The sequence below is a fragment of the Meriones unguiculatus genome, assembly GCF_030254825.1.
Source record: "Meriones unguiculatus strain TT.TT164.6M chromosome Y unlocalized genomic scaffold, Bangor_MerUng_6.1 ChrY_unordered_Scaffold_23, whole genome shotgun sequence".
NCBI classification, from domain to species: domain Eukaryota; kingdom Metazoa; phylum Chordata; class Mammalia; order Rodentia; family Muridae; genus Meriones; species Meriones unguiculatus.
This window is the reverse complement of record NW_026843709.1, coordinates 19,395,842-19,467,930: the sequence shown is the minus strand read 5'-3', so window position 1 is coordinate 19,467,930 and position 72,089 is coordinate 19,395,842.

Below are 72,089 nucleotides of genomic sequence, written 5' to 3'. Positions count from 1 at the left end.
ATTAAGCAAGCAATAACATTTGTGATCCAGTGTTTGAATGTTAAGAAATTTCAGGCTTAAAAAAAGTCCTCTTTGGAACAGTCTAAAGTGCTGGACCAATTAAGATTAGTAGATTTCTCCAATTTCTTTTGGGAGCAGACTTTGCTGAGAAACAGCAATTGAAGCAGTTGAGGAACAAGCAGAATACTGCAAAATACAAGAAGCTGGAACAGATGTACCAATTTCTCAGCATGTTGAAGTATGATTCTGTTAGGGTTAATCCAACATCTCTGGTGTCCAGTTTTTTTATTCTGCAAACATTTAACTTCTCACAAGCATTATAGTGTTCTAAAATTATGAATGTATGAGATGTGCAGGATAAAACTAAACTGTAAACCAATTTCATATATCAAATTAAAAGATTAACATAATACATTTTGAGAATATTAAAGCCAAGGATTTATTGGTCAAGTACTGTTGGAGTTCTGGAGACATATTTTATGTTTTAGTTTTAGAGTTATTACCATATAAAGGGATCAGAGCAATATAAATTACCATTTTATTGAAAATAAAACCATTATCATGTTGAAATCAAAACAAGGTTGGATAGATTAAAATATCTTTTTGGGCTCTTGCAAGCCTGTGGTATTAGGCCAAGCTGCTACCTATTTTCCTAGAGAAGCCTTCCACTAGAAAGAGAAGCTGGTTGTATTGAGCAATAGAAAATGAAGGTTTTAAGTAAACTATATATAAACTCCTTTTTAATTTAGAATATAAACACACCATAGGTATCTTGTACCTATTTTGAGGTTTAGCCCTCTATTTTTATATATGTTGTAGCTATGTATCCTATCCCCCATTTTTTATATAGAATGAGCACTTATACCTTTAAGGCCAAACGTTATTTATACTCCCTCTTACCTTTAGCATTTAAGCATATCCTAGGCCTTTTGTACCTGGGCTTTATATTAATAGAAGCTATTTTTTGGCTTGCCCCTTTTTTAGACAGGATGGGCAGTTATGCCTTTATAGCTGAACTTTATGTAAACTCTGTTAGCATTAGCATTTAAGTATATCCCTAGGCATCTTGTATGTCAGTTTTTACTTTGGTTTCGGCTATCTTTGGCTTGACCCCTTTTTGATATGGAATGGACAGTTTTGTTTTTAAACATATGAATATAATTTTTGAGTTTTTAGGACTACATCAGGTTGGCATTTACTTTGCAATTTTTAAGTCTCTTATGTCTTTTTTAAATAGGCATGACCAACATTTTCCCCCATAAAAAGATCTCAGGTTTAAAAGGATAAGGCAGTTTCCAGAGCAGTGCGACATTATCTCTCTGTACATAAACCTAAAAGTGATGTGAATTCAGCCTTTAGACCAGTAAGGACATAACATCTATTATTAAGAAAAAATAATTTATATGGTTACTTTAAGGTTGCCATTTGAATCTTAGACTATCTGTGTAAACGAATAAACAGCAGCAGTTAACATTCTGACTTTTATTGTACAAATTAGCTTCATCCTGAACTCAGAGATATGCCTGTTTATTTATTTATTTTTTACTTTGTGCCTTAACCAACTTGTTCATATATGTATTCATGTCAGTATCATTGTAACTCAAATCCTTTAAATGAAAATAAAGCAAAAAGACAAGAAAATTTTAAGTTTGGGGTCAGTTGTGCCAATTTACTCTGTAACAAACAAAGCCCAGTTGGATATTTTAGTTGATGTTTCAGTAAATTGGCAGACCCTTGCCAGGCAGAGCTGACAAATATTTTGCAGCCAGAGAGCTTTGAATTTTAGCTTTTATTAATCTAATTCCTAGAAAGAGTGCCCTTTCTCTTGTTTGTAACCCAGTATTCCAATCCTTGTTTTTTTTCTCCATCAACTTTCTTGGAGAAGGCATGGAGAAGAACCAACATCATTAAACATATTGAAACTAGACCCATGAATATGACAGCGAAAATGAAGCCAACTGGGACTAAAACACCCCTTGCCATGGCTTTTTTTTTTAAATTTTAGATGCAGTTTAGGCCAAACTCTGACTAGAGTTTTGTATGTCTCCAGTTCCTTTCTTTCCTGCCATGCCGTGGAGCCAAGCCAGTTGAACCAGCCACAGTGTAAAGGAGACATGCTTGTTTACCCCTTAGTTAAACTGCAGGAGCAGCCAGTTTTGTGAAGTCTCAGGTCTGCCCACAGGAGGCCTGTATTTTGCTCCTGGGCTTATTTAAGAGTCTCTCTTGAAGAGACAGTAATTGACCTGAGAGCTTTTAGGTTTTATAACTGGAAGCTTATTCCTCCCAACAAATTATGATTACATATGATTGAAGGAGTGTGGATACTTAGATTAGTTGGTTGCCATTTGTTGTAGATGATGATTAATATTTACTAATAATTATCGTTTACTAATGCTGCTGTTAATTCTACAGAGATGTATACCCAAATCACCACACAGATATGGGGTTTATTTATAAACCAAGAACACAGTGCTGGGTAATAGTTACTCAATCCTAAACCTCCAAGCCCTCATACTTTCTTATCATTTAGATTTCACCACATTATACTTGCTTTTAGTGATATATTAGGTCCAGCCCATCTCTCCATGTTGTTGATCCAAGATCTGTCCTCCAGCTCTCTCTCCTAGCTCTCCTCTTGTCCCTTCTCCTCCAACTCATTTCCTGCCCTCTGGCTCCTGCCGTTTTCCTGTCCTCTGGCTCATCCCTTTGCACAACATTATGGCTAGTTGTTTTATTTTGTCCTGTTTACACACAGTTGAGACATGATGCTTAGAATAAGTATCACAATGCAATATCTAAATTGAAACCAGAGAGTGGGGGTGGAGAAATCAGCATTTGAATAAACAAGGGTAAGGTGTATACATTTCAAAAGAACATTATTCCAACAAGACCCACAGTCTGATATTTTGCAGAGAGAGACCTTAAGATACCCAGTTCTATATGGGATTTTCCTATGAAATTCTCCTTCCCCTCACTGCTCTGTGAAGCATGCAGGAGAAGAGACAGGAGGAGTGTCATAAGTAGAGGAAATTGAGGGAACAAGGGAACAATGCCTTGAGAATCAGGCTGCAAAGAAAAATGTTGTAGCTAGCCTTGATGAGACCGGATAAACTAGGGTCAGTTAGAAGGGGGGGGAGTACCTCATATACAGGTGTATTTTAGAAATTGCTTAGGGGTAGAAGAAGGAGGGTGGGAGGAGAAGAGGAAGGGGGCAGCAGAGGGTATACAAACTGAACACTTCATAATAAATAAATACATAACAAAAACTGTGATCAAGGTGATGATGTATAGAGCTCTTCAGGACTGATGGCTTCTTGGGGGTAGTGGCAAGGAATGGCAAAGATGAACTCAGTTTTTCTTTAAAGGACTTGTCACTGAGACTCTAATCATGTTCAGTGTGTATATAAACAACACATACTTCAACTGAGGCATTTTAAAGAAAAAATGTAATGTGACACATGGGTAGCAATTTGAACCTGGGAGCAATGGAAAAGAAGTGTAATTTACATTATATGAAATTCTCACAAAATCAGTAAGAATAGTATGGTGACAACTTTTACAATGACTTTTAATTTGGAGGAAAGATTCCTTGAAAGGAGGGCAGAGTTTGACTCTATATGGCCTGATTCCAGGAACTCATTATGTAGCAGAGAATTCTACCAATGTCCTAGTGGTTGCACAACTACCTCAGACTCCATGCTCTCAACAAGCAGTCCTGACACTAACACCATGTTTAGAGGGTTTGTTTAAGGACCATAGCAGGAAACACTGTTGCTCTTGTGTCCTAGGCATATCACACAGTCACATTTCTCTTTGCTGAAGTCTCAGTTTGACCTGGAAACCTCAGGACCAGCAGGGTACCTCACTGACACAAGAGTAGGACACAACTGCTAATCCAGCCAGGTCAGCCTAGATAACCCTGCTCATAGAGGGTTGACAACACTAGTGTGGAACAGCACTAGCTTTTAAATACTTTATTGCCCATAAGTTCTCTTTTTACACTCAGTGATTTTCTCTGTTTCAGGCAAACCAGTCCCAGGAATTGTCTGGTTTCCTACCATTTTCCCTATTCTTAAAGACCCTGCCAGCCTATTATATCAATAAGAATGTGAAGGTACATTTAGTGAATATGACAGTAACCACTCAGTTCAAACTCAGAGCCTAGGAAATTTCAGATCCAAGCCCACAATAGGGGACCCCTTTGTCTTTCAATACATTCCCCTTAATCCCACATCACTTTGAAGCTTCCCTACTTAGGAAGCTGTCCAATTAAATAAACATTAAAGTTTCATTTCTTACCTGACATTGTCACAGAGGTAAACAGGAGTTAATGTGTGGGATCTGCATAAAGGTATAAGATAAATTCTTGTTGGATTTCACAAGAAAATGTCATGAGTGCATAGGATCAGAGATACTGGACACTGTGGAAAGTTTATTTAGTGTTAGTCATCTCCATGGAAACCTCTAGATTCTCTCAGGTGCTGAATGGCTGAGAGGCACATGATATCATGAAACATGTGAAAGCCAGTAAGAGTTTCAGGAGGCAGTATTAGGGCCAAGACGAAAGCCTGCCTTAGAGAAAGGTTGAGCAGTACTACATGCTTCAGACTGGGTAGTTTAAAAAACATCTCAGAAATAACAGTTCCTGTGTCCAAGACTCTTAGTTCAGGAAAGGTGTCACATATTTCTTTCAAGTGGTAATTAATAAAGTCACTTGTCCTGGACATTTGACTTTCATATCATTACAGATTCAATTATTATTGTTAAATGCACAGTTATGTCCTCACTCAGTTAATAACTTACTGGAAAAATGTTTCTGACCAAGGCAAATCTTTGAACAAAAAGAGTTTAATTGGATCTTGCTTATATTTTTACAGAGCCCATCCAAGAATTCATGACAGCAAGCAGTCATCCTGTTGTAGTCCTCCAGCAGAACTGACAGCTTTTCCTACTGAACCACAAGTGGCAGACAGAAAGGGAAAGAACGAGAGAGACAGACAGATAAAGAGGGAGAGCAAGATCAACAAAAACAAAGACATAAAGTGTCAGAGACCTAGAGACAGAGGCTCCTTTCTGTCTGTTCACTTTCATTGGCCTATCAACTTCAAAGAACACCCTCCTATAATAAAACACCAAATGGAATTATATTATCTAACAAAGCCATACCTCGTAACCCCACCCAGACATTTCCTCACTGGGATTCAACATGTAAATAGATGAGCTTTACGGAGACATTGCTATTCAAATTACCAGGAAGTGAAAGAAGATAGAGGCCTTTCTAGGCAAAAAGACCATAGTTATCCTGAAAGTTTCTCATTCAGTACAATGATTAAAATCCCAGCACCTTCCAAGGACTAAAAAACAGGACTGACAATCTTCTTAGTGGAAAATGTGGAATATTTCTATAAAGGAGTATCATTCAGCTAAGAAAATGACATCATGATATTTTCAGGCAAATGAATGGAACTGGGAAAAAAAATCATCCTGGTTGAAGTAAATAATATTCAGACTGAAAAATATGATATGTATTCACTTATTAGGAGGTCTCCTAATAGTGGGTGATAAAGTTAAAATAGGCCATGTATTGTGACCAAACCAGTCTTCCACTAGGGGGATTAGGTGGCAGTTGATTGGGTTGTTGGGCCAGGGCAACCTATGGAAATTTTCAAGCAACCCAGGTGGTTGTTATTAAAATATGTTGGTCTCTGCTCACACCTGATAGATCAGTGACATGTTCTTGGATCCACAAAGATGTTTCCTTCTGCATCAAGTGGGAATGTATACAGAGACCCACAGTGTGATATTATACAGAGAGAGAGAGAGACCTTAAAACACCCAGCTCGAAATGGTATTTTCCTATGAAATTCTCCCTCCACTCAGAGCTCTGGGAAGCATGCAGGAGAGGAGGTAGGAAGAGTGTCATAAGTAGAGGGAATTGAGGACACAAGGAGAACAATGACCTTGGAATCCGGTAGCAAAGGAAGATAATGCAACCAGCCTTGTTGAGACCTGAGAAACTCGGTTCAGATAGAAGGAGAAGGATAACGTCCCCTATCAGGAAACTACAGAAACAGCATAGGTGTAGAATCAGGGATTGGTTGGGTCTAGAAGGAGAAGAGGGAGTGAGCAACAGAGTGATACAAAGTGAACAAATCTTAATGAGTAAATACATAAGAAAATCTGTGAACAAGGTGATGAACTATAGAGTTCTTAAGGACTGATGGCTACTTGTGGGTTGTGCCAGCATGCAGTAAAGATGAACTCCATTTTTTAAGGAACTTGGCACTGAGACTATGATCATATTCCAATAAGTAAATGAACAACTGATAATTCAATTGATGTATTGTAAAGAAAAAAATAGTGTGACACATGGGTAGTAATTTGAACCTGTGAGCAATGGAAAATGTGTGTAATGTATATAGTATATGAAATTCCCACATAATCAGTAAAAATTATATTTAGACCAATTTTACAGTAATTTTTATCATGGAGAAAATATTCTAGTAAAGGAAGGCAGAGAATGACTCTGTTAGGTAGCTTTCCTGAAACTCATTATGTAGCACAGAAGCTCAGCCATGAACCAGTGTTTACCTAGCTATCTCATTCCCCATGAGCTCATGTGTCACCACTGAACTAGCAGTCCTGGCAATAACAATATGTTTAGATGGCTTGTATGAAGGACCACGGCAGAAAATACAGCTGCTCTTGTATCCTAGACATTTACCGTTTACCATTTATCTGCCCTGAAGGAACCTTTTGAAATGAAAACCCTAGAACCAGGAGAGTTCCTCACTGACCCAGAGTAGGACACAGCTGCCAATCCAGCCATGTCAGACAAGGCAACCCTACTCATAGAGGGTTGCCAACACTATTGTGGAACAGCAGCAGCTGTTAAATAGTGTATTGCCCCTCAGTTCTCTTTTACAAATGTGATCTTTCTCTTTTTCAGGTAAACGAATCCCAAGAATTTTCTGGTTTCATTCTCTTTTCCCTGCTCTTAAAGACTCAATACCCATGGAATGCTAGACTTGGCCAGCCTATAATATCAATAAGAATGTGAAGCTACATTTAGTGAATATGCAAATAACTGCTCAGTTCAATGTCACAACCTAGGAAATTTCAGAACCAAGACAACAGTAGGAGACTACCTTGTCTTTTGGTACATTCCCCTTAATCCTACATCACTTTGAACCTTTCCTACTAACGAAAGTGTCCAATTTAATAAACATTAATGTTTCATTTCCTACCAGACATTGTCACAGAGGTAAACAGGAGTTAATGTTTGGAATCTGTATAAAGGTATGAGCTAAAGGCTTGTTGGGTTTCACAAGAAAATGTCATGAGTGCACAGGATCAGAGATATTGGACACTAAGGAAAGTTTGTTTACTCATCTCCACGGTGAAAGACAGCGAGCGTTTCAGGAGCCAGTTTTTAAAAGTTCCAAGTAGACAACAAGCTTGAGAGAAAGGGTGAGCAGCCCTGCATTCCTCAGTCTGGGGATCTGATAGCACACAACCCAGTGATAACAGTTCCTGTCCAAGACTCCTAGTTCAGGAATAATGTCACATATTTCTATCAAGAGGTCATTAATAAATTCACCTGGTATGACAGCAAAAATCACAATGGTATTATGATGTCACCATGCTATCCTGACATCACAATGTTATTATGACCTCACAATGGGGTTATGACCTCACTATGCTATTATGATATCATATTGATATTATGACATCACAATGGAATCATAACATCACTATAAAAATATAACATAAAATGTAATTATGACATCACAATGCTATCATGACATAACATTATTATCATAGCACAATCATATAATGACATCACAATGCTATTACAACATCATTGTGGTATGACATCACAATGGAATTTTTACTTTACAATGTCATTATGACCTCAAAATACTATTATATTTTTACAATGTTTTTATGACATCACAATGATATCATGATATATGATATCACAATTGTATGACAACAGAATGCTATGATGACATCCAATGGTATTATCACATCACCATAGTATGATGACATAACAATGTTGTCATGATACCCCAATGGTATATGACATCCCAATGTATTATAAAATTAAAATGCTATTATGACATCACAATGCTATTATGTCTTCACAATGATTTGACATCACAATGGTGTTATGACATCACATTAGTATAATGGCTTCATAATGGTATGTTGTATGTGATGATTCTTATTTATCATTGGTTTTCATTTTAATAATGCTTGCTATATAAACAGCTGGATAACCAATTCACCACAAAGAGACTGGGTTCATTTAGTTAACACAGAATAAAATGCTGGTCAATAGTTACTGCCATCCAGAATCTTCAAGCCCTGTTAGTTTCCTAACATTTAGATTTTACCTATTTTATTTGCATTTGTTAAGTCTTAGGTCTGGTCCATTCTCTCCACGCTGTTCCAAGATCTGTCCTCCCTCTCTCCTCTCCAAGCTCTGCTCCATCGCCTTCTTTCCTCCCACTCATTTTCTGCCCCCTGGCTCTTCCTATTGATCAACGTTGTGGCAAGTTGCTTCATTCAGGCCTGTTTACACAAAGTGGAGACAGGTTGCATAGAATAAGTATCACAATGAACTATCCAGATTGAAATCAGAGAGTGGGGGATAGTAATCAGCATTTAAATAAACAAGGGTAAATTGTATACATTTCAAAGAACAACGTTATGACAAATCACAATACTATGATATCACAACACTATTATGACATCACAATGGGGTTATGACCTCAATATGCCATTAAGACATCACATGGATATTAAACATCAAAATGCTATTGTGACATCACAATGGTATTATTAATTCTCATTGCTATTATGACTTCACAATAGTGCTTTGAGATCTCAATTCTATTGGATATCACATTGATATTATGACATCACAATGATATTTAGACATCACAATGGTATTGTGTCAGCACAATGGTATTATGACATAACAATGGTGTCATGATATCACAATGGTAATATGACATCACCATTCTATTCTGATTTCACATTGTCATTATGACCTCATAGTGGAATTTGAAATCACAATTTCATTATGACCTAAAAATGCTATTATGATATCACAATGGCATTTTGACATCACAAGGAAAGTATGATATCTCAATTGTATTATTACATCACAAAGATATTCTGATATGATTGTGGAGTGACATCATAATGGATTTTGACATCACAAAGGCATTATGACCTGAAAAATAATATTATGTCATCACATTGCCCATAGGACATCCAAATGTCATTTTGCTATTATGACATAACAATGCTATTATGACATCATAATGATATAATGACATGACAATGGTATGGCATCACAAAGGTATTTTTTCACAATGTTATTATGATATCACATTGCTCATATGACATATCAATGCTATTAAGACATCACAATATTTTGACTTCAAAATGTTATTATGATATCACAATGTTATTATGAAATCACAGTTCTATTATGATATCACAATAGTATGACAATGAAATGCTATTTCCACATGATTGAGGTATGACATCACAATGGAATTTGGACATTAAAATAGCATTATGACATCAAAATGCTATTATGACATCACAAAGTTATTATGACATAACAATGCTATAACAACATGATTGTTTCATGACATCATAATACTATTATGACTTCACAATTGTGTGACATCACAGTGCTATTATGATATCATAATGCTAATATGACATCTCAATGGTATTAAAACATCACAATGGTTTTATATCATCATAAAGGTATGGCATCACAATGCTAATATGACATCACAATGCTAACATGATATATCAATTGTATTATGACATCACAATGGTATGACATATCAAAGGTATCATGATAACCCAATAATATGACATCACAATAATTTTATGACATCTCATTTATTTTATGCTATCACAACTGTATTAAAATATCACAAATTTATTTTATTATTATTAATTATACTTTATTCATTTTGTATCCTCCCATAAGCCCCTCCCTCTTCCCCTCACAATCCCACCCTCCCTTCCCTCTCTGCATGCATGCCACTCCCCAAGTCCACTGATAGGGGAGGTTCTCCTTTCCTTTCTGATCTTAGTCTATCAGTTCTCATCAAAAGTGGCTGAATTGTTCTCTACTGTGGCCTGGTAAGGCTGCTCCCCCTTCAGGGCGAGGTGGTCAAAGAGCAGGCCAATCAGATTATGTCAGAGGCAGTTCCTCTTCCCATTACTATATAAACCACTTGGACTGTATTAAAACATCACAATTTTTCATGACGTCATAAAGGTGTTATGTCATCTCAACTGTGTCATGACATCTCAGTGCTATTATGACTTTACAATGCTATTAGGATATCACACTGCTATTATGACATCATATGGTATGATATCACAATGGAATTATAACATCACAAAAATATAATACAATATGACAATGCAATTTTGACATCTCAATGTTATCCTGACATCAAATGAGTCTTATGACAATGGAATTATGATATCGCAATGCTGTTTTGACAACATCATAATGGTATTATAATACCATTATTAGATATAATACCATTACATAGTGGTATTATATCAAAATGCTATAACAAAATCATGATGGTATGTCACCTAAATGGTATTATTTCATCACAGTGTTATGACATCACAATGGTTTTATACTTCACAATGTTATGACATCACAATGGTACTATGATACCACGATGCTATAATCCCATCACAAAGATTTGACATCACAATACTATTATGACATCAGAATGTTATGACACTACAATGCTATTTTTATATCACAGTGGTATTATATCATTACAATGGTAATATGACATCAAATTGTATAATTACATCACAAACATATGATATCACAATGCTATTATGACATCACAAAGATATGATATCACTAAGCTCTTATAACATCACAATGTTAAGACATCCCAATGGTATGAACTCACAATGGTATTATGACATCACAATGCTATTATGGCATCAGAGTGGTATTATGTCATCACAATGCTATGATGACTTTACAAAGGTATTAGGACATTACTATGGTATTTTGACATCACACTGATACAAAGATGTCACAATACTATTATGTCTTCATAAAGGTATGACTTCACAATAGTATTAGGATATTATTTCTTCACAATCCTATTATGATTTGAGAATGTTATTATGACATCACAATGGTAATATAGATTCACTATGATATTATGACATCACAAAGCTATAATGACATCAAAATAGTATGACATTTCAATGCTATTTTGAAAATGCAATGCTATGATATCAAAATTAATTATGACATCACAATTTTATTATGGTGTCACAAAGGTATGGCTTCACAATATTATTAGGACATCATAGTGATATGGTGAAATTAAAATGTTTTTATGACATCACAATTTTATATGACATCACAAAATTATTAAGACCTCACAATGCTATCATGACATTACAATTCTATGATGACATCATAATGTTAGGACATCACAATTCTATTATGACATCTAAATTCTCTTATGCCTTAACAATGATATGACATCACACTGTTATTATGAACTCACAGTGCTATGATCACATAGCAGTGGTATCAAGTACCAATGGTATGATTTTATAATGGTGTCATGACGTCTCAGTGTTATTATGATTTCACAATGCTGTTATGACATCATTATACTTTCATGCCTTCACAATTCTATTATGACATAACAATCAAATATGCACAGGATCAGAGATACTGGACACAGAGGAAACATTGTTTACTCATTTCCATGGAAACCTCCAGAATCTCTCAAGTGCTGATTGGCCAAGAGAGAGAATGATGTTATGCAAAAGTTGAAAGCCAGTAAGAGTTTCAGGAGCCAGTTATTAAAAGTGCCAAGTGGACACCCTGCCTGAGGAAAAGGCTGAGCAGCCCTACAAGCCTCAATCTGGGCAGCTGAAAGCAACCCAACTCAGAGATGACAGTTCCTGTGTGCAAGATCTTTTAGTTCAGGAAAAGTGTCACATACTTCTTTCAAGTTGACATTAATAAAGTCACTTTTCCTTCATATGTGACTTGCACATTATGACAGATTTCCATTATTATTTGTTAAATTCAAAGATATGTTCTTAGTCTGTGAACTACTTACTGTGAAAATGCTCCCTGACCAAGGCAAATCGTTGAACAGAAAGAGTTTAATTGGGTCCTTGCTTATATTTTTACAGAGACCATCGTGGATGTCACATCAGTCAGCAGTCGTCTTTTTGTAGTCCTTAAGCAGTACTGAGAACTTTTCATACTAAACCACAAGTACAAGGCAGAGAGGGAGACTGAGAGAGACAGAAAGAGAGAAAGAGCTAGAGAGAGAGATTCAGAAATGGAGAGATAAAATAACAGAAGCAAAGATAAAAATTGACTGAGACTAAGAGACAGAGACTCCATTCTCTCTGGTCACTTTCATTGGCATATCAACCTCAAGGCACACCCTCCTATATTATAACTCCAATAGGAATAATATTATCTTACAAGACCATACTTACTAACCCCTCCTAGACATTTACTCACTGTGGAGTAAATATATAAATAGATGAGCTTCAAAGGGATATTGCAATTCATATCAACATAAAGTGGAAGAAGATGGAGAGTCTTCTAGCCTAAAAGAAGATAGCTACCCTGAGAGTTTCTCATTGAATACAATAATTAAAGTCCTAGCAAATTTCAAGGGCTAAACAACAGGACTGACAATTTTCTTTGGGGAAATGTAGATTATTTCTATAATGGAGTATTATTCAGCTAAGAAAATGACATTATGATATTCAGGCAAATGGATGAAAGCAGGAAAATAATCCTGGGTGATGTCACTAAAATATAGAAATAGAAATACAGTATGTATCTACTTATTAGGAGGTCCTCTAATACTGGGGAATAAAGTTCAAATAGGCCCTTTGGAATAGTATACCCAGAGTTCCACTAGGAGGAATGGGTGACACTGAAAAGAGCTGTTGGGTCAGGGCATGCTACAGAAATGTTCTAGCAACCCAGGCTGTTGTTATTAAAACATGTTGCTCTTGGCCCTCAACTGATAGATTGGTGCCATGTTTTTGTTTTTGTTTTTGTTTATCCAGAGATACTTCTTTCTCCATCAAATGGGATTGCATACAGAGAACCACAGTCTGATATTATGCAAAGAGAGACCTTAAAACACCCAGCTCTAAATGGGGTTTCCCTATGAAATTCTCTCTCCCCTCAGAGCTTTGGGAAGCCTACAGGATAGGAGGGAGGAAGAGTGTTATAAGTAGAGGGAATTGAGGACATAATGAGAATATTGCCCTGAGAATGAGGCCTCAAAGGAAGATGATGCAGCCAGGCTTGATGAGACCTGGTAAATTAGAGTCAGAGAGAAGGTGGAGGAGAATTGCCCCCTTCAGGGAAATAGAGAAATGGTATATAGGTAGAAGAAGGAGGCTTGGTAGAACTGGAAGGGGTAGAGGGCAGGGCCAGCAGAATGCATATAAAGTGACCAAATCATAATAAATAAATACATAAGAAAACTATGTTCATGATGATAAAGTATAGGTTTCTTTGTTACTGATGGCTTCTTCTTGGGTGGTTTTGCCATGTTGAGGCAAGGATGAACTCAGTTTTCTTTAAAGTACTTGGTACTGAGACTCTGATCATGTTCCAATGAGTATATCCAAAACAAATACTTCATTTGATGTAAATAAAGAAAAGGAAAAAAATAGTGTGACACATGGGTAGGATTTGAACCTGGGAACAATGGAAAAAGAGTGTAATGTATGTTACATGAAATTCCCACATAATCAATAAAAATAATATCTTGAAAACTTTTACACTGACTTTAACATGGAGATAGATTCCACTAACAGAGGGTAGAGTTTGACTTTGCAAGGCATGTTTTCCAGGAAGTCATTATGTAGCAGAGTATCCTAGCCATGAACTAGTGGTTAACCAGCTACATCACACACAATGAGCTCAGGTGGTACCTCTGAACAAGCAATCCTGGCACTAATACTACATTTTGAGGGTTTGTCTGGAGGACACAGCTTCTCCTGTGTCCTAGGCCTATAACACGGACCCATTTCTCTTTCCTGAAGGCCCAGTTTCAACTGTAAACACCAGTACCAAGGGGGTTCCTCACTGACCACTGCTAGGACACAGCCAGGTCAGCCAAGGCAACCCTGATAATAGAGAGTTGACAACACTAGTGTTTAACAGCCCCACTATCAAAAAATATCTTGTCCTCAATTCTCCTTTTATGCTCACCAATCTATCTCTGTTTCAGCCAGTCCCAGGAATTGTCTGGTTTCCTTCTCTTTTCCCTATTCTTAAAGACTCTTTGTCAAACTCAGGTATCTATAAGTGTGTGGTTTTATGTCTTGGTCTGCTATTCAGGTCCATTGATCCACCATTCTGTTTCTATGCCAGTACCATGCAGTTTTCATTACTGTTGTTCTATAGCACAGCTTGAGATCTGGGATGGAGATATTTCCATAAGATCTTTTATTGTAGGAGATTGTTTTAGCAATTTTGGGTTTCTTGTTTTTTCATATGAAGTTGAGAATTTTTCTTTCAAGTTCTATAAAGAATTGTGTTGGTAATTTGATGGGAATTGAATTGTTCTGTAGATTACTTATGGTAAGATGGCCATTTTTACTATGTTAATCCTGCCAAGCCATGAGCATGGGAGATCTTTCCATCTTCTGATATCTTCTAATTCTTTATTCAGAGAGTTGAAATTTTTATGATACAAGTCTTTGACTTTCTTGGTTAGGGTCATACCAAAGTACTTTTTCTTTGAACGAATACAAGAACACATCGAAAATATCAGCCACTATAGGCTTCATCCCAGGTATGCAGGTCTGGTTCAATATATGTGTATCCATCAATGTGTTCCAACATATTAAAAAAATGAATGAAAAAATTATACACAATAATATCCTTAGATGCTGAAAAAGCATTTGTCAAAATCCAAACTCCATTCATCTTTAAAGTATTGGAGAGATCAAGGATACAAGGCACATATCTAAATATAGTAAAGGCAATAGAGTAAGCCTATAACCAACATCAAACTAAATGGAGAGAAATATAAAGCAATCCCACTGAAATCAGGGAGAAGGCAAGGCTGTCCTTTCTCTCATAACTCTTCAACATAAATCTGGAAGTCCTTCCTAGAGCAATAAGACAATTTAAGGAGATCAAACAGATACAGATTGGAAAGGAAGAAGACAAAGTATCACTATTTGCATATCATATGATAGTATACCTGAGTGACCCCAAAAATTTGACCAGGGAACCCCTACAGCTGATAAACACCTTCAAAACTGTGGCTGGATACAAAGTTAACTCTAAAAAATCAGTAGCCTTCCTGTATACAAAAGAAAAAAAAAAGCACTGAGAAAGAAATTAGGTGAAACAAAAGGAATTATATTATCTAACAAGGCCATACCTCCTAACACTTCCTGGATATTTCTTCACAGAGGAGTCCACATGTAAATATACAGGCTTCAAGAGAACAGTGCAATTAAAATCTCCAGGAAGTATAAGAAGAATGAGGGAATTCTAGGCTAAAAATAAATCGTTATCCTTAAAGTTTTTCATTCAATACAATCATTAAAGTCTCAGCAAATCCAAAGGCTAAAGAACAGGACTGACAATCTCCTTCAGGAAAAACACAGAATATTTCCATAACGGAGTATTATTCTGCTAAGAAAATGACATCATGAGACTTTCAAGCAAATGGATAGAATCGGGAAAAATTATCCTAGGAGAAGTAACTAAAATGCAAAGTCATTTATTAGGAGATCTCCTAATAGTGGGGGATAAAATTCCATTTGGCCATCTATTGTGACCAACCCAGTCTACCACTAGGGGGATTGGGTGTCAGTTTATTGAGTTGAGAGCCCAGGGCATCCTTAGGAAAACTTCAAGCAACCAAGGCTGTTGTTATTAAAATATCCTGCTCTCTACCCTTAAATGATAGATCAGTGCCATGTTTTTTTTTATCCACAGCACAGAGATGTTTTCTTCTGCATCAAATGGGATTGCTTATTGAGATCCACAGTCCGATATTATGCAGTGAGAGACCTTAAAACAACTAGCTATAAATGGATTTCCCTATGAAATGCTTCTCCCCTCAAAGTTCTGGGGAGCCTTCATAAGGGGAGGCAAGAAGAGTGTCATAAATAGAGGGAATTGAGGAAACAATAATAACCAACAATAACCACAGAATCATAATGCAGAGGTAGATGATGCAGCCCTCCTTGATGACACCTGATAAATTAGGATCAGTTAGAATGGTGAGGAGGACCTCCCCTATAAACAGAATTTTAGAAAGGGCATAAAGGTAGAGGAAGGAGGGTGGGTGGGAATGGAGGAGAAGAGGGAGGGGCAGCAGAGGGAATACAATGTTCACATTGTATTTATTTCTTTATTATAAAATAATATTTATATTATTACTAAAAATAATAAATAAATATAATAAAAAACTGTGATCAAGGAGATGAAGTATAGAGTTTTTAAGGACCCGTGGCTTCCATTTGGCAGTAGTCCCATATTGTGTCAAAGATGAGCTCAGTTTTCTTTAAGGGACTTGGCACTGAGACCAATCATTTTCCAATATGATTTTGAAAAACATATATTTGAATTGATGTATTTTAAACAAATAAAAAACATTTTTAGAGTTACACATAGGTATGAATTTGAATCTGGGAGCAATGGAAAAGTAGTGTAATGTATATTATATCAAATTCTAACATAAGTAGAACAATAATATAAAGATAGGTAATCTTCAAAAATCTCAGAGACCTACAGAATATGACATTTAAAAATATTTTTTTTTATTATTTTGAAGATCCAAGACCACAGTAGGAGACCACCTTGTCATTCAGTACATTCCCTTTAATCTTACATCACTTTGAAGCATCCCTACTTAGGAAGTTGTCCAATTAAATAAACATTAAAGTTTCATTTCCTACCTGACTTTGTCATAGAGGTAAACAGGAGTAAAGGAGTGGCATCTAGATACAGGAATGAGATAAAGTCTTGTTTCATAAGGAAAAGGCAAGTGTGCACAGGATCAGAGATACAAGACACTGAGAGATGTTTACTCATCTCCATGAAAACCTCAAGATTCTCTCAGGTGCTGATTGGCTGAGAAGCAGAATGATGTCACTAAACAGAAGAAAACCAGTAAGAGTTTCAGAAGCCAGTTTTTAAAAGGCACAAGTGGACAGCTTGCTTGAGAAAAAGTTGCAGCAGCCTTACATTCCTCAATCTGGATAGCTGAGAGCCCACAACCCAGAGATGAAAGATCCCGTATCCAAGTCTCTTAGTTCAGGATCAGTGTCACATATTTCTTTCAAGTATTCATTAAAAAGTCACATGTACTTGACCTGTGAGTTTCACCTTATCACAGATTCCATTAATATTTGATAATGCAGCCATATGTCCTCAGTCAGTGAATTGATTACTAGAAAAATCTTCCCTTATCAAGGAAACTCTCTGAACAAATATGTATAATTGGCACCATGCTTACATTTTTACAGCTACCATCCAGGACTTTAAATCAGGAAGCAGTCTTCTTGTTTTAGTCCTTCAGCAGAACTGATAGCTTTTCTTACTGAACCACAAGCAGTAGACAAGAGAGGGACACAGAGAGAGACAGAAAAAAAGGTCAAGACACAGATTCAAAAATAGGGAGACCAAGACCAACTAAAGAAAGATATACAGTGTCGGAGACTGAGAGATAGAGACTCCATTCTGTCTGCTCACTTTCATTGGCATATCAACCTCAAAGCACAGCTTCTTATAATATAACTCCAGTAGTTATTGTATTGTTGAACAAGGACAAACCTGCTAAAATTTCCAAGACATTTCCTCACTGGGGAGTAAACAAGAAAATAGATGAGATTCAAGAGGACATTTCAATTCAAATCACCAGGAAGTGGAATAGATGGAGGGAGTTCTAGGCTAAAAGAACATAGTTATACTGATAATTTGTTATTCAATACAATGATTAAAGTCCCAGCAACGTCCAAGGTCTAAACAGGACTGATAATTTCCTTTGAGGAATACATGGAATATTTCCATAATAGAGTATTATTAAGACAAGAAAATGAAATGATATTTTTAGGCAAATGGATGGAACTAGGACAGATCATCCTAGTAACTAAAATGCAGAAAGTGAAGTAACTAAAATGCAGAAAGACAAATATGGTATGTATTCACTTATTAGGAGGTCTCCTAATAGTGGGGGACAAAATTCCATTAGGCCTTCTTTTGAGAACAAAGCAGTCTTCCACTAGGGGGATTGGGTGGCAGTGAATTGAGTTGTTGAGCCATAGGATCCTTTGGAAATTTTTAAGCAACACATGCTGTTGTTATCAAATACTCAGATCTCTGTCCTCAACTTATAATTCTGTGCCATTCATTTATCCACTGAGAAGTTTCCTTCTGCATCAAATGGGATTGCATACAGAAACCCATAGTCTGATATTATGCACAGAGAGACTTTAAAGCATCCAGATCTAAATGAGATTTCCCTATTAAATTCTCCCATCCTTCAGAGCTCTGGGAAGCCTGCAGGAAAGGAGGCAGGAAGAGCGTCATAAGTAGCGGGAACTGAGCACACAAGGAGAATAATGCCTTGAGAATCAGGCCAGAGAGGATCATGATGCAGCCGGCCTTGTTTGATACCTAATAAGTTAGGGTCATATAGAAGGGGGAGGAGGACCTCCCCTATCAAGGAACTAGAGAAAGGGCCAATGGGTAGGAGAAGGAGGGTTGGTGGGACTGAGTGGAGAAGAGGGAGGAGGCAGCAGAGGTGAAACAAAGTGAACAAATGATAATAAGTAAATACATAAGAAAAACTGTGATCAAGGTGATGAAGTATATAGCTCTTCAGGATTGATGGCTTCCTCTTGGCCCTTGTGCCTGGGGTGACAAGGATGAACTCAGTGTTCTTTCAGGGAATTGACACTGAGACTGATCATGTTCTAATCAGTATATCAAAGACAAATACTTCAACTGATGTATTTTAGAAAAACAATTTCAGTTTGTCACATGGGTCGGTATTGAATGTCGGAGCAACAGAAAATGAGTGTAATGTATATTATATGAAATTACCAAATAATCAATAAAAAATGATATGTTGTCAACTTTTACAATGACCTTTAACATGGAGAAAAGTTTCTGCTAAAGGAGGGAAGAGTTTGATTCTATAAGGCATGCTTTCCTGCAGCTCATTATTTAGCAGACAATCCTAGCCATGAACCAGTGTTACCCAGCTTCCTCAGACTGCATGATCTCAGGTGGCTCCTTAGAACAAGCAGTCCTGCAACTAACACTATGTTTAGAGGGTTTGTATGGAGGACACATATAGGAAACACAGCTACTCTTGTGTTTTATTCATATGGCACGGACTGATTTCACTGTCCTGAAGGACTAGTTTTAACTGTAAACCCTAGGACCAGGAGGGTTCCTCACTGACCACTGAGTAGGACACTGTTGCCGATCCACTCAGATGAGCGAAGGCAACCCTGCTCATAAAGGTTTAGCAATCTTAGTGTGGAAGAGAACCAGCTGACAAAATGTTAATTGCCCCTAAGTTCTCCTTTTACATACAATGATCTTTTACTGTTTTTGCCAAACAATCTCAGGAATTGTCTGGTTTCATTGTCTTTCACCTTTTCTTACAGAATCAATTCCCCAGGGATCCCTAGACCCTGCCAGCCAATTATATCAGAAAGAATGTGAAGGTACATTTAGTGAGCACACCAGAAACTGGTCAGTTCAAAGTCAAAAACCTGAAAAATTTCAGGTCCAAGACCACAATAGGAGACCACCTTGTCATTCTGTATATAACCTTTAATCCCACATAACTGTGAAGCTTCCCTATTTAGGAAGCTGTCCAATTAAATAAGTAATAAATTTCATTTCCTACCTGATATAGTCACAGACGTAAACAGGAGTAAAGGTGAGGGATCTGGATAAAGGGATGAGAAAAAGGCTTGTTGTGTTTCACAAGAAAAAAATGCACTTGTGCACAGGATCAAAGATACAGGACACAGAGGAAAGTTTGTTTACTCATCTACAAGGAAACCTCAAGCTTCTCTCAGGTACTGATTGGCTGAGAGGCAGAATGATGTCATGAAACAGATGAAAGCCAGTTATTAAAAGGGCCAAATGGGCAACCTGCCTGAGAGAAAGTTTGAGCAGCCCTACATGCCTCTTTCAGGGCAGCTGAAAGCACACAACCCAGAGATTTCAGTTTCTGTGTCCAAGTTTCTTAGTTCAGGAAAAGCATCACATATTTCTTTCAAGTACTCATTAATAAAATCACATGCCCTTGCCCTGTGAGTTCTATATTATCACTGATTTCATTATAATTTGTTAAAAGCACAGATATGTCCTCAGTCAGTAAATTACTTACTGTGAAAATGCTGCCTTACAAAGTCAGATCTTTGAACAAAGAGCATTTAATTGGGTCCTTCCTTATATTTTTACAAAGACTATCCCTGATGTCATGTCAGTAATCTTTCATCTTGTTGTAGTCTTTCAGCAGAACTGAGAGATTTTCTTACTGAAACACAAGCGGCAGGCAGAGGAAGAGAGACCAAGAGAGACAGAGAGAAATAGCTAGAGCAAAATATTCAGAAATAGTGAGACCAAGACCAACAGAAACAAAGATACAAAGTGACAGAGACCAAGAGACACAGACTCCATTTTGTCTGGTCACTTTCATTGGCATATCAATCTCAAAGTACACTCTCCTACAATATAACTCCAATAGGAATTACATTATCTGACGAGGCCATATCTCCTAACACTTCCCAGATTTTCCTCAGTGGGGATTCCACATGTAACTAGATGAGCGTCAAAGGGACATTGCAATTCAAATCACCAGGAAGTGGAAGAAGATGGAGAGACTTCTAGGCTAAAAGAACATTTGTTTGTCATTCAATATAATAATTAAAGTTCCAGCAACTACCAAATTCTAAAGAGCCGGACTGAAAATCTCCTTTGGGATAAAATGGGGAATGTTTCCATAATGGAGTATTATTCAGCTAAGAAAATGACATCATATTAATTTTAAGGCAGATGGATGGAAACAGGAAATATCATCCTAGGTGAAGTAACTAAAATGCGGAAAGACAAATATGGTATGTATTCACTTTATAGAAGGTCTCCTAATAGTGGGGATAAAGTCCCAATAAGCCATCTATTGTGAACAAAGCAGTCTAGGGGATTAAACTAGGGGATTGGGGTGGCAGTTAATTGAGTTGTGGGGTCAGGGCATCCTATGGAAATTTTCAATCAAACACACCTGCTGTTAGTAAGATATGTTGCTCTCTCCCCTCAACTGATAGATCAGAGCCATGTTCTTTTGTCCACAGAGATGTTTCATTCTGTATATATTGCGATTGCATTCAAAGATCCACAGTCAAATATTATGCACAGAGAGACCTTAAAACACCCAGCTCTAAATGGGATTTCCCTATGAAATTCTCCCTTCTTTCATGGCTCTGAGAAGCCTGTAGGAGAGGAGGCATAAAGAGTGTCATAAGTAGAGGTAATTAAGGACACAAGGAAAACAATGTCCTGAGAATCAGGCTGCAGAAGATGATGATGAAGCCAGCATTGATGAGCCCTGATAAGCTAGGTTCAGATATAAGGGGGAGTAGGACAACCCCCTATCTTGGTAATTAGAGAAAGGCCTAGATGTTGAAAAAGGATGGTTATTGGGACTGCAAGGGGAAGACTGAGGGTGTAGCAGAGGGAATACAAGTGAACAAATTATAATAAATAAATACCTAGGAAAAACTGTGATCAAAGGGATGAAGTGCAAAGCTCTTAGATTCATGGCATCTTTGTGGGGGTGGTGTCAGGGTGTGACAATGATGAATTCAGTTTTTTTAAGGGACTTGGCACTGAGAATCTGATTATGTTCCTCACACCACTGAGTATGACATAGCTTGCCTGAAAGAAAGGCTGAGCAGCCCTACATTCCTCAATCAGGGCAGCTGGTAGCATACAAGACAGAGATGACAGTTCCTGTGTTCAAGACTCTTTCAGTACTATTGTCATATATTTCTTTCAAGAGGTCATTAATAAAGTCATCTGCTATGACAGATAAATTGAACTTTGACATCAAAATGGTATAATGACATCACAATGCTATCATGAATCACATTATTGTTATCATATGGCATTCATATTACGACATCATAATTCTATTATGGCATTATTGTGAAGTGATATCACAATGGAATATTGACTTCATAGTAGCATTAAGACCTCAAAATACTATTATATTATCACAATGCTTTTATGACATCCCAATGATATCATGATACCACAATGTTATTAGGACATCTCAATAGTGTGACATCACAATGCTATGATGACATCACAATGATATTATAACATCACCATGGTATGATGACATAACCATGTTATCATTATATCCCAATGGTATTATGACATCCCAAAGCTATTATGGCATCACAATTCTATTCTACCTTCACAAGTATATGACATCACAATGGTGTTTTGCCATCACAATGCTATAATGGCTTCACAATGATATGTTGTAGGTGATGACTAATATTTATTATTGATTTATCTTCTTTTAATGTTTGCTGTTAATAATAAACAGCTGTATAACAAATCCACCACACAGAAACTGGGTTTGTTTAGTTAACTTAGAACACAAGTCTGGTCAATAGTTACTCCCTCCTAAAACTTCAAGCTCTTACAGTTTCCTAACATTTGGATTTTACCCATTATACTTACTTTTTGTGAAATCTTAGATCTGGATCATTCTCTCCATGATGTTCCAAGATCTCTCCTCCTGCTCTACTCTCCAATCTCTGCTCCCTAACCCTCTCTCCTCCCACTCATTCCCTGCCCTCTGACTCCTCCAATTGATCAACATTGTGGCTAGTTGCTTTATTCCGGCCTGTTTACAAAAATTTGAGACAAAATACTTAGAATAAGTATCACAGTGCAATATCGGGATTGAGAAGAGAAAGTGGGGTGTAAAAATTAGCATTTGAATGATAAGTTGTATCAAGGATAAGGTGTATACGTTTCAAAATAACATTATAACAACAATGGTATGACAATATCACAATGCTATTATAACATAACAATGGAGTTATGACCTCAATATGCTATTAAGATATTACATTGATATTATGACATAAAAATTCTATTATGATGTCACAATGATATTATTAATTCACAATGCTATTGTGACTTAACAATGATATTATGAAATCTCAATGCTATTCTGACATCCCATTGATATTATGACATCACAATGCTATTATGACATCTCAATATTATGACATCACAAGTACATTATGATGTCACAACTTCATCATGACATCCCAACTGTATCATGTCATCACAGTTGTGTCATGAAATTTCAGTGCTTAACTAAAAGATATTTCAATAGTAAATTTTAATAACTATCAACAAATGGCACCCAGCTAATATAACTGTACAATACATGACCACGAACTAATCTAAGTATCCATACCCTTTAAATCAGATTTTAACATAATTTGGAGAGGTGAATAAGCTCTAATACAGTAATACAACCAGCAGTAATACAACCCCTATAACCCAAACTTAAAACCTAAAAACTCCCAGATCAATTACTGTTTCTTTAAGAGAGACTCTTAAACAGCCTATTGTGGACAGACCTGAGACTTAACAAAACAAAACTGGCTACTAAGACAGTTCTAACAGGAGGACACACAAGCATTGCTACCTTAAACTGTGGCTGGCTAAGCTCAGCTAAACTCAGCAGCCATGTCTGGAAAGAAAGAAATGGAGGCACACAGACCTCTAGACAGAGCTTGGCCTAAAACTGCATCCAATAAATAAATAAATAAATAAAAGCAATGGCAGAGGGTGTTTTAATCCACTTTGACTTTGTTTTGGTTATCATAGTCATGGATTTGGTTGAAATATATTTAATGGTGTTGGCTTTTCTAGAGGACTTCTCCAAGTAAGGTGCAAGGAGGAAATGGGAAAAACAATCAAGGGCTGGAATACTAAGTTACAGACAATAGAAAGGGCACTCTGCCTAATAAAAATTAGATTAATAATGGCTAAAATTCAAAGCTGTCTGGCTGCAAGATACTTGTCAGCTCTTTCTGGTAAGGGTCCACCAATTCACTAAAACATCAACTAAATTCCAAAAAACAACCAAGTGGACATTGCTTGTTACAGCATAACAACTGACCCAGAACTTAAAATTTTCTTGTATCTTTGCTTAATTTTCATTTAAAAGCTTTGAGTTACAATTATATTGATTTGAAAAAAAAATTTTTGAACAAGTTGATGAAGGCATATGCCTTTAATCCTAACACAAAGTAAAAAGAAACAAGCAGATCTGTGACTCCCTGATCAGCCTAATTTACATAATAAAAACCAGGATGGAAACTCCTGCTGTTTAACCACTTGCAGAGATAGTCTAAGATTCAAAATGACAAAATTTTCCTTAAGGTTACCATATAAGTTCTTTTTTCTTTATGATAGATGTTATGTCCTTACTGTTTTAAAAATTGAATTCACATCAGTTTTAGGTTTATATGAGGAGATATCATGTCACAATGCTTTAAGAAGGCCAGCTAATCTCAGAAAGTGGGACTTCCACAGAAGAACTGGTGCCAAAGGTCATTTTGGTTTAAGAGATATGCTCTGTTGGTCAATGTCAGAACGTAAAATTAGGCTGGGAGACAAACATGCAAACTGCCTGACTTATCAAAAAAAATTAAATGCTGAATAAATTAACATGTCACACTGCTCTGGAAGCTGACATATCTTTTCAATACGAGATATTTTTCATAGGAGATAAATATTGGTCATGCCTAATGCAAAACAGACACAGGAGGTTTACAGCTGGCAAAGTTCACACCAGCCTAGTTAAGTTCTAAAACCTCAAAAAATATACTTCATATGTTTAAAAAGCAAGTCTGTCCATCCAATATTGAAATGGGAAAAAACAAAAGAAAGCCAAAACAAATGTCAAAACCCAGTTACAGGATGTCTAACCTTAAGGCTAAACCTAAACCCTACCCCTAACACTATGCTATGCTGACATCACAATGGTATAATGTTTTCAAAATGGTATTATGACATCACAATGGAATTTTGACATCACAGTGCTTTGATGATATCACGATAGTTTTATGATATCCCAATGCTATTATGACATCACATTGATATTATGACACCAAAATGCTATTACAACATGATTGTCGTATGATATCACATTGGAATTTTGACATAACTAACTAGTATGACAGCACAGTGCTATTATGACATTGCAATTCTATTATGACAATGATAGTTGTATGCCATAATAATGGAATTTTGACATCACAATTTCATTATGACCTCAAAATGCTATTATGATATTACAAAGGTATTTTGATATCATAATGATAGTATGACATCACAATGGAACTATGACATCTCAATGCTATTATGATGTCATATGGTATTAGAACATAAACAATATAATGTAACAATGCAATTATGACATTACAATGCTATTATGACAGCACAATGGTATGACATCCAATGGTTTTATGATTTCACAATGGTTTTATGACATCACAATGTTATCATGACATCACAAATATAATATGACATCACAACTTTATTATAACACCTCAATGGTTTTATGTCATCACAATGGTGTCATGACCTCTCAGTGCTATTATGACATCACAATGATATTAAGACATCACAATGGTGTCATGATATTCCAGTGGTATTATGACACACCAATGGTATTACAACATCAAAAGGCTATTATGACAATACAATGGTATTTCAACATGATAATTGTATATATTAACAATAGAATTTTGATGTCATAATGGCATTATGACCTCAAAAATGTTATTATGACGTCACAAAGGTCTGAAAGCTCAATACTATTTTGATATAACAATGATAGGTCATCACAATAGTGTTATGGCATCACAATGGTATTATGAAACTAAAATGTTATTTGGAAATCTAAATAGTATGACATTCCAATATGATTATGATGTAACAGTGGTATTTTGACATCACACTGACATTATGAGATCATAATGGCTTCAAAATTGCATGACATCTCAATGATACTATGACATTAGAATGATAGGACATCATAATGTTATGATATCACAATAGTATTATAATATCACAATGGCTTTATGCCATTAAAATGCTATTATTACATCAAATTGCTATTATGACATTACAATGGTATTATGATACCTTATTGATACAATCACATCAAAATGGAATTATGATGTCACAACTTTATTTTGACATCTCAATTGTATTATGTCATTACAGTAGTGTCAAGACATAAGTGATTTTATGATATCACAATGGTATTATGAAATATAAAAAATGTCATGAAATCCCAATGGGATTATGATATCACACTGCTATTATGATATCACAATAGTATGACATTGAAATGCTATTATAAGATCAAATGACATTATTCCGTGACAGTGCCATTATGACATCTAATAAAATTATTACATGACAATGGTTAGACACCCCAATACTATAATATCCTCCCAAAGATATGATATCACAATGGTATTGCAACATCACAATGGTGTTATGACTTCACAATGGTATTATGACCTCACAATTCTATTATGAAAGCACAATGCTATTATGACATCTCAATGCTATTATCTCAATGACCTCAAAATGCTGTTATGATATTACAAAGGTATTATAACTTCACAATGGTCTTATGACATATCAATGCAATCATGATAGCACCATGATATAACAACTAAATGTTATTAAGATGTCACAATGTTATGATGACATCACAACGGTATTATGACATCACAATTTTAGTGTGACTTCACAGAGGTATTATTATGACATCACAATGGTGTTATGAGTTCACAATGCTCTGATACAATAACAATGATACTATAAATTCACAATGCTAGTATGATATCTCAGTGCTGTTTGGACATCACAATGTTATAAAATCACAGTGCTATTACAAAATCACAAAAAGTATTATGACATCACAATGTTATGAAATCCCAATGATATTATGATTTCACAATGTTATTAAGACATCATAATGCTACTAAGACATCACAAGGCTTTTATGCTATCATAATGGTGTTATGACATCACAATTCTATTATGACATTACAATGACCTCATAATGGATTTTGACATCAAAATTCATTATGACATAACCTCACTTTCTTGACATTACAATGCTATTATGACATAACAATCCTATTATGAATTAAAAATGGATGACTTCACAATAGTATTAGGACTTCACAATGCTATGATGACATTGCAATGTTATGATGACATCATATTGGGTTTATGTACTCAACATGCTATGATTATATCAAAATGCTATGTTAACATCAAATTCCTATTATGATATCACTATGCTATTATGACATCACACTGCTATTGAGAAATGGGACCATCCCAAATTAGAAAGAAAAACAACTGGACCTTGAATAAGGGCCAGCTAAGAAAGAAGAACAAGTCAGGCGATTTAGGCCCGCTATGGGAAAAGAGGGGAGGACTGTCCTTGGAGCTGTGAGCTCCCCGCTACAGCTGCCAGCCGCATAACTGCTATCTTTTCTGCTGACTAATCAATGTAAAGGCCTGATTTTTAGGAATAAAAATTCTGTGCTTTGTATGCTCAGGGTCGTCTCCTGCTTTGAAGGGACGACCCTCATCACGATCAGAATAAATTGCCTCTTGCTTTTGCATTGAACCAAGGTCTGTGAGTCTCTTTGGGGGAGGGAGCAGTACAGACCCTGCACCTGGAGTGCAGGTTTTGCATGTGGTGCGTTGTCCTGGAAACCGATGCGGCCCTTCCCCGACCCTCACCAGACTGGGTTCAGAGGTCAGGTTGAAACAGGTCAGTCATTTTGTTTGTTTGATATTCAGGTTTCTGCAGATTCTGTTTTCTTCTGGTTTTGTTCTGGTTAGGCGCCTGTCTGAACCATTTTGGTTGTTTCATTAGGCTATTTCGATTGATGGACACGTCAGATACTCGAAAAGCCAGGAAGCTGAGGGACACCTCAGGTACCATTTGTTGGGAGGTTGGATCAGAGACGGTCCTCCTCCCGTCTGAATCTGATTTTCGTAGAGACCGGCCTGGGAGCCGTTCTGTTCCATTAGGGCACTGTGGTATCACCCGCAAGGACATCCTTGTCTGATTGCTTGTTTGGTTCTTTTTGTCTCTGTTCTTGTTGCCTCTCTGACTTTTCTGAGGGAAGATTTCATTATGGGACAGACTGTGACTACACCCTTATCCCTCATCCTTGACCACTTCTCAGAAGTGAAATATAGGGCACATAACCTCTCAGTGGAAGTTAGAAAAGCAAAGTGGCAAGCCTTTTGCTCCTTGGAATGGCCTGCTGTTCAGGTTGGATGGCCAACGGTGGGCACCTTTCACCTTGACATGATTCTTGCTGTTAAGGCTGAGACCCTCCAAGCACAGTGGGGCCATCCTGATCAGGTACCTTATGTCCTAACCTGGGAGGATATTGTTCACCATCCACCCCCCTGGGTGCGCCCCTTTGTTCTCCCCACAGAGACTCCGTCGACTACTGTTTGTGCCATTAAGGAAGAGGAGAAAAAGAAACTGCTCACTTCTCCAGAAGCAGACCTCCTCCTTTTTGACCTTTAAACCCCTTATCCGCCAGCCATGGCCCCTACCCCTGCCAGTTCCCTTGCCGGTTCTCCTGCCAGACCTCCGACCGTTTCCCCTGTCAGTTTCCCTGAGGCTGTCAGTTCTCCCTCGGGGCCTAAGGTGGGGCTAGCATGCAACTTTTCTAGTCCCCTCACACGTCGCTCACCAGGAGCTGTTCGGTCCCTCAGCCCTGCCACTGCAGACACCATCGGCGCCTCTGCCTCCGCAGACACCGCCAGAGGTCCCACTGCACTCACCAGCTGACACTGCTCAGAATGAATGGGGCCCAGCAGCTGGAACACGAAGCTGCAGAGCAACCCAGCTGGACTCGGTGGCTCTCCCATTGAGAGCCTATGGATTTCCAGAGGGGGATGGGCAATACCACTTTCAGTACTGGCCTTTTTCCACAGCTGATCTCTACAATTGGAAGGCTCACAATCCCCCTTTTTCTGAGAACCCCCAAGCCTTGACTGACTTGTTTGAATCTGTCCTTTTCTCTCACCAGCCCACTTGGGATGATTGCCAACAGCTTTTACAGACACTCCTGACTACCGAGGAGAGGGGACGAGTTCTTCTAGAAGCAAGGAAGAATGTCCCAGGGGCGGATGGGAGGCCTACAGTTCTCCCCGACGAGATTACTAATGGGTTTCCTCTCTCTCATCCTGATTGGGATTACAAGACACCAGAGGGTAGGCAGCACTTGAAGGTTTACGACCAGACTCTAATGGCAGGTCTTCGTGGAGCTGCTCAAAGACCCACCAATTTGACTAAGGTAAGAGAAGTGGTCCAGGGGCCGGAGGAATCTCCTGCAGCCTACTTAGAACCGCTGATGGATGTATTCAGCCAGTTTACTCCCTATGACCCTGCTTCAGATGAGCACAGGGCAACAGTAGCTGTATCTTTCATAGATCAGTCAGCTAGGGATATTCGTAGGAAACTTCAGAAATTAGAAGGTCTGCAGGATAAGTCGTTAAAGGATTTAGTGCAAGTAGCAGAGAAAGTCTTCTATAGTCGAGAAAAAGAAGAAGAAAAAGAAGAAAGGAAACAGAAAGAACAGGAGATGAGAGAGAGAGAGAGAGAGAGAGAGAGAGAGAGAGAGAGAGAGAGAGAGAGAGACAAGAGGCAGGATAAAAAATTGACTAAGATTCTGGCCACCATAGTCCAGGAAAATCGTACTGAAAGGGCGAGAGTTCTTGGCAACCGTAAGGGCCCTTTGTCTAAGGACCAGTGTTTCTACTGCAAGGAGACAGGACACTGGAGGAGGGATTGCCCCAAAAGGAAGAAGAAGCAGCTGAATTCTCGAGCCACAGGGACCAGGGTCCTGACCTTAAACAATGACAGCGATTAGGAAGGACGGGGTTTGGTTCCCTTCCCCGAACCCAGGGTAACCCTCAAGGTGGAGGGGAAGCCAGTCCATTTTCTAGTGGATACTGGCGCTCAGCATTCAGTTCTGTTGCAAGACTCAGGGGCTAAGAAAGAAAAAAAATCATGGGTTCAAGGGGCCACTGGATGTAAGCAATATACATGGACTACCCGAAGAACAGTGGACCTTGGAGTGGGCCGGGTATCCCACTCATTCTTAGTCATGCCTGACTGCCCATACCCATTGCTTGGACGGGATATCCTGACCAAAATAGGGGCCCACATCTATTTTAACACAGAAGGCCCACAGATTACAAATAAAGGAGGGGATCCTATTCATGTGCTTACAATTCACTTGAAAGATAAATACCGGCTATTTGAAAATTTAAAAGAGGGGGAAAAAGACATTGACTGGTGGGTAAAAAATACCCTGAGTCCTGGGCTGAAACAGCTGGCTTAGGGAAAGCAAGAAAGCAACCACCAGTCGATAGAACCTCAGGCAGCCCCAGTTGCAGTGCAGCAGTATCCAATGTCTAAGGAAGCCCATGATGGGATTCGCCCTCATATACAGCGACTCCTTGACCTAGGGGTTTTGAAAAGGTGTCAATCTGCTTGGAATACTCCATTACTGCCAGTCCGGAAGCCTGGGAGCAACGATTATCGGCCTGTGCAAGACCTAAGGGAAGTTAACAAACAGGTTATGGACTTACATCCAACAGTCCCCAACCCGTATAACCTGCTGAGCTCCCTTCCCCCTGACAGAGCCTGGTATACTGTTCTAGACCTTAAAGATGCATTCTTTTGTCTTCAACTTAGCCCTGCCAGCCAAGACATTTTCTCTTTTGAATGGAAAGATCCCGACTCCGGGGTCTCGGGCCAACTAACATGGACTGGACTTCCCCAAGGATTTAAGAATTCTCCTACCATATTTGATGAAGCCCTGCACCAAGACCTGGCACACTTCCGGGCCACAAATACTCAGGTAACTCTTCTCCAGTACATGGATGACATCTTACTAGCTGCAGATTGTCAGAAAACCTGTCTCAAAGCCACTGGCCAACTGTTACAAGAATTGGGTGAACTCAGCTATAGAGCATCAGCAAAGAAGGCCCAGAAATGATGGAAACAGGTCAGTTACCTGGGGTATATACTAAAGGAAGGAAAAAGATGGTTATCGGAGGCTAGAAAAGAGACTGTGTTTCATATTCCCCCTCCACGAACTACAAAACAACTGAGGGAATTTCTTGGTACAGCGGGGTTTTGCCGATTATGGATTCCTGGGTTCACTGAAATGGCAGCCCCTCTGTATGACCTTACAAAGGGCAATGACTCTTTTTCCTGGGGAAAAGATGAACAGACTGCATTTGATAATATTAAACAGGCTTTAATGTCAGCTCCAGCCTTGGGACTTCCTGATGTCACTAAACCTTTTCATCTCTATGTGGCCGAGAACCAGAGAATGGCTAAATGGGTGTTAACTCAAAAGATTGGACCCTGGAAGAGACCGGTAGCTTATCTATCTAAAAAGCTTGATCCAGTAGCAGCAGGATGGCCGACCTGCCTTCAGATAATCGCAGCAGTCGCCGCATTGGTAAAGGATGCTGACAAGCTGACCTTGGGACAAGATCTTACTGTTTATGTCCCTCATGCCCTTGAGAGTGTTGTCAGACAGCCACCTGATTGCTGGCTCACGAATGCGCACATGACTCATTATCAAACTTTGCTTTTAAATAATGACAAGATTACTTTTGCCCCAGCAACGGGGCTAAACCCTGCCACCCTGTTACCAGATCCAGAGATTCAGCACCCAGAGCATGATTGCTCGCAGGTATTGGTGGAAAAACAGGGATGGCGAAAGGACTTAAAAGACCAGCCTCTGCCAGATGCTGAGGTGACATATTACACAGATGGGAGTAGCTTTTTGGAAAATGAAAAAAAAAAAAAAAAGCTGGACCAGCGGTGGTGGATGGACACAAGGTAATATGGGCCCAAGCGCTGCCTGAAGGCACCTCTGCTCAATGAGCAGAACTAATTGCCTTAACTCAAGCATTAACTTTGGGGAAAGACAAAAAGATAAACATCTACACTGACAGCAGGTATGCCTTGCTACGGCCCATGTGCACGGGGCCATCTACCAGCAGAGAGGCCTATTGACATCAGCCGGTAAAGAAATTAAAAATAAAAATAAAATCTTGGCCTTGCTCAATGCCTTACTACTGCCGACCAAGGTAAGCATAATTCACTGCCTGGGACATCAGAAGGGAAATTCCAAGGCAGCAAAGGGAAATAACATGGCTGATCAGGAGGCTAAAGCAGCTGCTAGAGGAAGTCCTGCTCCAGGGAAATTAACTACTAAATTGCCAGAGAAGGAACAGAAGATGACCTGGAGCAAATACAGAGAAAACAAGGGACATTTGATGCTAATGTGGGAGCATGGATTGACTCCAAAGGTAAGGTCATTTTGCCACAGGAAGATGCTAAGAGACTAATAGCACAAATGCATCACTGGACTCATTTAGGGGCAAGGAAATTGACTGAAATTGTTCTCCAATCTCCTTACCGAATACTAAACCTCACTGTTCTAACCAAAAAAGTGACTCAGACATGTATCCCTTGCCAAAAGGTAAACGTAGGGAAGAATTTCCAAAGCTTGGGAAAACGGTTAAGGGAAACTAGACCTGGAATGCATTGGGAAGTGGAATTTACCAAGATCAAGCCATCCAGGTATGGAAATAAATATCTTCTAGTCTTTGTAGAACTTCTCAGGATGGGTGGAAGCTTTTCCCACCAAGAAAAGGACTGCTCTGGTTGTAGCCAAGAAGATTTTAGAAGACATTTTTCCCCAGTTTGGAGTTCCAAAGGTCATCGGGTCAGACAACGGGCCAGCCTTCGTTGCTCAGGTAAGTCAGGAGGTGGCCAGATTTTGGGGGACTAATTGGAAATTACATTGTGCATATAGACCCCAAAGTTCAGGATAGGTAAAAAGAATAAATAGAACTCTAAAAGAGACCCTTACTAAATTGAACATGGAGACTGGCGGTGACTGGGTGGTACTCCTCCCTCTGGCTCTTTTTAGGGTCAGGAATACTCCTTCCTTGTTGAATCTCACGCCTTTTGAACTATTGTATGGAGTTCCAGCTCCCTTGACTCTCCTAGGAGACCCTCTTGACATAACTAGTGGTAACTCTGACTTGTTTTCCAGGTTAAGGGACTGCAGCTTATTCAAAAAGAAATCTGGAACAAGGTTGGCAGTGCATATGCGCCAGGATCCTTACAGGTGCCACATCAGTTCCAAGTTGGAGACTTGGTTTACATACGGCGACACCGTAGTCAAAATTTGGAACCCCGGTGGAAAGGTCCTTACTGCATCCTGCTCACCACCCCAACGGCTGTGAAGGTAGAAGGCATTGCTGCTTGGATCCACGCATCACACATCAAACCCGCTCCAGAGGACACCACTTCTGACTGGAAAATCCAGCCCAGTGACAATCCCTTAAAACTTAAACTTGTTAAGAATGTTAGCCGTGGGTGATATCCACAAACTGCTGGTGCTTTTGGCTCTGTTAAGCACTTACAATACTTGCTTGGGCTCTAGTCCTCACCAGCCCAAACTTTTGACTTGGGAAGTAACTAATCAGAGACATATTATAATTTGGTCTGTTTCAAAGATAGCCCCACCCTTCACATGGTGGCCGGACTTGTACCCTGACCTTTGTAAAATGGCTCTAGGAGCACCTGCTAACTGGGATTTGCAAAGCCATCTAGACCCCAACATGGTTCCTGGGGACCATAGACGTGGGTGTTTTAGTGAGAGAAGGGGCTTAGATCCCTGGGGGGGGGCTGCAGGACCACCAACCACTGCAGTATGCTGCGAGTCCTAACCTTTTATGTATGTCCAGGACCCCACCAGCAACCTATAATGGTAAACAAATGTGGGGGGAGAAATGACTTCTACTGCAAGAATTGGGGGTGTGAAACCACTGGCAATACTTACTGGAAGCCTACCTCCAATTGGGATTACATTGTTGTTAAAGCTAATTACAGTCATGCCCAACCCCAAACAATAGGTGGACTAATCAGCCAATATGTACCACCTGGTGCCACCCCCTGCTAATCCGGTTCACAGACGCTGGAAAACAGATTTCAACTAACTGGGTGACGGGGTTCACTTGGGGCCTACGAATATATAAGGAAAGATATGATGATGGGTTACTTTTCACCATCAAATTAAAAATAACAGCCCCATCTGCTGAAGTAGGGCCAAATAAAGCTGGCCCTCACCTGGTTCCCCCAGTGAAATCGGACCCCCAGACTATGGCCCCACATCCAGCAACCCCCTCACTGACTCCTAACTCAAAAATGGGTAAAGATTCTTCTTCCCCTAAGCCTCCTGGACCATACATTACTTCCCTAGCACAGGGGGCCTTCCAGGCCCTAAATAACTGAGTTATTGGGTTAGTTAGGGCCCAAGGTTACTGAGTCTTGTTGGTTATGCTTTGGAATTGCTCCCCCATATTATGAAAAAATTGCGTTTATAGATGAGATAAGTAACTCCCAAGATGCAACAGCCTGCCGTTGGACACAAAGGGAGTCTAGACTTTCCCTGTCTGCCGTTTCAGGGCAAGGACTCTGTGTAGGTAAAGTCCCCCCCAGTCATCATTTTTTATGCAACCAAACCTATGATGTTGCAGGTCTGTCTGGGTACCTCATACCACCAATCGATGGATGGTGGGCCTGTGCGACAGGAATTACTACTTGTGTCAGTACTCAGGTGCTTGTCAATTCATCTGACTACTGTGTCCTGGTCCAGGTAATCCCCTGAGTCACCTATCACCTGTATGAAGAGCCCTTCCAATACTGGGACTCGGTGGGGGAACCGCTGATATGAACAAAAAGAGACTTGGGAATTTCCTTAGCCATAATGCTTGGGGTCGGGCTATGAGCAGTAGGGACAGCAGCTGGAGGGTCGGCTATAGCCCTCAGACATAGCGGGTTAAATGAGCTTAGGGCAGCTGTTGATGAGGATATAGAAACATTAGAAAGCACAATTAGAGAGCTCAAAGATTCCTTACAGTCATTATCAGAGATGGTGTTACAAAACAGAAGGGGCTTAGATTTATTGTTTTTGCAATAAGGAGGTTTATGCGCTGCCCTAAAAGAAGAATGCTGTTTCTATGTCATTTCTATGTCAACCATACTGGAGTTGTCACTGAGACCCTAGATAAGGTCAAAGAGGGCTTAGAAAAGAGAAAGCAAGAACGAGCCCAAAGCCTAGGATGGTTTGAAGGATGGTTTAATTCCTCTCCATGGATGACCACTTTAATCTCCACCTTGCTAGTCCCTTTGCTAATTCTTCTCCTGATTGTAACTCTTGGCCCCTGCTTTCTTAACAAGCTAGTCAATTTCGTGAGAGAACGGATCAGTACCGTTCAGGTCCTTATGCTTCGACAGCAGTATCAGCAATTAGAGATGCAAGCTGAATCTAGCGTGTAATTTTAGGGTTAAAATTATGCCAAAGAAAAAGGGGGGAATGAGAAATGGGACCATCCCAAATTAGAAAGAAAAACAACTGAACCTTGAATAAGGGCCAGCTAAGAAAGAAGAACAAGTCAGGCGATTTAGGCCCACAAGGGAAAAGAGGGGACTGTCTTTGAAGCTGTAAGCAGCCCGCTATAGAACCGAGAGATGAGGGGAGGACTGTCCTTGGAGCTGTGAGCTCCCCTCTACAGCTGCCAGCTGCATAACTGCTATCTTTTTTGCTGACTATTCAATGTAAAGACCTGATTTTTTAGGAATAAAAACTCTGTGCTTTGTATGCTCGGGGTCGTCTCCTGCTTTGAAGGGACGACCCTCAACACGATCAGAATAAACTGCCTCTTGCTTTTGCATTGAACCGTGGTCTGTGAGTCTCTTTGGGGGAGGGAGCGGTACGGACCCTGCACCGGGAGTGCAGGTTTTGCACTATTATAGCATCACAATGGTAATACAACTTAAATTTGGTACGACATCATAGTGGAATTTTAACATCAAAAACTATTATGACTTCACAACAGTAAGAATTTACAATGATATTAGGACATCCAATGCTATGATGACATCCCAAAGCTATTATGATGTCATGGTGGTTTGGTGCTGCTTGGCTGACAGGGAGAATGAAGTCATGAAACAGGCAAAAGCCAGTAACAGTTTCTGGAGCCAATTATTAAAAGGGCCAAGTGGTTGTTGTGGATTTAGCTCAGTGGTAGAATGCTTGCCCACTAAGTGCAAAGCCCTGGGTTCGGTCCTCAGGACTGGGAAAAAAAAAAGGAAAAACAAAATTAAAACAAACAAACAAACAAACAAAAAGACCAAAACAAAACAAAACAAAAAGGTAACTAAAAGGGCCAAGTGAATAGCCTGCTTGAGAGAAACACTGAGGAGCCAGCCCTAAATGCCTTAATCTTGGTAGCTGAAAGCACACAACTCTTAGTTCAGTTAATCTGTCACATATTTCTTTCCAGTGGTCATTAATAAAAATCCTGTGTCTTTAATATTATCACAGATTCCAATATTATTTATTAAATGCACAGAGAGGTCCGCAGTCAGTGAATTACTTACTGTGAAAACACTGCCTGAACAAGGCAAATCTTTGAACAAAAAGTGTTTAGTTAGGAGCTTGCTTATATTTTTACAAAGACTATCCATGATGTCACATCAGCAGGCAGACAAGTTGTTGTAGTCCTTCAGCAGAACTGAGAGCTTTTCATTCTGAACCACCAGCAAGCAGGCAGAGAGTCTGAGACTGAGAGAGACAGAGAGAGAAAGAGCTAGAGTGACAGATTCAGAAATAGAGAGATGAAGACCTACAGAAACAAATATATAAAGTGACAGAGACAGAGAGACATTCTGTCTGGTCACTTTCATTGGCATATCAACCTCACAGCACACCCTCCTGTCATATAATGCCAATATGAATTACATTATCTAACAAAGCCATTCCTCCTAATACTTCCCAGAAATTTTCTCACTGGAGACTAAACATGTAAAGAGATGAGCTTCAAGGAGACATTGCAATTCAAATCATCATGAAGTGGAAGAAGATGCAGGGACTTCTAGGTTAAAAGAATGTAGTTATCCTGAATGTTTGTCATTCAATACAATGAATAAAGTCCCAGCAACTTGCAAGGACTAAAAACCGGGCCTGATATTCTCCTTTGGAGAAAATGTGGAATATTGCCAAAACAGAATATTATTCAGTTAAGAAAATGACATCATGATATTTTGAGGCAAATAGATGAAACCAAGAAAAACCATTCTGGGTAAAGTAACTAAAATGCAAATATGGTACATATTCACTTATTAGGAGGTCTCCTAATAGTGGGGGATAAAGTTCCAAAAGTCCATGTAATTATGACCAAACCAGTCTTCTACAATGGGTGGTGGGTACCAGTGAACTGAGCTATTGAGCAATGTCATCTTACAGAAATTAAAAAAAAAAAATAAAGAAACCCAGACTGTTGTTATTATAATATTCTGCTCTATGCTCTCAACTGATTGATCATTGCCATCTTCTTGAATAGACAGAGATGTTTCCTTCTGCAACAGATCAGGTTGCATAGAGAGACCCACAGTCCGATATTATGAAAAGAGAAACTTAAAACACCCAGCTCAAAATGGGATTTCCCAATGAAATTCTCCATCCCCTCAGCACTCTAGGAAGTCTGCAGGAGAGGAGGCAGGAAGAGTATAATTATTAGTGGGACTTGAGTAAGCAAGGAGAACAAAGCCTTGAAAATAAGGCCACAGAAGAAGATGATGCAGCCAGTCTAGATAAGATTTGAAAGGCTAGGTAAAGAGAGAAGGGGAAGGAGGACATCAACTACGAGGTGAATTTTAGAAATTACCCCTATAAAGAAACTACAGAAAGGCCATAGGGTAGAAAAAGGATTGGATTGGAAGAAGAAGAGGGAGGAGGCAACAGAGGGACTGTGATCAAGGTGATAAATTATACAGCTTTTCAGGACTGATGGCTTTTTCTTGGGGGTGGTGCCAGGGTGAATTAGTGATTTTCAAACTACTACAGACCTCATAAGCTCAGGTGGTGAGAAATGGGACCATCCCAAATTAGAAAGAAAAACAACTGGACCTTGAATAAGGGCCAGCTAAGAAGAAAGAGCAAGTTAGGCAATTTAGGGGAGGTAAGTGGCCTGCTACAAAACTGAGAGATGGGAGAAGAGGGGAGGACTGTCCTTGGAGCTGTGAGCTCCCCCTACAGTTGCCAACCACATAACTGCTACCTTTTCTGTTGACTAATCAATGTAAAGGCCTGATTTTTTAGGAATTAAAAACTCTGTGTTTTGTATGCTCGGGGTCGTCTCCTGCTTTGAAGGGATGACCCCCATCGCGATCAGAATAAACTACCTCTTGCTTTTGCATTGAACCGTGGTCTGTGAGTCACTTTGGGGGAGGGAGCGGTACGGACCCTGCACCGGGAGTGCAGGTTTTGCAGTGGCTCCTCTGAACAAGCAGTCCAGGCATTAACACTACCTTTAGATAGTTTTTCTGCAGGACCACAGCAGGAAACAACAGCTGCTCTTGTGTACTAGGCATATAATATGGACGTATTTCTCTATCCTGAAGATCCAGTTTAAACTGTACATCCCAGGACAGGGAGGGGAGTTCCTCACTGACAACTGTGTAGGACACAGCTGCTGGTTCAGCCTGGTCATCAAATGCAACCCTTCTCATAGATGGTTGGCAACCCTAGTAAGCATCAGCACCAACTGTCAAATAGTTTATTGCTTCTCAGTTCTCCTGTTACAAACACTGAACTTTCTCTGTTCAAGCCAAATCAATTCCAGGAATTGTCTGGTTTTCTTCTCTTTACCATGCTCTTAAAGACTCAATAGCCCAGGGAACCCAAAGCTTTGCAAGCCTATTATATTAGTAAGAAGGTGAAGGTACAGTTAGTGAGTACGCCAGTCACTGATCAGTTCAAAGTCATAACCTAGAAAATTTCAGAACCAACAGCACAGTAGGAGACCACCTTATCATTTGGTACATTCCCCTTAATCCCACATCACTTTGAAGATTCCCATCTTTGGAAGCTGTCCAATTAAATAAACATTAAAGTTTCATTTCCTACCTATATTGCACAAATAGGAGTAAAGTTATAGAATCTGCATAAAGGGATGAGATAAATGCTTGTTGGGTTTCACAAGAAAACATCACTTTTGTACAGAATCAGAGATCCTGGACCCTCAGGAAAGTTTGTTTAGTCATCTCCATGGAAACCTCAAGATTAGCTCAGGAGTTAATTGTCTGAGAGGGAGAATGGTGTCATGAAAGAGGTAAGAGCCTGTAAGAGTATCAGGGGCCAGTTATTAATATGGTCAAATGGACAGAGTGCTTGAGAGAAATGCTGAGCATCCCTACATGCTTCAGTCTGGTCAACTGAAAGCACACAACCCAGTGATGACAGTTCCTGTAAGACTCTTAGCTCAGAAAATGTCACATATTTCTTTCAATTGGTCATAATAAAGTCATGCATCCTTGACCATTATTAATTGTTAAATGCACAGATATGTCCTCAGTCAGTGAATAACTTTCTGGAAAAATGCTCCCCGACCAAGGCAAATCATTGAACAAAAAGCATTTAATTGGGACTCTGCTTGTATTATTTACAGAAAGTATTGTGGATGTCACATCATCAAGTTGTCATCCTGTTGTAGTCCTTCAGCAGAACTGAGAGATTTTCGTACTGAACCACAAGAGGCAGACAGAGAGATGGAGACTGGAAGAAACAGAGAAAAACCTAGAGAGACAGATTCAGAAATAGAGATGAAGACTTACAGAAACAGACATAGAGTGACAGAGTCCTAGAGACCAAGACTCAATTCTCTCTGGTCTCTTTCATTGGCATGTCAATTTCAAAGCACATCCTCCTATAATATAATCCCAATAGGAATTATAATATAACTACAAGAAGAATTATGTTATCTAAAAAGGCCATACTTCCTATCCCTTCAAAGACATTTCCTCACTAAACAAATAAACAGATGAGCTTCAAGTGGACATTGTAATTCAATGTCAACCAGGAAGTGGAAGAAGATAGAGGGACTTCTAGGAGAAAAGAATACAGTTATCCTCATACTTTCTCATTCAATACAGTGAATAAAATCCCAGCAACTTCCAATTTCTAAAGAACAGGACAGACAATCTCCTTTGGGGAAAATCTGGAAAATTTCTATAGTGGGTATTATTAAGCTAAGAAAATGTCATCATGATATTTTCAGGCAAACGGATGGAACCAGGAAATATAATCCTGGGTGAAGTAACTAAAATGCAAAAAGAAAAATATGGTATTTATTCACTTATTAGGAGGTCTCCTAATATCCAGGGATAAAGTTCCCATAGGCCATCTATTGTGACTAAACCAATCTTCCACTAGAGAGATTGTGTGTCAGTGAATTGAGTTGTTGGGCCAGGGCATCCTACAGAAATTTTCAAGCAACCCAGGCTGTTGTTAATAAAATATGTTGCTCTCTGCCCTCACTTAATAGATTGGTGCAATGTTCTCGAATCCACAGAGAGGGTTCCTTCTGACTCAAATGGGATTCTATGCAGACACCCTGTTATATGTGACAATTAATATTTACCATTGATTTATCTTCTGTTAAAGCTGCTGTCAGTACTAAACAGCTGTATACCCAAATCACCACACAGAAACTGGGTTAATGAGTTAACCTAGAACACAATGCTAGACAATATTTACTCCTCATAGTTCCTAACATTTATATTTCACTACATTATACTTGCTTTTATTGATATATTAGGTCCAGTTCATTTCTCCATGTTGCCATTCCAAGACCTTTCCTCCAGCTCTCTCTCCTAGCTCTCCTCTGTCCCCTTCTCCTCCCATTCATTTCCTGCCCTCTGTCTCCTCCCCTACTTCAAGTCCTCTGGATTCTCCCTTTGCACAACATTGTAGCTAGTTGTTTTATTTTGGCCTGTTTACACACAATTGAGACAGGATGCTTAGAATAAGTATCACAATGTAATATCCGGATTGAAACCAAAGGGTGGGGGGTATAAATCAGCATTTGAATGAACAAGTATAAGGTGTTTACATAAAAAAAATAATTATGACAACAAGGCCCACAGTTAGATAATATGCAGAGAGAGACCTTAATACACCCAGCTCTAAGTGCGATTTCTCTATGAAATTCTTCCCCTCAGAGCTCAGGGAAGCCTGCAGGATAGGAGGCAGAAAGAGTGTCGTAAGTAAAGGCAATTGAGGACACAAGGAGAACAAAACCCTGAGAATCAAGCTGCAGAGAAAGATGATGCAGCTAGACTGGATGAGAACTGATTAGCTATTCAGAGACCAAAAGATTAAAAATTAGCAGCTATTATTAATTAAGGCCTGAACTTTGTGGGTAGAGAAGTCCAGCCATGCCCTGAGGGGAAAAACCTGCCTTTCTGTATTCTTTTCCCACTCACTAGAGATATAGTTGGTAGGAAACTGGCCCATCCCCCCGGGGGGGGGGCATCAGGTCATTAATGGTTGGGACCTTCCTATAGCCAATCAATTCAAAATGTCTCATTTTGATCAATACATGCTTGCCAGGCAGGAATCCCCCCTGCCTTGGGCATGCTGGGAGGGACTAGAATCTTTAAATCACCCAACTAACCTGAGCCCAGGGCTCTCAAATCTTACCACGTTGGTGGTGGGGTGGTGGTGGGCCCAAGCTGCAGTTTGTAATTTACAATAAAATGAAACCCATGTATTTACAGCCGAGTCTAGATATTCCTGGTCTTTTGGGGTTCGTGAACTGGGCAGAACACTATGGTCAATGACAGGGAAAAGAGGACCTCAACTATCAGGGGAATTTTAGATATTTCATAGAAAGGGGGTGGGTGGGAATGGAAGGATAAGAGGGCAACAAAGGGGATACAAAGTGAGCACTTCCTAATAAATAAAAACATAAGAAAAACTGTGATCATAGTGATGAATTATAGAGCTATTCAGGACTAATAGCTTCTTCTTGGAGGTAGTAAAAGGGTACGGCAAGGATGAACTCAGTTTACTTTAAGGGACTTGGCACTGAGACTCTGATCATGTTCCATTGTGTATATGAACAACACATACTTCAACAGAGGTATTTTAAAGAAAAAATGTAATGTGACACAAGGGTAGGAATTTGAATCTGGGAGCAATGGAAAAGTAGTGTAATGTACTTTATATGAAATTCCCACATAATCAGTAAAAATGTTGACAGCTTTTACAATGAATTTTAACATGGAGAAAAGATTCTGTTTAAGGGGGGCAGAGTTTGACTCTGTAAACATGATTCCAGGTACTTGTTAATAGAGATTCCTAGCAATGAGCTAGTCCAACTGCCTCAGACCCCATGAGCTCAGGTGGAACATCTGAAAAAGCAATCCTTACCCAAACACTATGTTTAGAGGGTTTGTGAGGAGGACCGTAGCAGGAGACACTGTTGCTCTTGTCTCTAGGGCATATAACATGGACCCATTTCTCTGAGCTGAAGGCTCAGTTTGAACTGGAAACCTCAGGACCAGGAGGGTTCCTCACTGAAAGAATAGGACACAGCTGCCTATCCAGGAAGGTCAATCAAGGCAACCCTGCTCATAGAGGGTGTGGAACAGCAAGGGCTTTCAAATACTTTATTGCCCCTAAGTTTTTCTTTTACACTCACCGATTTTCACTATTTCAGCCAAACCAGTCCCAGGAATTGTCTGATTTCCTTTTCTTTTCCCTGCTTTTAAAGATTCAAAACCCCAGAAAATCATAGACCCTGCCAGCCTATTATATCAATAAGAATGTGAAGGTACATTTAGTGAGTGCAGGAATAACCACTCAGTTCAAAGTCACAACCTAGGAAATTTCAGATCTAAGACCACAGTAGGAGACCACGTTCTCTTTTGGTACATTCCCCTCAATTGCACATCACTTTGAAGCTTCCCTACTTAGGAAGCTGTCCAGTTAAATAAACATTAAAGTTTCAGTTCTTACCAGACATTGTCACAGAGGTAAACAGGAGGTAAGGCGTGGGACCTGCGTAAAGGGGTGAGTTAAAGGCTTGTCGGGTTTCACAAGAAAAAGTTGCCAGTGCAGAGGATACTGGACACTGAGGAAAGATTGTTTACCCACCTACATGGAAATATCAAGATTCTCTCAGGTGCTGACTGGCTGAGAGGTCGAATGCTGTCATGAAAGAAGTTAAAGCCAGTAAGAGTTTCAGGAGCCCGTTATTATAAGGGCCAAGAGGACAGCCTGCTTGAGAGAAAATCTGAATAACCCTACATGTCTCAAATGGAAAATGACATCATGATATTTTCAGATAAATAGATGAACACTGGAAAAATAATCCTGGGTGAAGCAACCATAATGTAGAAAAAAAAAGTATGGAATGAATTAACTTCTTAGGAGGTCTCCTAATAGTGGGGGATAAATTTAGAATAGGCCATCTATTGTGACCAAACCAGTTTTCCACTAAGGAGATTGAGTGGCAGTTAATTGAGTTGTTGGGTCAGGGCATCCTACAGAAATTTTCAAGCAACCCAGGCTGCTGTTATTAAAATATGTTGCTCTCTGCCCTCAACTAATAGATTAGTGCCATGTTCATGGATCCACAAGGATGCTTCCTTATGCATTATATCAGATTGCATACAGAAACCCACAGTCCGATATTATGCAGAGAGAAACCTTAAAACACTCAGCTCTAAATGGAATTTCCCTGTGAAATTCTCTCTCCCCTCAGATCTGTGCTAAACCTGCAGGAGAGGAGGCAGAAAGTGTGTCATAAGTAGAGAGAACTGGAGAATAAAGTTATAAGGAGAATAAAACCCTAAGAGTCAGACTGCAGAAGTAGATGATGCAGCCAACCATGATGACACCTGATAAGCTAGGGCAGTTAGAAGTAGGAGGAGGACTTCCCCTATCAGGTAACTAGAAAAATGGAATATGTACAAAGGAAGGAGAGTAGGTGGGACTTGACGAAGAAGATGGAGTGGGCAGCAGAGGAGATACAATGTAATAAAATTATAATAAATAAATACATAAGGAAAACTGTGATCAAGGTGATGTAGTATAAAGCTCTTCAGGACTGATGGCTTCTTATTGGGGGTGGTATCAGGGTGCAGCAAGGATGAACTAATTTGAACTAATTTTTTAAGGGACTTGCCACTAAGATTCTGATCATGTTCCAATGAGTATATGAGCAACACATATTTCAACTGTTTTTTATATTAAATATTTATTTTTATTTTAATATTTTTATTATTAAATAATTTTATACATTCACTTGTTTCCCAGCTGTAGCCCTCTCCCTCTTTCTCTCCCAATCCTCCCCTCCCTCAGTCATCTCCTCCCTGCCCCTTTCTGAGTCCACTGAGGGGGGGTATCCTCCTCTCCTTCTGTCTGGCCCTAGCTTATCAGGTATCTTCAGGATGGTTGCAATGTCGTGATCTGTGGCCTAGCAAAGGCTGCTCCTCCCCAAGAGGGGTAGTGAGAGGAAGCTTATGAACACATGTCAGAAACAATTCCTGTCCACCTTACTAGGGAACCCACTTGGATACTGAGCTACTACGGGCTATGTCTGAGCAGGTGTTGTAGGTTATATCCATGCATGGTCCTTTGTTGGATAAACAGTCTCATAGAAGACCCCATTGGTCATATATATTTAGACCTTGTGGGGCTCCCTGTCCCCTCTAAGATATAATAATTCCTCTGTCATTCATATGATTTCCTACACTCTGGTGAAGGCTTGGTTATGGGTCTCAGCATCTGCTTTGATACACCGCTAAGTAGAGTCTTTTAGGTGCCTTCTGTGGTAGGCTACTATCCTCTTTATTGTTTTCTCCTATTTCCAATGTCCATCCAGATGGACATTGTCTTTCTAGATGAGGATTGATCATCTTACACCTGTAGCTCTTTCTTGTTTATTCTCTTTAAGTGTACATATTTTAGTAGATTTATCCTATCTTACAGGTCTATATAAGTGAGGATATACAATGTGTGTCTTTCTGCTATTGTGATACCTCACTCAGGATGATTTTTTTGTAGATCTCACTATTTGCCTGCAAAATTCCTGATTTCCTTGTTTTTAATTGCTGAGTAGTGTTCCATTGTGTAAAAGTACCACAATGTCTGTATCCATTCCTCCATTGAACTGTGCTGTTTCCAGGTTCAGGCTATTATGAATAAAGCTGCTACAAACATGGTTGAGCAAATGTCCTTCTTGTGTACTTGAACAGTTTTTGGATATATGCCTAGGAGTGGTACAGCTGGATCTTGAGGTAGCACTATTCCTAATTGACTGAGAAAGTTCCAGGTTGATTTCCATAGTGGTTGTACCTTGACATACCCACCAGCAATGGAAGAGCCTTTCTCCACAGCCTCTCCAGCATGTGTTATCTCTTGAGTTTTTGATCTTAGCCATTCTGATGGGTGTAAGGTGAAATCTCAGGGTCATTTTGATTTACATCTCTCTGATGGCTAGGGATGTTGAACATCTCCTTATGTGCTTCTCTGCTATTCTATATTCTTCTATAGAAAATTTTTTTGTTTAGCTTTATAACCCATTTTTTAATTGGGTTACATGAATTATTGCCTTTTAAATTATTTAGTTCTTTATATAGTCCAGATATCAGCCCTCTGTCAGATGTTGGGTTGTGAAGATGCTTTCCCAATCTGTAGGCTGTCGTTTTCTTCTATTGACAGTGTCTTTTGCTTTACAGAAGCTATTAAATTTCACGATGTCTCATTAATTGATTTTTGCTCTTAGGGCCTGTGCTGATGGTGTTCTGTTTTGTCTCCTTTGCAAAGAGTTCTAGATTCTTCCCCACTTTTTCTTCTAACCAATTTAGAGTATCTGGTTTTATGTTGAGGTCTTTGATCCACTTGGACTTTAATTTTGTGAAGGGTGATAAGTAGAAATCTATTTTCGTTTTTTCTGCATATAGACATATGGTTGGACCAGCACCAGTTGTTGAAGATGCTGTCTCTTTTCCATTGAATGTTTTTGGCTTCTTTGTCAAAAATCAAGTATTCATACTTGTGTGGGTTTATTTATGGGTCTTCTATTCAGTTCTATTGATCCACCTTTCTGTTTCTATGCCAGTACCAAGCAGTTTTTATTATTATTGCTCTGTAGTACAACTTGAGATCAGGGATAGAGATACCTCCAGAGGATCTATTGTTGTACAGGATTCTTTTGGAAATTCTGGGTTTTTTGCTTCTCCATATGAAGTTGAGAATTTTTCTTTCAAGTTCTGTAAAGAATTGTGTTGGTGTTTTGATGGGAATTGCATTGAATCTGTAGATTGCTTTTGGCAGGATGGCCAATTTCACTATTGTAATCCTACTGATCCATGAGTATGGGAGAACTTTCCATCTTCTGTTGTCTTTGATTTCTTTCTTCAGAGAGTTGAAGGTTTTTTTTTTTTTTTTTGTTCCAAACAGGTCTTGCACCTGCTAGGTTAGGGGTCATCTCAAGCTATTTCATGTTATTAGTGGGTATTATGAAGGCTATTGTTTCCCTGATTTTTTTCTTCGTCCTTTTGTCTTGTGTATACAGGAGGGCTTTTTATTTATTTATTTTTTTGAGTGAATTGAAGTTTGCTGAAGTTGTTGATCAGCTAAAGGTGTTCTCTGGTTGAGTTTTTGGGTCACTTAGGTATATTATTATATCATCAGCGAATACTGAAACTTTGACTTCTTCCTTTCTGATTTGTATTCCCTTGATCTCCCTTACTTGTCTTATTGCTCTAGCTAGGACATCAATTACTATGTTGAAGAGATATGGAGACAATGGGCAGCCTTGCCTTGTCCCTAATTTCAGTGGGATTGATTTAAGTGTCTCTCCCTTGAGTTTTATGTTGGCTATAGGCTTGCTGTATATTGTCTTTACTATGTTCAGGTATGTTCCTTCTATCCCTGAGCTCTCCAAAACGTTAAACATGAATGGGTGTTGGATTTTGTCAAATGCTTTTTTTGTCATCTAGGGAGATGACCATGTCATTTTTCTCCTTCAATTTGTTTATATGGTGGATTAGATTGACGGATTTCTAAATATTGAACTACCCTTGCATGCCTGGGATGAAGCCTACTTGGTCATGTTGGATGATCTCTTTTATGTGTTCTTGGATTTGGTTTGCAAGTATTTTATTGAGTATCTTTGCATCAATTTTCATAAGAGAGATTGGTTTGAAGTTCTCTTTTTCTGATCTTTGTGTGGTTTAGGTATTAAGGTGACTGTGGCTTCATAGAACGAGTTTGGTAATGTTCCTTCTGTTTCTATTTTGTAGAATAATTTGAAGAGAATTGAAGTTAGCACTTCTTTGAAGGTCTGGTAGAATTCTTCTCTGAAACCATCTAGCTCTGGGCTTTTTTTTTTTTTTTTTTTTTTTTTTTTTGGAAGGGAGGCTGTTGATGGCTGCTACAGTTCCTTTGGGGATATAGGGCTGTTCAATCTGTCCACCTGGTCTTGACTTAATTTTGGTAGATGGAATCTGCTAAGAAAATTGTCCATTTCTTTTAAATTTTCGAACTTTGTGGCATATAGGCTTCTGTACTATGACCTAGTTATTGTTTGTATTTCCTCATTGTTTGTAGTTATGTCCCCCTTTTTTTTCCTCATTTTGCTGATTTGGATAGTTTCTCTCTTCCTTTTACTTAGTTTGGCTACTAAGAATTTGTCTATCTTATTTCTCAAAGAACCAGCTCTTGATTTCATTGAGTCTTTGAATTGTTTTATTGTTTTCTAATTGATTGATTTCAGCCCTGAGTTTGATTATTTCCAGTTGTCTGCTCCTTTTGGGTTTATTTGCTTCTTCCCCCCCCCCCCAGGGCTTTCAGTTGTGCCATTAAGTTGTTTGTATGAACTGTTACAAATTTCTTCTTAAAGGCACTTAGTGCTCTGAGTTTTCCTCTAAGTTCTCCTTTCATTGTGTCCCATAAATTTGGGTATGTTGTGCCTTCATTTTCAATGAATTCTAGGAATTCTTTAATTTCTTTATTTCATCCTTAACCCAGGTGTCATTGAGAAGTAACTTGTTAAGTTTCCAAGTGCATGTAGGCCTTTTGCCTTTTCTATTTTTGTTGAGGTCCAGCTTCAATCCCTGGGGGTCATATAGTAAACAGGGTATTATTTCAATCTTCTTGTATCTGTTGAGGCTATATGGTCTATTTTGGAGAATGTTCCATGAGGTGCTGAAAAGAATGTATACTCTTTTGAGTTTGGGTGAAAAGTTCTGTAGACATCCATTAAGTTTATTTGAATTAGGATGTTTGTAAGTGCCTTTATTTCCCTGTTTGGCTTCTCTCTAGATGATCTATCCCTTGGTGAGAGTGGGGTGTTGAAGTCTCCCACTAATTAATTTTTGGGTTCGATGTGTGATTTAAGCTTTAATAACATTTCATTTATGATTGTAGGTGCTCTTGTATTTGGGGCATAGATGTTCAGAATTGTGATGTCTTCCTGGTGGATTTTTCCTTTGATGAGAATGTAGTGCCACTCTACATTTTGATTAGTTTTGGTTAAAAGTCTATTTATTAGATATTATTAGATGTTAGGATAACCACTCCTGCAATTTTTTTTGCGTCCATTTGCTTAAAAAACAGTTTTTCAGCCTTTTACTCTCAGGAAGTTTTTACCTTTGTTGCGTAGGTGTGTTTCTTGGATATAGCAGAATTTTGGATCTTCTTTCTGCACCCATTCTGTTAGTCTGTGTCTTTTTATTGGAGAGTTGAGTCCATTGATGTTGATAGATAATAATGACGATTTAATGTTATTTCCTATTATTGTGAAGTTGTTGGTGTTACTGTGATTCATTGCTTGTTTTCTTTTGATTTTGTTTTTTTTGGGGGGGATTATCTATAACCTATATTTTCTTGGGTGTAGTTCTTTTTGTTGAATTGAAATTTTTCTTCTAGTATCTTCTTTAGGGCTGGTCTGCTGTTCAAATATTGCTTAAATATAGGTTTGTCCCAGAATATTTTGTTTTCTCCATTTATGTTGATTGAAAGCTTTACAGGGTATAGTAGTCGATGTTGGCATCTATTGTCCCTTAGAGCTTGCATGATATCTGCCCTGGCCCTTCTGGCTTTCATAGTTTCTGATGATAAGTCCTCTGTGATTCTCATAGGTCTACCTTTATATGTTACTTGGCCCTTTTCCCTTGCTGCTTTTAGTATCTTTTCTTTGCTGTAGATTAAGTGTTTTGGTTATGATGTGGAGTGAGGAGTTTCTTTTTTGGTCTAGTCTATTTGGTGTTCTGTAGGCCTCTTGTAGGTTTGTGGATATCTCTTCTTTTCAGTTGGGGAAATTTTCTTCTGTGATTTTCTTGAAAATATTTTCTGGACCTTAGAGCCTGGAATCCTCTTCTTAGTCAATTCCTATTATTCTTAGATTTTGACTTTTCATGGCATCCTTGATTTCTTGGGTGTTTTGTGTTTGGGATGTTTCTGATTTTACTTTTTCTTTGAGTGAACTATCAGTTTTTGCGAGTGTATCTTCAGAACCTGAGATTCTCTCTTCCAACTCTTGTATTCTATTAGTGATGCTTATATTTGTGGTTCCTTCTCTTTAAATCCTCCAGTTCCAGGGTTTTCTCATTTTCTGTTTTCTTTATTGATTCTAATTCTGTTTTCATGCCTTGCAACATTTCCTTTATCTGTTTGAAAGTGGATTCCTATGTCTCCAAGATGATCTCTATGCTTTTGTTTGTTTCCTCTCTTATTGCCACTAATTCTGCCTTCGTTTGGCTATATTTGCCTGTGTTTCTTTAAGAGCTTCATTCACTTCATTTTTCTTTGTTTCTATTCGGGAGGCCAAATCTTTGAGAGATTTGTTTGTTTACTCTTTAACTGTTTGAATCTGTATGGCTATTTCTCTGAAATTTTTTTGGTTTACCCTTTATGTTCATCAAATAACTGGATAATCATAGCTTTAAAATAATTTTCTTGTGCTGACTTGGAATATTCATTAATTTTGCTGGTTCCTGGTGAAGCCATGATATCTTGATTTTCATTGGTTGTGTTCTTTTTCCAATCCCTGGCCATTTGGTTATCATTGTGTTCACTGTTTGTTCCTGGATTCTGCAGATCAGACTGGTCTTTCTCTGGTGTCTGGAGAATTCTTCAGGAAAATGAGGGAGGTCCAGTGGTTTCAGTGTGCGCATTGGTGATTCAGCTATAACCGTAAACCGGAAAGTTTGCAGGCACAGAAGGGCAAATGCAGGGTAGCAGGTGATTGAGCATGTGCTTGTAGGTGTGTCCTAATGGACAGGGTGTTGGGAATGAAGAGGACTTCCGAGTGTGAGAGAGGTTCCTTGCAGGCAGTGAAAGTGTGGCAGGTGCTTAAGGGATCACAAGCAGTGTTGAAGATTGAGGGCATGTATTGTTTTTGCAGGTTTCCTAGGCTTTGGCAGCTATTTAGCTGGTTATTTGCCACTGAGGTGTTGGATGTTCTATACAATCACTGGATGGACAGCCCTGTGTAGTCAGTGCTGCGACTTGCATACTTGGGATCTGGGAAGGATTGTACTGCAGATCTGAATCTCTGTGGCTAGCACTCTTTGGGTGTGCACTCTGGCAGGGTGGGTTTCTGTTGGTGCATGCACTATGGCAGGGTCCTGTGGGGGGTGCTTCGAGGGTCCAGAGCTTGGCCAGAGGGCACTAGGTGGGGTATGGGTTCCTCAGATGTGTGCTGTGAGGGATGGCATTCAGTGGGTGGTTACAGCTCTCTGCTGAGGCTAAGGGGCCTGAAGCCCTGCCTCTGCTGTCTTGGGCCCCAGTCAATGAACTTTGTGGATTTGGGATCCAGGAAGGATTGTGTTGTGGAACTAAGTCACTGTGGTTGACACTCTGTGGGTTGGGCCTGCACTCTGGAGCTGGCAGTGGGTGCTTTCTGGTGTGGCAGGGTTTCCTGAGGTGTTGCGCTCCTCCAGTGTGGTAGTGTTCTTGACATGTGAGCACTCTGATGTGAATGGGTTTCCAGAGGTATAAATGGTACCATGAAGAGGGATTTCCTGTGGTGGGTGTGTTCTGGCAGGGCGGTTTTTCTGGAGGGACATGAGCTCGGCTTTGCTTCTTGTGGCGGGGGAGGCTACACCTCCTTAGGTCAGGAGCTTGGCAAGAAGATTCCTGGAAGGGCCTGGGGTATGGGCTCCTTGGATGTGTGTCTGAGGGGTGTTGTTCAACGGGTGGTTACAGCTATCTGCTGCACTACCGGGCCTGGAGAACAGTCTCTGCTCTCTGAGTCCCCAGGCTATGAGCTTTGCACTCAGCTACCTGGTGCTGTTTGCAGGTTTCCCTGTTTAGGAGGACTGGACAAGGCATTAATTGTCTTAATTAATTCCCAGAGAAGTCCTCACCCAATTTAAATCTACAAACACTGTGTTTCTTTTGTGTCCCCTCTCCTTTAGAAAGCTTAAAAATCCAAATTCTAGTTTTGATTGTCTCTTCACTCACCAATTTTGGAGATTCATGTCCTCTGCTTCTCCAAAATGGTGCACTCTATTCACTGCCATCTTGGAACCCCTCCTCAATTGATCTATTTTAAAGAGAAAAAAATTACTGTGACACATGGGTATAAATTTGAACCTGGGAGCAATGAAAAAAGAGTGTAATGTATATTATATGAAATTTCCACATAAGCGGTAAAAATAATATATGACAATTTTACAATGGCTTTTAACATGAAGAAAATATTCCTCTACAGGAGAGCATAGTTTGACTTTGTGAGGCATTCTTTCCAATAACTCATTATGTAGCAGAGTATCCTAGCCATGAACTAATGGTTACCCAATTAGCTCAGACCCCATGACTAAGGGGACACCTCTGAACAAGTAGTCTTGGCACTAACACTACATTTAGAGGGTATGTTTGTAGGCTGATAAGCTAGGATCAGATAGAAGGAGTAGGAGGACCTACCCTCTCAAGGAACTAAAGAAAGGGCATAGGGGTAGAAGGAGGTTTTTTTTTTTTTTTTTTTTTTGAGATCGGAGGAAGTTGGGAGGGAATAGCAGAGGGGATTTGAGTAAAAAAGTCATAATAAACACTTACATAAGAAAAACTGTGATCAAGGTGATGAAGTATAGAGTTCTTTAGGACTGATGGCTTATTCTTGGGGGTGGGGGTGGCAGTTTTCTTTAAGGGACTTGTCCTGAGACTCAGATCATCTTTCAATGAGTATATGAACAACACATACTTTAATTGATCTATTTTAAAGAAAAAAACAATTAGTGTGATACATGTGTAGAAATTTGAACGGAGGAGCAATGGAAAAGAAGATTAATGTATATTATATGAAATTCCCACATAAGCAATAAAAAAAGACATATCGATAACTTTTACAATGAATTTTAACATGGAGAAAAGATTCCACTAAAGGAGGGCAGAGTTTGTCTTTGTAAAGCATGATTTCCGGTTTACTCATTATGTAGCAGAGAATCCTAGCCCTGAACTAGTGGTTACCCAGATAACTCAGACTCCATGTGCAAAGGTGGCACCTCTAAATTAGCCATCCTGGCACTAACAGTATGTTTAGAGTGTTTGTCTGAAGAACCAGAGCAGGAAACACAGCAGCTTTTGTGTACCAGGCATATAAAACAGTTCCATTTCTTTGTCCTGAAGGGCCAGTTTGAAATTTAAAGCCCAGGACCAGAATTTGTTCCTCAATAACCATTGAGAAGGTTCCCGCTTAGTCTGCCAAGGCATTCCTGCTCATAAACAGTTGTCAACGCTAGTGTGGAACAGCACCAGCTGTCAAATAGTTTATTGCCCCTCGTTTCTCCTTTTGAACTCAGGAATCTTTCTCTTTTTCAGCCAAACCAGTCCCAGGAATTGTGTTGTTTCCTTCTCGTTTCCCTGCTTTTAAAGACTCAATATCCCAGGGAACCCTAGACCCTGCCAGCCTATCATATCAATAAGAATGTTAATGTACATTTAGTGAATATGTGAGTAACTGCTCAGTTCAAAGTCACAACCTAGAAAATTTCAAATCGGAGACCACAGTAGGAGAAAACCTTGTCTTTCAGTACATTCCCCTTAATCCTACTTTGAAGCTTTCCTACTTCGGAAGCTGTCCAATTACATGAACATGAAATTTCATTTGCTACCTGACATTGTCACAGATGTAAACAGGAGTAAAGGTGTGGGATCTGGATAAAGGGATGAGACAAAGGTTTGTTGGGCTTCACAAGAAAAGTCATGCGTCCACAGGTTCAGAGATATTGTACACTTTTGAAAGGTTGTTTACTCATTACCAAGGACACCTCAAGATTCTCTCAGTTGCTGAATGGCTGAGAAAGAATGATGTCATGCAACAGATGAGAGCCAGTAAGATTTTCAGCAGCCAGTTATTAAAAGGGCCAAGTAGACAGCCTGCTGGAGAGAAAGGCTGCTCAGCCCTATATGCCTCAACCTGGGCATATGAAAGCACACAACCCAGAGATGAAAGTTCCTGTGTCCATGACTCTTAATTCAGCAAAATTGACACATATTTATTTCAAGTGGTCATTAATAAAATCATGTGTCTTTGACATGTGACTTTTATATCATCACAAATTTCATTATTATTTGTTAAATGGAAAGACACATTCTCAGTCAGTGAATTACTTACTTTGAAAATGCTCCCTAAGGCAAATCTTTGTACAAAAAGCATTTAATTGTACCTGGCTTATATTCTTACAGAGATCATCCAGGATGTCACATCAGGAAGTAGTAACCTTTTTGTAGTCCTTCAGCAGAGCAGAGAGCTTTTCTTACTACAAGCAACAGGCAGAGAGATGTACACAGATATTCAAAGAGCTAGAGAGACAGATTCAGAGAAATAGAGGTCAAGACCAACAAAAACAAAGATAGAAAGTGACAGAGACTGAGAGATAGAGACTCCCTTCTGTCTGGTCACTTTCACTGGCATATCAATCTAAAAGCACACCCTCCTATAATATAACTGCAATAGAAATCATATTATCTGCTTTGATAGTCTGAAGGGCAGAGGCTTTCAGAGGCCCTCTGTGGTAGGTTCCTAGGTTGTTTCCTGTTTTCTTCTTCTTCTGATGTCCATCCTCTTTGCCTTTCTGGATGGGGATTGGACGTTTTAGTTAGGGTCCTCTCTCTTGCTTAGTTTCTTTAGATGCACAGGTTTTAGTGGGTTTGTCCTATGTTGTATGTCTATATGAGTGAGTATATACCATGTGTGTCTTTTTGCTTCTGGGACAACTCACTCAGGATGATCATTTCCAGATCCCACCATTTACATGCAAATTTCATGATTTCCTTATTTTTCATGCTGTCACTAGCACACAACATGAGAATTTTTCCTGTGCTGCAAATCTGTCTAAACAATTGTCGAGCTATATTTTAGGTAATTGGACTGGAGAATTCGATACTACGATGGAGTAGCTGAGAGTGGCCATTGTCACAGTAAATTCTACCGGAGTGGACGCAGGACTAGCCACAGGATTATCAACATGGATTGCTGCAGCCATGAATCATCTGAAGGAATGGGCGGGCATGGGAGTGTTAGCAGGCCTTCTGGTGTTGGTCTCCTTGGTTTGCCTGTGGTATATATGCAAGATTAGAGTCCCACAACAGTGTGATGCAGCCATGATCATTCAGGCCTTTACAGCCATTGAAGCAGGACATTCTCCCCAAGCATGGTTGGATACCATAAAAAGCTAAAATGATACGCTCAGGATGCGTGGCTAAGCACTGCACTCAGGGTCAGCCGCTTTGGACCCAGAGAAGAGCATGTCTGATTGCATGCGGGTTGATGCCCCAGGTCCCGCCTCTCAGAAAAAGGTATCGGACGGGTCTGATGCTCTTTGGGTGGATGACACCTAAATGAACATCAGTACAAACTCCCAATTTATTTCTAATATCAGAGATCAGACCTCTACTCTTGCCTGATGCGTCTAAAACAAAAAGAGGGAACTGTAGAGAGCTGCGGATTGCTATGCCTTAAAGATGGAGCTGGTTTCCGCCTTCTACCTTCCCGATGATGAGTGCTCTCTCTCATGAACAATTCCACATTTGGCTAAGGCTGAGGATCTGGCTTGCTTCCATGTATGTGGACCTATCTGCATTGCCCCCGTGGCACGCCTGGGTTGGCTACCCAGAGGCTATTTAAGCTGTGGGCTGGCTTTCCCCGGGGTCCGAGGATTGTTCAATGTTCCTGAATAAACTGCATTGAAAAAAAAAAAGAAATCATATTATCTTAAAAGGCCATACCTTATAACCCTTCCGTGACATGTAAATAGATGATTTGGGGGGACATAGCAATTTAAAACAAAAGGAAGTGAAAGAAGGTTCAGGGACCTCGTGGTAAAGAACATTGTTTTACGGATATTTTTTCATTAAATATAATGACTAAAGTCCCAGCAACATCCAAGGTCTAAAGTCAGGACTGATAATCTACTATGGGGAAATTGTGTTCTATTACCATAAACAAGAATCATTCAGATAAGAAAAGGACATCATGATATTTTCAGGCAAACGGATAGAACCAGGAAAAATTATCCTGGGTGAAGTAACTAAAATGCAGAAAGACAAATATGGTATGCATTCCCTTATTAGGAGGTGCCCTAATTGGGGGGGGGGGATAAATTTCTATTAGGTCATCCATTGCGACCAACCCAAATTCCAATTGGGGATTGGGTGGCAGTTAATTAAGTTGTTGGGCCAGGCATCATCCTATGGAAATTTTCAAGTAACCCAGGCTGTTGTTATTTAAATATGTTGCTTTCTGCCTTCAACTGATAGATCAGTGTCATATTCTTGGATCCACAGAAATGGGATTCCATACAGAAACACACAGTCCAATATTATGAAGAGAGAGTCCATAAAGCACTCAGCTCTAAATGTGATTTCTCTATGGAATTCTCCCTCCCCTCAGATCTCTGGGAAGCCTGCAGAAGAGTAGGTAGGAAGAGTGTTGTAAGTAGACATAATTCAGGAAACAAGAAGAACAATTAACAATAACAATAAACAAGAAGAACCCTGAGAATCAGGCCACAGAGGTAGATGATGCAGCCAGCCTTGATGAGTCTTGATAATCTAGGGTCAGATAGAAATGGAGAGGGAACTCCCCTATCAGCGAACTAGAGAAAGGGTATAGGGTTAGAAGAAGGAGTATGGGTGGGTCTTGAAGGAGAAGAGGGAGAGAGCAGCAGAGATGATACAAAGTAAACAAATTGTAATAAATAAATACACAAGAAAAACTGTGATCACGGGGATGAACTATAGACCTCTTCAGGACTATGAGTTCTTTTTAGAGGTGGTTGCACGGTGTAGCAAGGATGTACTCTGTTTTCTTTAAGGGACTTGTACTGAGACTCTGATTATGTTCCAATAAGTATATGAACAACATGTAATTGAATTGGTGAACATTAAATAAAAAAAATTAATGTGACACATGGTTATGAATTGAAACAGGGAGCAATGGAAAATGGAGTGTTGTATATTATATGAAATTCCCACATCATCAGTAAAAATAATATGTTGACAACTTATACAATGACTGTGAAAATGGAGAAAAGATTCCATTGAACAATCAGTCCTGGAACTAACACTGTTTTTAGTGGGTTTGTCTGAAACACCACTGAAGTAAACGCAGCTGCTCTTGTGTCCTAGGCATATATCATGGACCCATTTTTCTGTCCTGAAAGCCCAGGTATAACTGTAAACCCCAGGACCAGGAGGGTTCCTCGCTGACCACTGAGAAAGGCTTGGGAGAAAGGCTGAGCAGCCATATATATCTCAATCTGGGCAGCTAATAGCACAAAAACCAGTTCCTGTCCAAGACTGTTAGTTCAGGAATACTGTCACATATTTCTTTCAAGATGTCATTAATAAAATTGTCTAGTATGACAGCAAAATGTAATTTTAATATCATAATGATATTATGACATCACAATGCTATCATGACCTCACAATACTTTTATGACATCAATAATACTATTATGATTTCAATATGCTATTATGATAGCACAATGTATTATGATATCACAATGGAATTATGATATCACAAAGCTACTGTAATATCACAATGCTATTATGCCCTCATATGGTATGATATCACAATGGAATTTTAACATCATAATAATAATAAAACATAAAGATGAAATCATGACATCACAATTCTATTATGACATCACATTATTGTTATCATATCCCAATTGTATTATGACATCATAAAGCTAATATGACATCATTGTGGTATGATATAACAGTAGAATTTTCACTTCATAATGGCATTATGACATCAAAATACTATTATATCATCGCAATGCCTTTATGCTATCACAAATGATATCATGATGGTATTATGACATCACAATAGTATGACATTACAGTGTTATGATGAGCTCCCAATGGTCTGATGACATAACAATTTTGTCATGATATCCCAATGGTAAATGATATTTCAATGTATTAGAACATCGCAATGCTACTATGACATCCCAATGCTATTATGGCATCACAATGCTACTATAGCTTCACAATGATATGACATTGCAATGGTGTTATGACATCACAATAGTATAATGGCTTCACAATGGTATGTTTTAAGTGATGATTAATAATTACTATTGGTTTATCTTTTATTAATGCTTGCTGTTAATCCTAAACAGCTGTATAACCAATTCCCATACAGAGAATGGGTTTATTTAGGTAACTTAGAACACAATATTGGTCAACAGTTACTCCCTCCTAAACCTTCAAGCCTTCAGGGTTTTGTAACATTTAGATTTTACCCATTATACTTGCTTTCTCTGAAGTCTTAGGTCTGGTTCATTCTCTCCATGCTGTTCCAAGTTCTCTCTTTCCATTCTGCTCTCTAAGCTCTGCTCCTTCACCCTCTGCCCTCTCACTCATTTTCTGCCCTCTGGCTCCTCCCATAGGTCAACATTGTGGCTAGTTATTTTACTCAAGCCTGCTTACACATAGTTGGGAGAGGATGCATAGAATAAGTATCACAATACAATATCCAGATTGAAACCAGAGAGTGGGAGGAGTAATCAGCATTTGAATGAACAAGGGTAAGGTGAATACATTTCAAAAGAACATTATACCAACAATGTTATGACAAATCATAATACTATGATGATATCACAATTATATTATGACATCACAATGGGGTTATGTCCTCAATATGATATTATGACATCCCATAGATATTATGAGATCATCACAATGCTACTATGACATCTCAATGATATTATGACATCGTAACTGTGTTTTGACACAAAAACTTTATTATGACATTTTAATTGCATCATGTTATCACAATCATGTCATGACATCTCAGTACTGTTATGACATAACAATGGTATTATGACATAACAATGGTGTCATGATATTCCAAAGGTATTATGAGATCACAATTCTATTATGATCTCACATTGTAATTATGATATCACAGTGGAATTTTGACATCACCATTTCATTATGACTTCAATATGCTAGTATGACATCACACGGATATTATGACATCAAAATGCTATTTTGACATCACAGAGGTATTATTAAATCCCAATGCTATTATGACTTCACAATGTTATTATGACATCACATTGATATTATGGCATCACGTTGATATTATGACATCAGAATGCTGTTAGGTTGTCACCATTTTATTATGACATCTCAATAGTATTATGTCATCACAAGGGTGTGTTGTAATAAGTTATTAATATTTACTATGGGTTTATCTTCTAGTAACGCTGCTGTTAATCCTCAGCGGCTGTAAAACCAAATCACCACACAGAGACTGGGTTTTTAGTTAACCTAGAACACAATGCTGGGCAATATTTACTGACTCCTAAACCTCCAAGCCCTCAGTTTCCTAACATTTAGATTTCCCACATTTTACTTGCTTTTTGTGAAATCTTAGGTCTGGTTCATGCTTTAAGTCCTCCAAGCTCTCTCCTCCTGCTCTGCTCTCCTCGTGGACCCCTCTCCTCAAACTCCTCCTCCTTCTCGCCCCTCTCTATTCTCTAGCTCCTCCCATCTTTCCTGTCCTCTGGCTCCTCCCATTGCACAACATTGTATCTAGTTGCTTTATTTGTGTCCTGTTTACACAAGAGTTGAGACAGGATGCTTATAGTGAGTATCACAATGCAATATCCAAATTGAAACCAGAGAGTTGGGGGTGGGGAATTCAGGATTTGAATTAACAAGGGTAAGGCACATACATTTTAAAAGAACATTATACCAACATTTCCCCCTTTAAGTCCAATAAAAGGCTCTTTTTCTTTCAATACAAGAATAATTATGAAATTATAAAAAATGTTAGGTAAGATCTACACGTGCAATGTCTACTCCATGTGTATTTAGCACATGGAGAGGGTATCTTAGGAGAAAGTGTCTGATTATCCTATCTATCTTGATAAGTTTAAAATTCTATACCTAAATTAACTTTTATCCTTATTGGTATTACCTATATAAAAAGATTTCTTAACTTCTAAACAACTTAAGCCTAAATGTGGTACTGTAAGTATTTGGTCTTCAACCCCATCAGAGACTTGAGAAGAAATAAAATTAGTTATGAGAGTAAGTAGGAAGTGCATGTTAGCAGCTTCCAAAAAATAAAAAATTGACAAAGACAGTTTGCTGCTGAACAGTTAGTCACCCATAACTCTCTATAACGGAGTATCATCTTCAGCCTTCTCCCTCACAATATTTTGACAGACATATATGTGAAGCAGGTACTTTTTAGGACTTGCTTACCCTGTCTTGGCAGAGTTTGGCAGTCGACTTATCCTGCATTTAAGCTTGCCCATTTTAGGCCGAATTTCTCTGTTGTGAAGCGAGGGTATTTTCTTTACCTGAGTGGCTTGTTTGCCACATTTGAAGCCATCTCCATATGGAGGTTCTTCGATGCTCATTATCTTCTTTCAGGTAGGGGGGGTGCTGCCAGGAAATGACTTGTCTCATTGTCAAAGAATCTTTAAAATAATAAGAACATTTTAAATGCCATATTCTGTAGGTCTCTGAAGTTTTTGAACACTACCTATCTTTATGTAATTGATTTGTATACAAAATCATATCTATCTGTCAAACCTACGAGATATACTCGTGTGATAAATGAGACTAGTGTCTGACATGACTTTGAGTTGAATAACTAACAATTAACTTGTATACCTAATATCCTAATCACCTTTTAATAGAAGTTTAAAAGTATTGGAAGTAACCTTGACTTTCTATCAATATAGCAAAGCTTATACCAATGTATTAAAAATACTTATTTTTGCATCAATATGTAAAATCCTATACCAGAGTTAAAATTAACCTTATTTGTGAATAACACATAAAACCTTAATTTGAGTAGATTCAATAATCTACCCTTTTTCTATTTCTATAAAATATCCCTGTATATTCCTTGTTTCACTTTGAATAAGACCATTAATAATAAACATCTCCCAGTGACAATAAAATTTTGTAGCCATATCAAGCAACCAAAAACATACCTAACCCCCTTTAAAGGAAATTGGACGCCGTTCTCATGAGTTTCTTCTAGCTGACATTGTGGACATGTAGAAATCCTATAGGGGGCCCAAATAAAAATGGTTAATTAAGCAAGTAATAACATTTGTGGTCCAATAACATTTGAATGTTGAGAAATTTCAGGCTTCATAAAAGTCCTTTTTGGAACAGTCCAAAATGCTGGACCAGTTAAAATTAGTAGCTTTCTTCAAAGTTCTTTTGGGAGCAGGCTTTGATGTGAAATGGCAGTTGAAGAAGTTGAGGCAGGTACAAACAGAATGCTCGAACATGCAAGATGCTGGAACAGATGTGTCAATTTCTCAGCATGCTGAAGAATGATTCTGTTAGGTTTGCTCTAGCATCTCTGTCATCTAGTTCTTTTCTTCTGCAAACATATAATTTCTCACAAGCATTATAGAGTTCTAAAATTATAAATGTATGGGATGTGCAGGATGAAACTAAACTGTAAGCCAATTTTATCTATGCAAATTAAAAGGTTAGCATAATACATTTTGAGGATATTATAGCCAAGAATTACTGCCCAAGTATTGATGTAGTTCTGGCTGGAGACATTTTTTATGTCTGTCAGTTTCAGAGGTATTTCCAGGTAAAGGGATTATCAATTTATGTTACCTGTTCTGTTTTATCTTGATTTCTCTCCTCTTCTGAGTGGCTAAGGTCTTCTGGTGGTCTTCCACTGTCATTTCTGATTTTTATTAGTTTTGAAGGAACCCATAATTTCTCTTCTCCTGCATGAACATAAGCAAAACCTCTTCCCCAGCATAGCACATTCCCCACTCTCCACTGTGAAGTTAGGGTATCTTTGAAATGTATAGGTTGAAACAACTCAGCAGTTTTTTCTATAACCCAGTGTCTCTCCGCAGCTGTTGTTTGTTGTTCATTAACATTTAAGAAATTTAAGGTCGGGACAGAGCCAAGATGGTGACTAACACACACAGTTTCTGAGCAGTGGGATGCCTGAACTTCTGAGTTGGTGAATGGAAGGACCTCTAACCCAGGAAAACCACGGTGAGGCTTTCTAAACAACAGGGAACATCGCAGGAGGTGAAAACTTTGGTTTCCAGTCACCCGGGGACTTGTTTGGGGAAGGAGAGAAACGATCCTTTGATCTTGTGGCACTCCCTTCCCCCAGACCGCCTTCCTCCTCTGGCACAGCAGCACAGGGGACTCATCTTTCTCAGCGCTGACCTAACTTCCTGGGGTATACAGCCGCTGAGACGGAGCCCCAAGGCCTTTAGTGGCAGACAAAAACCAGCAGTAGTCCCAGATTCACGCAGCAGCTGTACCATCCTCCTAGGGTGCCAATCTGCTTGATGCCATACTAGCTCCACAGGATTGCGATCACTGACAGTATGGCCCACCCAATCCCACAGTGACAGAGAATACGCTATATACTCACCAAAACCAGGCAGAAACATCATACAACCTGGACACACCAGGCACTGGGCCTCCCAAGCTTGGAGAGCACAGTGAAGAGACCCCAGGACTTCCCAGAAAGCATCGGGACTAGCGACCCAATCTCCAGTTTCAGCAGGACATGGCAGCAGAGCCTCACTGAGCTGGCGGGGCACAGCCTCACTGAGCTGGCGGGGCACAACAGCCCTCCAGTTTAAGACTAACCAGGGCCAAACCAGAGAACAGAGAGCCTGGTTACCCCATCCCAGCTGATGTGACTACCGTAAAATCTCCAGCTGCAGCAAGACCTCAGAACCTGGCAGTGACAGCAGCACAGATCTGGTGGAGCACATCAAAGAAGTAGGGCCAAACCAGAGAGCACAGAGCCCCGGATACCACGATCTCTGCCAAGTGACCTGACTATAAGTGAGTGCACCCTTGAAAATCTGCAGTTCCCCAGATTCTGGGTCCTTCTAAAACAGAAGCCAGGCATCGAAACCCCTCCCACCCACATACCACTTTGGGAAACAGAGGGGCATGAGGGACATTGAAATTCCTGCCCTGTGGGTCTAACTGAAAACTTAAGGCAGTTAATGCCAAAAATTGTGCTGCTATCATCATTGGCACCTGTGACATATACAGTGCAGAGCCCCTCACACACACTCAAGGATTCAACATTAGCCATCACTCTGTCCCTCAAGACACACATCCACACACACTTACACACTCACACACACACATACACACACACACACACATGCATGCACACACACTCACACATGCTTGCATTTGCCCCGTTTGCACCTGCGTACTTTCCTCCCACAGGTACAGCTAGTCCTCAGCACATGCTGAGATTTCTCAGCTTCCTGAAAAACTCTCCAGATGCCAGAGAGAGACAGTACCAGTCTGATCTGCAGAATCCAAAAATAAACAGGGAAGGTTTCAGATAAGCCAATGGCCAGGGGTAGGCAAAAGAACACTTCCAACATAAATCAGGACATCATGACTTCACCAGCAAACCCCAAAATCGATGGATACTCCAATTTAGCAGAAGCACAGGAAAATGATTTTAAAGCCATGCTTGCCCAATTATTTGAGGCTCATAAGGAGGAAAGGAACAAGTCTTTCAAAGAGATGGCCAGTCAATTGGAGGCAAAGAAAGAAGAAATAGACAATATCCTTAAATAAACACAGGCAAACATAGCAAAACAAATAGATACACAAGTAGAGGAAAAATTAGTGGCATATAAAAAAGAAATGAAAAAAGAAATAGAGGCCTTCGTAGAGAGACAGGAATCCAAATTCAAACACATGAAAGAAATGGTGCAAGGCATGAAAACAGAATTAGAATCAATAAAGAAAACACAAAATGAGAAAACCCCTGAGCTGGAGAACTTGGAGAAAAGATCAGGTACCACAAAAGTAAGCATCACCAAAAGAATACAAGAGATGGAAGAGAGAATCTCTGGAGCTGAAGACACACTTGCAGAAATGGATACTTCTCTCAAAGAAAGAGTAAAATCAGAAAAGTTCCAATCACAAAATATCCAAGAAATCAAGGATGTTATTGTAAGACCTGGGGTCTCACAGCTCAGGAATTCAATCGTGCCCTTCCCAGAAACTCCCCCAGATCAAGACTTGTTGCAAAAGCAAGAGGTTTATTAACCATTGTACAAAGGGGTCACCCCTGCTGGTCAGCAAAGAGTGGCACCGGGAGGCAAAGGCCTTTAGGTTTTTAAAAGAAAAATTGCAGGAAATTTGAAGTTGGAGTTATGGCAATTTAGGATTGGATGAGGAAGTTATAAAGTAAGATAATTGGCTAGTCTTAGGTGCTCAAGCTTGGCCAGTCCTGCCAAGTGTGGATGCAGCTGCAATTGAAGGTGGGGGTGGTTAGCTCATCCTTCAAGATTAGGGCTGCAGGCTCTTGGCTGGAGATCAAAAGCTACTCAGAAGAAGTCTAGGTTTGTTGCTAAGAAATGCTATCTTAAGGACAAGTGTCTGGTCGTTCTTTTACTGAGTGAAGGTCATTGCTCGCTTGCCCTTTTTTTATATCTGTCCTCACAGATAGGGTCACATTCCTTCACTCTCTGGAAAGGTACTAAGAGGCTTTAGCTTAACCTGGACATAAAACTCAAAACTATAGGCTTTAGAGGACATACAGGTTACAAAATTAGCCTAACCCTTTCACTATGAAAAGACAAAATCTAAGAATAATAGGAATTCATGAAAAAGAAGACTCCAGGCTCCAAGATCCAGAAAATATTTTCAAGAAAATCATAGAAGAAAATTTTCCCAACTTAAAGAAAGAGATGTCCATAAATATACAATAGGCTTACAGAACTCCAAATAGACTAGACCAGAAAAGAAACACATCATGTCACATCATAGTCAAAACACTAAATCTACAGAACAAAGAAAAGATATTAAAAGCAGCAAAGGAAAAAAAGCCAAGTAACATATGAAAGTAGACCTAACAGAATCACACCTGACTTCTGATCAGAAACTATGAAAGCCACAAGGGCCTGGGCATACTCTAAGAGATCACAAATATCAACCCAGACTACTATACCCTGCAAAGCTTTCAATCAACATAGATGGAGAAAACAAAATATTCCATTACAAAACTAAATTTACACAATATCTACACAGCAAACCAACCCTACAGAAGATACTAGAAGGAAAACTCCAATCCAATGAAAACAAATTCACCCAAGAAAACAGGGCATACAGATAATATCCCAACAAAAATGAAAAGAAAACAAGCAATGAAACAGGGTTAGATCACCGACTACATTACAAAAGGAACTAATATGCATTGGTCACTATTATCTATCAATATCAATGGACTCAACTCACCAATAAAAAGACACAGGCTAAAAGAATGGTTAAGAAAACAGGATCCAACATTCTGTTGCACCCAAGAAACACACCTATGCAACAAAGATAAACACTACCTCAGAGTAAAGGGCTGGAAAACTGTTTTTCAAACAAATGGTTCCAGAACACAAGCTGGAGTAGCCACCCTAATATCTAATAAAATAGACTTTCAACCCAAGTTAATAAAAAACGATAAAGAGGGCCACTATATTCTCATCAAAGGAAAAATCCACCAAGAGGACATCACAATCTTGAATATCTATGCCCCAAATACAAGAGCACCGACATTCGTAAATGAAACATTATTGAAGCTTAAATCATACATTGATCCTAATACCTTAATAGTGGGAGACTTTAACACTCCACTCTCACCAAGGGACAGATCAACTAGACAGACACCAAATAGGGAAATAAAAGCACTCACAGAATCCCTAAATCAAATGGACCTAATAGATGTCTACATATCATTTCACCCAAAATCAAAAGAGTACACCTTCTTTTCAGCACCACATGGAACCTTTTCCGAAATAGACCATATAGTGGGTCACAAAGCAAGCCTCAACAGATACAAAAGCATTGAAATAATCCCTTGTATACTATATGACCAACATGGACTAAAGCTAGACATCAACAACAACAGAAACAACAAAAAGCCAACACGCACATGAAAACTGAACAACTTACTACTCAATGACAGCTGGGTTGAGGAAGAAATAAAGAAATTAAAGACTTCCTAGAATTCAATAAAAAGGAAGGCACAACATACCCAAATTTATGGGACACATTGAAAGCAGTGCTCAAAGGAAAATTTATAGCACTAAGAGCCTGCAAGAAGAAATTAATAACATCACATAGAAACAACTTAATGGCCCAACTGAAAAACCTAGAAAAAAAAGAAGCAGATACACCCAGAGGAGCAGACTGCTGGAAATAATCAAACTCAGGTCTGAAATCAATCAATTAGGAACAAATAAAACTATCCAAAGAATCAATGAAACAAAAAACTGGTTCTTTGAGAAAATCAACAAGATAGACAAACCCTTAGCCAAACTAACTAAAAAGCAGAGAGAAACTATCCAGATCAACAAAATCAGAAATGAAAATGGGGACATAACCACAGACACTGAGGAAATCCAAACAATTATTAGGTCATACTACGAAAGCCTATATGCCACAAAATTTGAGAATCTAAATGAAATGGATAATTTTCTTGAAAGATTCCATCTAAAAAAACTAAGTCAAGATCAGGTAGAAAGATTGAATAGCCCTATATCTCCCAAGGAAATCGAAGCAGTCATTAACAGTCTTCCCTCCAAAAAAAGCCCTGGACCAGATGGCTTCAGCACAGAATTCTACAAGACCTTCAAAGAAGTGCTAACTCCAATTCTCCACAAGCTATTCCACAAAATAGAAACAGAAGGAACACTACCAAACTCATTCTATGAAGCCATAGTCACCTTGATACCTAAACCACACAAAGACCCAACAAAAAGAGAGAACTTCAGGCCTATCTCTCTTATGAACATTGACGAAAAAATACTCAATAAACTACTTGCAAACCGAATACAAGAACATATCAAAGATATCATCCACCATGACCAAGTAGGCTTCATCCCAGGCATGCAAGGGTGGTTCAACATACTGGAATACATCAATGTAATCCACTACATAAACAAACTGAAGGAGAAAAACCACATGATCATCTCCTTAGATGCCGAAAAAGCATTTGACAAAGTCCAACACCCATTCATGTTTAAAGTCTTGGAGAGATCAGGGATACAAGGCACATACCTAAAGATAGTAAAGGCAATATATAGCAAGCCTATAGCTACTATCAAACTCAATAAAGAGAAACTTAAATCAATCCCACTGAAATCAAGGACAAGACAAGGCTGTCCATTGTCCCCATATCTCTTCAACATAGTACTTGAAGTCCTAGCCAGAGCAATAAGACAACTAAAGGAGATCAAGGGGATACAAATCGGAAAGGGAGAGGTCAAAGTGTCACTATTTGCAGATGATATGATAGTATACATGAGTGACCCCAAAAATTCAACCAGAGAACTCCTTCAGCTGATAAACACCTTCAGCAAAGTGGCAAGATACAAAATCAACTCAAATAAATCAGAAGCCCTGCTATATACCAAAGACAAAAAGGCTGAGAAAGAAATTAAGGAAAAAACACTTTTCACAATAGCCACTAATAACATCAAGTACCTTGGTGTGGCTCTAACTAAGCAAGTGAAAAACCTGTTTGAGAAAAACTTCAAGTCTCTGAAGAAAGAAATTGAAGAAGATATCAGAAGATGGAAAGATCTCCCGTGCTCATGGATTGGTAGGATTAACATTGTGATAATGGCCATGCTGCCAAAAGCAATCTACAGATTAAATGCAATTCCCATCAAAATACCAACTCAATTCTTTACAGACCTTGTAAAAAAGATTCTCAGCTTCATATGGAGAAACAAAAAACCCAGAATCTCCAAAACAATCCTGTACAACAACAGATCATCTGGAGGTATCTCCATCCCTGATCTCAAGCTGTACTACGGGGCAACAGTAATAAAAACTGCATGGTTTTGGCATAGAAACAGAAAGGAGGATCAATGGAACTGCATAGAAGACCCAAAAATAAACCCATACACCTATGAATACTTGATATTAGACAAAGAAGCCAAATCCATTTAATGGAAAAAAGACAGCATCTTCAATAAATGGTACTGGACCAACTGGATGTCTACATGCAGAAAAATGAAAATAGATCCATATTTATCACCCTGCACAAAGGTAAAGTCAAAGTGGATCAAGGACCTCAACATAAAACCAGATACCCTAAATCAATTGGAAAAAAAAGCGGGGAACAGCCTAGAACTCATTGGCACAGGAGACAACTTCCTGAATAGAATACCAACAGCACAGGCTCTAAGAGCAACAATCAATAAATGGGACCTCATGAAACTGAAAAGCTTCTGTAAAGCAAAGGACACCATCATGAAAACAAAACAACTGCCTACAGATTGAGAAAGAATCTTCACTAACCCTTTATCTGATAGAGGACTCATATCCAGTATATATAAAGAACTAAAGAAGCTGAAAAGTAGTAAACCAAGTAATCCAAATAAAAAATGGGGAACAGAGCTAAACAGAGAATTCTAGAAGAGGAATATTGAATGGCAGAAAATCACTTCAAAAAATGCTCATCCTCATTAGCCATCAGGGAAATGCAAATCAAAACGACCCTGAGATATCACCTTACTCCCATCAGAATGGCCAAGATGAAAAACTCAAGTGACAACACATGCTGGAGAGGTTGTGCAGAAAGGGGAACCCTCCTCCACTGCTGGTGGGAATGTAAACTGGTACAACCACTCTGGAAAGCTATCCAGTGCTTTCTAAGAGAATTAGGAACAGTGCTTCCTCAAGACCCAGCTATACCACTCCTAGGTATATACCCACATTCTTTCAAGCACACAAATGGGATACTTGTTCAACCATGTTTATAGCAACTTTATTTGTAATAGACAGAACCTGGAAACAACTCAGATGTCCATCAACGGAGGAATGGGTACAGAAATTGTGCTATTTTTACACCATGGAATACTACTCAGCAATCAAAAAGGAGGAAATAATGAAATCTGCAGGCAAATCGTGGGATCTAGAAAAGATAATTCTGAGTGAAATATCCCCGAAGGAGAAAGAAAAATATGGTATATACTCATTTATATAGACCTATAAGATATGATAAACATAATGAAATCTATACACCTAAAAAAGATAATCAATTGAGTGGACATGGGGCACGATGATCAATCCTCCTTTAGAAACAGATGGGATGTGCATTGAACTTATGACAAGGAGTGTACTGAGCGCATCTGAAAGACTCTAACTAGCAGTGTTTTCAAAGCAAAGACTCAGGACCAAACCTTTGGCAGAGTACAGGGAACCATAAGAAAGAAGGGGAGTTAGTCTGATGGGGAAAGGATAGGAGCTCCACAAGGACCAAATATATCTGGGCACAGGGTCTTTTCTGAGACTGACATTCAACCAAGGACCATGTATGGATATAACCCAGAACCTCCACTCAGATGTAGCCTGTGGTAGCTCAGTAACCAATTGGTTTCCCAAAGTGAGGGGAACAAGGACTATTTCTAACAGGAACTCAATGATTGGCTCTTTGGCCTCCCCAACCCCGAAGAGAGGAGCAGTCCTGTTAGGCCACAGAGGAGGGCTTTGCAGCCATTCCTGAAGATACCTGATAAAACAGGATTAGATGAATGGGCAGGAGTTCCCCCCTATCAGTGGACTTGGAAAAGGGGCATGGTGGAGGGAGGGAGGGAGGGAGGGAGGGAGGGAGGGAGGGAGGGAGGGAGGGAGGGACTGGGAGGGAATGAGGGATCGGGACACGGCTGGGACACAGAGTTAATAAAATGTAACTGATAAAAAAAACAGACACAAAATAATAAAAATAATGATAAAAGAAACAGTATTTCTTCCTCGTTTAATCTCATCTATAATAATTTATCTGTATATATAAATATAATATATAATTTATCTGTTATAAATTTATAACATATATAATTTATATATATATAAATTTTAATATATATGATTTATTTATATTGTAATTTATATATATATATATTATGTATATATAATTTATAGATGAGATTAAATAAGGAACAAATACTTGTCATCAGTTGTTGGACCTTATAAGGCCTGCTGCATCTACCTGAGCCTGGCTTGAGTTTGGAGACCTATCTTTAGCTTCTGATTTAAGAGGCACCACTTCCAGGCAAAAATCATTCAGCTTATCCACCTTAAAATCAACCCCTCCTGGTAACTGTTACATGGAGTTTTGTCTCTGGCCCACCTCTCCTTGCACTACCTAATCTTACCCTCTACATCATCTTACCTCACTTCCATAATTCTGCCTCTTGACACAAACCTATAAAAAGGACCATTTTATTCAATAAACCGTGTTCCTGCTTCGATAGATCTCCTGGAAAAAAAAAGAAATTTAAGGTCAATAAAGCATTATGTAAACATTTCCCTTAATATTTACTATGGGTTTAACTTCTGGTATTGCTGCTGTTATTCCTCAGCAGCTGTAAAACCAAATCACCCCACAGAGTCTGGGTTTTTAGTTAACCTAGAACACAATGCTGGGCAATATTTACTCTCTCCTAAACCTCCATGCCCTCAGTTTCCTAACATTTAATTTCCCACATTATACTTGTTTTTTGTGAAATCTTAGGTCTGGTTCATGCTCCAAGTCCTCCAAGCTCTCCTCCCGCTCTGCTATCCCTGAGCAACTCCTCCTTCTCACCCTTTCCTGTTCTCTAGCTCCTCCCCTCTTTCCTGTCCTCTGTCTCCTTGCATTGCACAACATTGTATCTAGTTGCTTTATTTGTGTTCTGTTTACACAAGAGTTGAGACAGGATGCTTATAGTGAGTATCACAATGCAATATCCAAATTGAAATTGAAACCAGAGAGGTAGGGGTGGGGAAATCAGCATTTGAATTAACAAGGATAAGGCACATACATTTTAAAAGAACATTATACCAACAATGGTGTCATAACATTTCAGTGCTATTATGACATCACAATGGTATTATGATATAACATTGGTGTCATATCCCAATGGTATTATAACATCGCCATTTTATTTCTAATTCACATTGTCATTATGACATCATAATGGAATTTTGAAATCACAATTTGAATATGACTTAAAAATGCTATTTTAATAATAGCATTTTGACATCAAAATGATAGTATGAAATCACACTTGTATTATGGCATCACAATGTTATTCTGATGTGATTGTGGAGTCACATCACAATGGAACATTTGACATCACAGTGGCAATATGACTTGAAAAATACTATTGTAACATCGCATTGCTCATATGACATCACAAAGATATTATTATTTACAACGGTATTATGACTTCACAATACTCATATAACATCTAAATGCCATTATGACAGAACCATTATTTAACGATATTACATTGCTGTAACTTCACAAAGGTATTTCACAGTGCAATTATGACATCACAATGGAAATAGAATTTTGATATAATGATATTATGACATCACAGTTCTTTTATGACATCACAATAGTATGACATCAAAATGCTATTACCACATGATTGTGGTATGACATCACAATGCAATTTTGACATCACAAAGGCATTATAACATTAAAATGCTATTATGATATCACAATAGTATTATGGTATCCTAATGCTATTACAACATGATTGTGGTATGACATCATAATACCATTCAGACTTCACAATTGTTGACAGACATCTCAATGCTATTATTAAAACAAAATGATATGACATCAAAAAGATGTTATGTCATCACAATGCTAATATGACATCACAATTTTTATGACATCATAATGATGTTATGTCACCTGAATTGTGTCATGACATCTCAGTGCTATTATAACTTCACAGTGCTATTAGGACATAACATGGTTTGATATCAAAGTGGACTTATAACTTCACAATAATAATAAAACATATCAATGAAATTATGATATCCCAATCCTATCCTGACATCACATGATTATTATATCACAATGGAATTATGACATCACAATGCTGTTTTGACAACATCACACAAATATTATAACATCACAGTGGTACTATGACATCAAAATGTAATAATGACATCAAGATGTTATGTCACCTCAATGCTATTTTGACATCACAATGTTATAACATCACAATGTTTTTCTGGTTTCACAATAATATAATATCACAATGGTACTATGACATCAAAATGCAATAATGACATCAAGATGTTATGTCACCTCAATGCTATTTTGACATCACAATGTTATAACATCACAATGTTTTTCTGGTTTCACAATAATATAATGTCACAATGGTACTATGACATCACAATGCTATTACAACATTGTAAAGATACGGAATCACAATGCTACTATGACATCACAATGTGTGTATGACTTCACAATTATATAACATCACAATCCTATTGTGACATCACAATGGTATTATGACATCAGTATATTACTGTAATATCGCAATGCTATCATGACTTCACAATGCTACGATGACATCACAATGGTACTATGACATCACAATACTATTAAGGCTTCACAATATTATGATATCACAATATTATTATGA